Source organism: Hypanus sabinus, chromosome 1 (genome assembly GCF_030144855.1).
Source record: "Hypanus sabinus isolate sHypSab1 chromosome 1, sHypSab1.hap1, whole genome shotgun sequence".
Taxonomy (NCBI): Eukaryota; Metazoa; Chordata; class Chondrichthyes; order Myliobatiformes; family Dasyatidae; genus Hypanus; species Hypanus sabinus.
Window position 1 is genome coordinate 5,398,373 of NC_082706.1, and position 72,089 is coordinate 5,470,461.

General features: G+C 47.1%; 1 protein-coding gene across 1 annotated transcript; it reads left to right on the forward strand.

The window, feature by feature from the left end:
- Positions 1-23,954: 23,954 nt before the first annotated feature.
- On the forward strand, positions 23,955-57,513 carry LOC132383401 (phytanoyl-CoA hydroxylase-interacting protein-like). The gene is made up of 4 exons (XM_059954724.1): positions 23,955-24,119; positions 39,147-39,321; positions 55,143-55,260; positions 56,976-57,513. The coding sequence occupies exons 1-4, from the start codon at positions 23,955-23,957 to the stop codon at positions 57,511-57,513; spliced, it is 996 nt and encodes a 331-aa protein (XP_059810707.1).
- The last annotated feature ends 14,576 nt before the right edge of the window (positions 57,514-72,089 follow it).

Genomic DNA, 72,089 nt, shown 5'->3' on the forward strand with positions numbered 1-72,089 from the left:
AGAAGCTGCTGCACTGGTTGACTCTGTTAAGAAGGAATACGGTGCATTGGCCTTCATCAACTGTGGGATTGAGTTTAAGAGCCAAGAAGTAATGTTGCAGCTATATAGGATGCTGTTCAGACCCCACTGTGCTCAATTCTGGACACCTCACTACAGTAAGAACGTGGAAACTATAGAAAGGGTGCAGAGGAGATCTGCAAGGGTGTTACCTGGATTGGGGAGCATACCTTATGAGAATAGGTTCAGAGAACTTGGCCTTTTCTCCTCGGAATGATGGAGGATGAGAGGTGACCTGATAGAGGTGTATAAGATGATGAGAGGCATTGATCATGTGGATAGTCAGAGGCTTTTTTCCAGGGCTGAAATGGCTAACATGAGAGGGCACAGTTTAAGGTGCTTGGAAGTAGGTGCAGAGATGTCAGGGGTAAGTATTTTTACACAGAGAGTGGTGAGTGCATGGAGTGGGCTGCCGGTAATGAAGGTGGAGGCAGATACAATAGGGTCTTTTAAGAGACTCCTGGGTAGGTACAAGGAGCTTAGAAAAATAGAGGGCTATGGGTAACCCTAGGTAATTTCTAAAGTAAGTACGTGTTCAGCACAGCATTGTGGGCCGAAGGGCCTGTATTGTGCTGTAGGTTTTCTATGTTACTATGCTTCTATGTTGCCGAGACGTGAGAATCTGTTTTATAGGGAAAGGGAAAGGTTGAATAGGTTAGGAGGTTGAATATTATATTCAACATAATATTATATTCAACATAATATAATTCAACATTATATTCAACATAATAGGTTGAATATTACTCCCAGGAGTGTAGGAGAATGAGGGGAGATTTGATGGAGGTATACCAAATTATGAGGGTTTAGATACGAGTAAATGCAAGCAGGCTTCTTCAACTGAGGCTGGGTGAGACTAGAAATAGAGGTCAAAGGTTAAGGGTGAAAGATAAAATATTAATGGGGATCCTGAGAAGGAACTTCTGGTGAGAGCGTGGAACAAGCAGCCGGTGGATTCCGGCTTGATTGCAAAATTTCAGAGAAGTACGTGGTTGGGAGGGGTATTGAGGGCAATGGTCTGGGTGTGGATCAATAAATAATTGATGGGCCGATGGGCTATTTCTGTGCATTTGTGCTGTATGACTCTATAACACAGAACAACTGTTTCGGAGTGGAGTCTCTGTTTGCCTTGTTTCTTCAGCAATTTAATCTGGTTAATTCCTTCACCGGCTGGGGTAATTTAACCTAAAAACCACTGAGACCAGCCCTAAAATGGCACCTACCTGTTTGTGGCTCGGATGAATTGTCCTTTTATAAGAGGTTGCTGCAGTGAGTCAGTGTGTGGGCTGGAACTGAGGAGTTACTCACCGTGAGAGTAAATGTATTTAGAGAATGATTGACAACACTGTATGGATTCCTGTTTAGGAAAGAGAAGCTTTAAATAAAGCTTCAACACAAGAGGTTCTGCAAATGTTTGAGACCCTGAGCAACACCCACAAAATGCTGGAGGAACTCGGGCAACATCTATGGAGGGGAATAAACAGTGGACGTTTCAGGCTGAGACCCTTCATCAGGACTGAAAATGAAGGGATCATAAGCCAGAATAAGAAGGTGTGGGAGGGGAGGAGCACAAGTTGACACCCAGGTGGCGGTGTGGAGGGGGAAGCTGGGAGGTGACAAGAGGAGGAGGTAAAGGGCTGAAAAAGTAAGGACAGTGGACCATGGGAGGAAAGGAAGGAAGAGGGGATCTAGAGGGAGGGACAGGCAGATGAAGAGAAGTGAAGAGATGAATCAAAATGGGGAATGCAAAAAAGAGAGAAGAAGGAGGAGGAAGAAATTACTGGAAGTTAGAAAAATTGATGTTTATACCATTGGCCTTACACCCGGGTGATGAGGTCCTTAAAGCACAACCTTTTTAAAATGTCCTTATGGCAAATGGGGTTGTGCTCGTGATGGAAATGGCTGTGTCTACAACCCTTTGCAGCCCCTAGTGATCCTGTGCATTGGTGCTTCCTACCATACAATCATGTAACAAGTCAGAATGCTCTCTACCGTACATCTCTAAAATGAGATTTTTTATCTCATTCCATCTGTATCTATCAAATAATTCTTCACTCTCATGCATAGTCTTGGAACCTGTTTTGTAGAATCACTAATAAAGTATAAAAGGCCACTTGGCCCTTGACATATATTATCCATTCGAAACACTGTTCTTGTTCCCTTACTCTTGCTTTCCAGCCAGACATTTCCCCGATGACAATATGAAGGTCTCAGCCCAAAGCATTGACTGTTGACTGTTTATTCCTCTCCTTACATGCTGCTTGATCTGCAGAGTTCTTCCAGCATTTTGTATGTGTTACTACAGGATGTATGGAGCTCCCAAACACATAACAGGGACAATCTGGACATATGTTGCTGACTTTAAGAAGCCCTGGACTTTGAATCTTGCTGTAAACTTCACTCTTGGGTTGTTTTGGCCAACCTAAACTTACCCTAATCTAAAGCAGCAAGCAAGGACCTTTCCAGAGAGGGTGATGGAGGCAAAGAGATGCCTTGATGGCAGATACTAAGTACATCACTCATTCAACCAAAGCCTGAGATTTCTACAGATTCCACAGCAGCAAATTTCTACTGATGTACAGTACCATGGAGAGCACCCTAACTTGTGTTAGCCTGCCCACCTTCAAAAGGTGATACCTCAAAAAGGCAGCATAATAAATGCTCAATAAATGTCACATTTGGTAACTTTCACTGAATAACCGAGACTCTCAGTAGCTCAGTGGCAAGTAATGTCACTCATTGTAAATATCATCTTCATCATCATCATCATTATGTGCCTTGTCATATGATGTGAGTTATCACGGTCTTCCATCTGTTGACCATGATTGTGCTTGTCAAATTTTGGGTTTGCCATTGCCTTCTTCTGGACAGTGTTTACAAGATGGGAGACCCCAGCCATTATCGATACTCTTCAGAGATTGTCTGGGGTCAGTGGTCATACAACCAGGACTTGTGATGTGCACCATCTGCTCATATGACCATCCACCACCTGCTCCGGTGGCTTCAGGTGACCCTGATCAAGGGGGGTGTGGTGGGGGGGGGGTTGGCTAAGCAGGCCAGTAGGGGGTAGAGACAAATCTCCATCCCCCCACCCTGTAAATGTCACTCTCAGAAAATGTGCTCTCTAACATCAAAAATGCTGGAAGAACTCCATGGGTTGAGCAGCATCTGTGGAAAGAAAGGAATTGTTGAAGATTCTAGCCAAAACTCTGATGCAGAGTGGTGACCTGAAACATTGACAATTCTGACTGCTCCCCCACAGATGCTGCTCAGCCCGCTGAGTTTCTCCAGCAGATTGTTTGTTACTTAGTAAATGGCACTCTCAGCAAAGAGTATGGAGGAACTGTTGCCTTCATGTGTCTGTGATAACAAACCTGGTTCTGAGACTGGGATGTATCACTCCCCACATGAGAGCTTTGGGTCTAGGGTGGATGGAAGACTCTTCGAGGCCGCTCACTTCAAACCAATCGGGGCCTATGTTAAACTGTAAGTTCTTTATACAGCAGACAGCTAAGAGTTGTTGTAACTCTTCTGGAAGAGACTCAACAAATTGGCAGGTTCGCCTGTCCCTTAACGCAATGGGGAATCTCTTATGTACAATCAAATTCTAGTTGTGAGCCAATTATAGAATCTCAAAAGATAAACACTTCCTTTTTTTACACAATGATTAGCTTTTGCCCAAGGCTCATCCTCTTGTCCCTGAGTGCTGTTGAAGCTTCGACTGAAAGAGGTTGCTTTGCCAACAATTGGCTTTGAGTCTTGGCCCCAAGTCAAAGGCACAACTTAACACATTTCCTCCCATCTGTGAATGCTAACGATATCCCTTGGAAAACCTCACTTTCTCAAGAAGTGAATTCAGAATTTAGCACCAGCAAAGAGCCCAGGTTGTTGAACAAGACAATGGGGACCAATATTAACAAATCTGCCCCTCGGCAACAACCTTAGTGACTGAATAACCCTGGCACTGTATAATTTAGCTTCATTGACCAAGCTGTATTTTACTTCAGAAAAACTATTTTTAATGATATTTTCAGTTGGATTTCTTAGCTTTTTGACTACCAGGAAGCTGTCACACATGGTCTGTAGCACCATCTTAACCGGAAGTCATGGGCCTTCCATTGTTTGGACGATGTAAGCACCGGCCCAGGTAGACAGAAAAGACAAGGAGTCGTTCGGGGCGAGAACTGATTTCTCTCATTTTCTGCGATGGTCATCTCCATAGCGCTGAGGCTATGAAGACTGCCCATGACTGCTCTGTCTGTAAGGAGTTTGTAAACTCTCCCCGTGACCAGACAGTCTGTAAGGAGTTTGTAAACTCTCCCCGTGACCAGACAGTCTGTAAGGAGTTTGTAAACTCTCCCCGTGACCAGACAAGTCTGTAAGGAGTTTGTAAACTCTCCCCGTGACCAGACAAGTCTGTAAGGAGTTTGTAAACTCTCCCCATGACCAGACAGTCTGTAAGGAGTTTGTAAACTCTCCCCATGACCAGACAAGTCTGTAAGGAGTTTGTAAACTCTCCCTGTGACCAGTCAGTCTGTAAGGAGTTTGTAAACTCTCCCCGTGACCAGACAGTCTGTAAGGAGTTTGTAAACTCTCCCCGTGACCAGATAGTCTGTAAGGAGTTTGTAAACTCTCCCCGTGACCAGACAGTCTGTAAGGAGTTTGTAAACTCTCCCCGTGACCAGACAGTCTGTAAGGAGTTTGTAAACTCTCCCCGTGACCAGACAAGTCTGTAAGGAGTTTGTAAACTCTCCCCATGACTGCTCTGTCTAAGGAGTTTGTACATTCTTCCCATGACTGCATGGGTTTTGTCGGGGTGCTCTGGTTTCCTCCTACACTCTGAAGGTTTGATTGGTCACATGGGTGTAACTGGGTGGTGTGGGTCACTGGGACAGAGGGGCCTGTAACTGTCACTAGGGAAAAAATGATTGATTAAGGAAGCTGTAATGATGGAGACATCCAGGGATGACTCACCCATTCCTTTAAAGAATCACTGTCTCAGGTTGGGAATATACTTAAGATGGGAATTGAATATTTTTTGTTTTATTTATTTAAGAGATACAACATGGTAACAGCCTCTCTGGCCCAATGAGCCTGTTCCGACCAATTAACCTATTATCCTGCATATTTTTGGAAAGTGGGAGGAAACCCACATGGTCACATATTCCTTAAGACTGCAGCAGAATTAAACTTGGATCACTGGTTAATGTTAACCACTCTGCTATCGTGCCACCCAGTAAGTCCTGAGCTCTTATTGGGAACTTCTTGGGAACTAGACCAGTCGTCTTAACATTGTGGAAGGGAATATAGGAGAATATAGGAAGCGAAAAAAACCCAGAAGTAATACTGAATAGTTAAATAAGTCTGAAAGATGAATATCTTGCTAAACCTATAAGGCTTACCATGTTTTTTGAGAATGTTATAGAGAGATGGGTGGTAGCGTGCAGATACATCTCTAACAAAGGAGATGTAAGGTGCTCCTTCCCTCCGCTAGCCTGCAGGTCACCCCTGGGCAAGGTGTAGCACCTGATTAGCCCCCGATCAGTGTCACATGAAGCCACGGGAGCAGGTGGTGGATGGTCATATGAGCAGTTGGTGCAGATCACAAGTCCTGGTTATGTGACCACTGACACCAGGCAGACAATCTCTGAAGAGTATTATAATGGCTGGGGTCACCCGTCTTCTGAAGACACTGCCCAGAAAAAGGCAATGGCAAACCACTTCTGTGGAAAAATTTGCCAAGAACAGTCATGGTGAATGATGATGATTGTCCACGTCATATGACATGGCACGTAACGGATGAAAAAAAAAATAGAGAGAATTGATTCATCTTATACAGAAATAGGCCTTCAGCCTACGATATCCATGTGGTACAGAAACAGGCTTTCGGCCTACTACATCCATGCTCACCATCATGTAACCATCTATTCTCATTTACCAGCACTTGCTCCATAGCTTATTATTCTGTGATGAATCAATTGTTTACAGATGATTAACTATTTTGAGAGTGTGTGCCTCCACCACTCACTCAGGCAATGAGTTTCTGATTGTAACCATTCTCTGTGGGAGAAAAATCTCTGTCAGCTCCCCATTAAACCGCTTACTCCCCACTTGAAGATATGCTCAGTAGCTGCTCCATTATTGCAAATATATAATTACCCAGTCATGTAGCAGCAATTCAATGCATAAAAGCACGCAGACATGGTCAAGAGGTTCAGTTGTTGTTCAGACCAAACATCAGATTGGGGAAGAAATGGGATCTAAGTGAGTTTGACCGTGGAATGATTGTTGGTGCCAGACAGGGTGGTTTGAGTATCTCAAACTGCTGACCTTCTTGGAGTTTCATGCACAACAGACCATAGAGTTTACAGAGAATGGTGCAAGAAATAAAAAAAAACATTAAAACAAAAAAACTAAAAAGCAAAACAAAGTCCATTGAATGGCTTGTTAATAACGAGAGAGGTGAGGGGAGAATGGCCAGACTGGTTCAAGCTGACAGGAAGGTGAGAGTAACTCAAATAACCACACGTTACAACAGTGGTGTGCAGAAAAGCATCTTTGAATGCACAACACATCAAACCTTAAAATGGATGAGCTACAGCAGCAGAAGATGATGAACATACACTCAGGGGCCACTTTATTACTACAGGAGGTGCCTAATAAAGTGGCTGCTGAGTGTACATCTTTTATTCTTAAACATCTCTGCCATGGGGAAAGATTTCTTGCTATCTGCTCTCTCAACTCTATCTAGAGAAGAGATGGAATATACCCATTTTCTCAGTACGGCATTAACAAAGTTCCTCATAATCGATCAATGAATGAGATCACGGAGGTCTTTGATTGTGGTTGCTTTCTGTTCAGACAGCAAACAGTGGGGAGGGAAGTGTGGTTACCCACCATGGGAGGAGATGGGTAGATAAAAACTTGGACAAGGTGAGGGGTGATTCAATTGAGGTCTTTAAAATTATGAAAAGTTTTTATCGAGAAAATATGTTCCTTGTGGAGAAGAACATTAGCAGAAGCCATCAAGGTAAACAGATACAATAGCCTTGATTAATAATTCAGAAGAAATATCTTATGAAAATTACGTTCAATATTATTGATATACATATAACATTTAACAATCACAGCACGGAAACAGGCCATCTTGGCCCTCCTAGTCCGTGCCGAACCCTTAATCTCACCTAGTCCCACCTACCCGCACTCAGCCCATAACCCTCCACTCCTTTCCTGTCCATATACCTATCCAATTTTACCTTAAATGACACAACTGAACTGGCCTCTACTACTTCTACAGGAAGCTCATTCCACACAGCTAACACTCTTTGAGTAAAGAAATACCCCCTCGTGTTTCCCTTAAACTTCTGCCCCCTAACTCTCAAATCATGTCCTCTAGTTTGAATCTCCCCTACTCTCAATGGAAACAGCCTGTTCACGTCAACTCTATCTATCCCTCTCAAAATTTTAAATACCTCAATCAAATCCCCCCTCAACCTTCTACGCTCCAATGAATAGAGACCTAACTTGTTCAACCTTTCTCTGTAACTTAATTGCTGAAACCCAGGTAACATCCTAGTAAATCGTCTCTGCACTCTCTCTAATTTATTGATATCTTTCCTATAATTCGGTGACCAGAACTGCAAACAATATTCCAAATTTGGCCTTACCAATGCATTGTACAACTTTAGCATTACATCCCAACTTCTGTACTCAATGCTTTGATTTATAAAGGCCAGCGTTCCAAAAGCCCTCTTCACCACCCTATCTACATGAGACTCCACTTTCAGGGAACTATGCACAGTTATTTCTAGATCTCTCTGTTCCTCTGCATTCCTCAATGCCCTACCATTTACTCTGTATGTTCTATTTGGATTATTCCTGCCAAAATGTAGAACCTCACACTTCTCAGCATTAAACTCCATCTGCCATACAATGCAATATAAAAAATACAATGAAAAAAAATTAAATTAAATAAGTAGTGCAAAATGAGAGCAAAAATCCTGAGGTAAAATCACAGGCTGGTCCATGAACCATTCACAAACTTGATGGTAGAAGGGAAGAAGATGTTTCTAAAACATCAAGCGTGGGTCTTCAGGCTCCTGTATCCCCTCCCTGATGGTAATGATCAGGCGGGGGCAGGTACCGAGTGGTTTTCATTATGAACCATGATGTATGATGCGGGCAATCATGGTCTTCCATCTAAGAAGTTCTAATAAGCTATACAAAACTTTTGCCTGTCCATCCCTCGATGTAACTCATCAATGTCATATGCTGTTGATCGCAACTTTTCCTTCCATCAATTTTTCCCATGACTGCAAGATTTTTGAGCTCCTCTTCCAGCAGCACACATTCCAGAAATTCCAGCTGTTAGTTCCTGATTGATGATACCAGCTCTCTTCTTATTCCGGCTTTTCACAACACTCCTCATTTGTTACTCTGTCCTTTCACGATATTTTCACCATTCTTCTCAAAAAACACATTTCTGCAGCTCCGAGTCTTCCCTCATTTTGCTTTGATATTGTCCAACATTCATTTCCATATCTTAGTATGGAATAAACGTGGCACTACAGCACTCTGAGTTTCGTACCTGTAGAAATTGTGTTATTCTTTAGTATCTTGTTCAAGCATTCAAACATGCATTTAGCAATCCCAATCGTCCTTCTAAATTCAACATCAGCTGTATCAGATGTTAACGTGTGCTGTAAGTAATTGGACTTCCAGGTTTGTTCAATTGTTTCGTTGCCCACTTTCAGTTTGCTTTTCTGTATTTCTTTCTCCTTTGTGACAACCATATCTTCAGACTTCTTGCAGTTGTGGTCTCTTTGCACTTTCTTCGAAGACTTTATCTAGTATTTCTTGGAACTTCTCTTTAGAAGTAGCTATTGGCGCTGTGTTGTCCGTGTGTCGTGGGTTGTTCAAAATGTAACAGGGATAGTTTTGCTGATTGTGTTTTGTTGCTCGTTGTGTTCTGTGTCCTTCTGCTGAGCATTGTGGACATGTTATGTTGGCGCCAGAATGTGCGGCAACACTTGCGGGCTGTCCCCAGCACATTGCTAGGTTGTGATGGTTGTTAATGCAAAGGACACATTTCTCTCTGTGTTCCAATGATGAATGTGAGGGGTTCCCTGTTTCAATATACTTATTTACTGCCCGTTAAGCTGCTGCTGTTCAGACGTAACGTCATTGGGGGAAATGTACATAATTCACAACCGCTGACATTGAGTTGGGGTTTCACTTTAAGAGGTTGATCTGTCATGATGATGCTGTTACATAAGATTTTTAGCACACTTTTGTGTTTAGGTTTTGGAATTCAATAAAACGTGTTACAAGTTTCACGGAACATTATACGCCTCATTTTGTTTTATTTGTGCAAACCTACGTTGGTGACCCCGATGCTCTAGGATGATTACAGAGTTTTTGAACATGTCAGCCAACACAGTCGCTTTGAAACTGCCAGAGTTTTGGGAGCAAAATGCCGTCGCTTGGTTTGTACAAACTGAGACCTAGTTTGCTCTGCAAGAAGGCTCCACTGACGGCACCTAACTTCACTATGTGGAGGTGTCGCTCAGCAGTTCCACAGCGGTGAGAGTGGTGAGTCTGCTTGAAAACACGATAAATATCGATCTCTGGAAACACACCTGTTACAGACTTCTGGATTATCCAAGTCAGAGTGCACCAAACACTTGCTGTCCTTACCCAGTCTCGGTGATGCTAGGCCATCAGAGCTAATGGGCCACATGCAGTCCATCCTGAGAAATCACCATCCGTGTTTTATTTTTAAAGAACTTTTCATGCAGCAAATGCCTGATTAAGTTCACATAGCCCTCGCTAATGCACCTGTGGAGGACTACAGGGACAATGGCTGATAGTCTACACTCAGCTAGGCACCAGTGCAGCGTTCCTCCTCCTTTCTCTACTTGATAAGCCCATTTAGCAAGGCCCCCAGCAGAAGGAAGCCCGTGGATGTGAAACAGACAATGCTGGGCTTCTGTTTTTGCCCTGCTCGCCTTGGTATGGATGTTAGGAAGTGCCAAGCTTATCAGGGCATCAGAAGTCTGTTTCAATGGTTCAGTTTAATCTCAGAGAATGTGTACGGTTTACAACCTGAAATTCCTACTCTTCACACACATCCACGAAACAGAAAAAAGCCTAAAGAGTTAATGACAGAAATGGCAGAGCCCCAGAGACACCTTCTCCCACCACAAACAGCAGGAGAAACATCAACCCTCCCCCACTTGCTCCAGTGAAAGCAATGTCTCCTCCCACAGAGCCCTCCATCAACAGCAGCTACCGTCCATAACCCAAACACCTTGCTCTCTCAGACTGACTCTCTCTCACTAGCGAGGGAGTGAGGGGTCGCTCCTGCAACAAACGAGATCAGGTCTCTAGTTCAGTTGCTAAGATTGAGCTGGTCAGTTCAAGACCCTGATGGTTGAAGGAAAGCACCTGTTCCCGAACCTGACAGTGTGGGATGTCAGGCTGCCAGCGAGAAGAGGGTATGACCCTGCCGGCGGTGGGGGGGAATCCTTGAAGACTGTAGGCGTGGCTTTCTCAAGGCAGCAGCTCCTGTAGGGGCTGTCTGTGGCAGGGAGGGCAGTGCCCATGATGGACTGGGCAGTGTCAACCGCTCTTTGCAACCTCTTGCATTTCTATATGTTGCAACTGCCCCACCAAACTGTGACGTAATGAGTCAGGATACTTTTCCAGAGTCACGACTGTTTAGCGTCATTTCCAGTACACAAGTGTAAGGCAGAACAAACTAATTGTTGCTCCAGATCCAATGCAGACCAAAAACAAACACAATAAGCAGAAAAATGCAGTAAATATAAAAACATAAGATTATTTCATATATGCTGTCTGTAGACTGGTTGTATGTCCATAAACTGACTCTAAGCACAGGAGTGTCTGGACAGAAGGTGACTCTGACAAGGAAGTGATAAAGTAGTGTTGGTTGGGGTGTGGGTGGGGGTGGTTAGTGGGGGCAGGTGTTGATCGGCCTTATAGCTTGGTGAATCCGTGGAATTTGGTGTCACAGGCGGCTGTGGAGGCCAGGGTATTGGGTATATTTGAGCAGAGGTTGATAGATTTTTGATTGGTCAGGGCATGAAGGGATTTGGGGAGAAGGCAGGAGACTGGGGCTGAGAGAGAAACTGGATCGGTCATGATGAAATAGCAGAGCAGACTCGATGGGCCAAATGGCCTAATTCTGTTTCTATAGCTTATGGTCTTATGATCTTCTAATCATGTAAATGTTCCTGTAAGTGCTGTGGGACTATTAGCACTTTATAAATGCAAGATATTACATCTATTATTGTTAGGTTAAGTATTCACTTAAAATGGCAACTTGTTCCGTGTTATTGCATCGGTGATCATGCAACTGACTTGACACCTTTTGATCTCCAGAGGTTTCATTTATTTTTAATATTCTCTGTTTAATTGTATCAAATGTACTGGATGGAAATAGCACCTGACATTATCCCCTCTAATGCAATGCCAGCAAGTTACAGACCCAGTGTTTTTAATATCGAACACACACCAAATGCTGCAGGAACTCAGCAGGTCAGGCAGCAACTATGGAGAGGAATAGGCGGTCAACGTTTCGGGCTGAGACATTTCTTTAGGGTGAGAAAGGAAGGGGGCAGAAGCCAGAATAAGACAGATAAGGTGGGAAGTGGGGTGGTACAAGTAGTTACGTGGAGAAGGCTGGAGAACAGTGTTGAGAGGGAAAATAAATTAGCCATGATGGAATGCAGAGAAGACTGAATGGTCTAATTCTGCTCCTATACCTTAGGGTCTTATGATGCAGAACAAAGGGAATATCTACGAAAGGACAAGCAAATGGTTTTACGGCAGTAACCAGCACATTAATCTATTAGATCTGTGCAACAAGAATTTCAGGTTGTATATTGTATAATCCTCTGATATTAAGTTGAACTATTGAACTATTGTTGTTAATTGTAGGACTTTGAGATCTGATAAGGAAGCTGGCCTTTTGATATTGACTCGATTCCATGGAATGTTGGGATACTTTAAAGTAGCTAAGAGCAAAATACTTTGCAAATTGTTTGATACTCTCCATGAATTATCAAGAACCACTTCACTCAGCCATGATTAAATGGCGGAGCCTACACGATATGCACCAAATGGCCTAATTCTTATGAAAAGAGCTTCTTTTTCTATCTTCCCTATCCATCCCTTCTCATAATTTTATACACCTCTATCCCCAGAGAAAACAAACCCGGCCTCTCCTGTCATTCCTTTCTAACCACATTTCCAGTCTTCCTGTAGCCACTGCATCTGTCAACTTGCTGCTCCACGGCCGAAGCATAGAAGATAGAATATTACAGCTCAGCCCAGGTTCTTTGACCTGTGACATTGTGCTGACCATTTAACCTGCTCTATCGTCAATCTCACCCTTCCATCCATTTGTCCATCTTTCAAAGTTCAAAGTTCTAAGTAAGTTTTATTATCAAAGTACATTTATGTCACCATATACAACCCTGAGATTCATTTCCTCACCAGAATACTCAATAAATCTATAGAATAGTAACTATAACATTATCAATGAAAGACCACACCAACTTGGGACTTCAACCAGAGTGCAGAAGATAACAAACCGTGTAAATACAAAATTAGAAATAAATAAATAAACACATAAATAGATAGATAGATAAATAAGCAATAAATATCGTGAACATGAGATGAAGAGTCCATCAAAGTGGGTCCACCGGTTGTGTGAACATTTCAATTCTGGAACATGTACCTATCTAAGATATCCCTAGTGTATCTGCCTCTACCACCATCCCTGCCTGGCAGGGTGTTCCATGCACCCACCACTCCTTGTGCAAAAAACCTCCGACACCTTATAATTATGCCTCCTCATATTAGGCATTCTGTCCTGGAAAAACTCTCTGGCTGTCCACTCGGTCTATGTCTCCTATCATCTTGTACACCTTTATCAAGTGACCTCTCATCCTCCTTCACTCCAAAGTGAAAAGCCCTAGCTTGCTCAACTTACTTTCATAAGACATTCTCTCTAATCCAGGCAGCATCCTGATAAATCTCCTCTACACCCTCTCTAAAGGTTCCACATCCTTCCTATAATGAGATGACCAGAACTGAGCACAATATTCCAAACGTGTTCTAGCCAGAGTTTAATAGAGCTGCAATAATACCTTGCAACTCTTGAACTCCAATCCCCGGCTAATGAAGGAGAACATGCCATACGCTTTCTTAACCACCCTATTAACTTGCATGGCAACTTTGGGAGATCTATGCATGTGAGCTCAAAGATCTCTCCATTCTTCCACACCGCCAAGAAGCCTATCATTACTTCTGTACTCTGCCTTCAAATTTCACCTTTCAAAATGAATCACTTCTCATTTCTCTGGGTTGAACTCCACCTGCCACTTCACAGCCCAGCTCTGCATCCTGTTGATCGCCCATTGTAACTACAACAATGTTCTACACTTTCCACAACTTCACTAGCCTTGATGTCCTTTGCAAACTTACTAACCTACTCTTCCACCTTCTCATCCAATTCACTTGCAAATATCAATGGGAATTAGCTTTTGTGAAAGTAAGGTCCTACAAAAACCTCTGCCCACAATTGGCCATTAGTGCCAAAAGCAGCCACAGAGGCCAACCATGACCCTGGGGTTTCTGAGAATTCATTCTCTCAGAGAGGATGGTGGAGAGTTGGGACTCAGGTGATTTAAGGCTACAGTTAAATCCACAACAGTGAAATTCCAGGATGCTGGAAATGCTGGAGGAACTCAGTAGGTCAGGTAGCATCTATGGAAATGAATAAACAGTTGACGTTTCAGGCCAAGGCCCTTCTTCAAGACAAGGAAGGAAGGGGGAAGATGACAGAATAAGAAGGTCGGGGCAGGGGAAGGAGGACTAGCTGGAAGGTGATAGGTGAAGACAGGCTGGTAGGAAAAGTAAAGGGCTGGAGAATCTACATTCTGCATTCAATGTACAACATACAGTCTGCATTGGTGAAACCCGTCATAAACTGGGGAGCCGCTTCATCAAGTACCTCCGCTCTATCTGTCCGAAGTGGAACATTCCGGTGGACAAGCATTTCAATTCTGATTCCCATTCCCATTCCATATGTCAGCGCAGGACCTCCTCGTGTGCCGCGATGAGGCCACCCTCAGGGTGGAGGAGCAACACCTTGTATTCTGCCTGGGTACCCTCCAACCTATGGCATGAATATCGATTTCTCCTTCTGGTAAAAAAACATCCCTCTCACTCCCCTCTTCCTCTATTCCCCACTCTGGCCCCTTACCAGTTCTGCTCACCTCCCTATCACCTCACTTTGGGTCTCCTCCTTTTTTCCTTTCTCCTATGGTCCACTCTCCTCTCCTACCCGATTCCTTCCTCTCCAGCCTTTTACCCTTCCTACCATCTGGCTTCACCTATCACCTTCCAGCGATCCTCCCTCCACCCCCGCCCCAACTTCTTATTCTGATGCATTGGGAGGGTGTGACAGTGAAAGGGCACTAAGTATTTCAGCTGTCATCCCCGAGCACCGCACAGCTTACAAAGAGGATCAATCCACTGCAGTACTCGTCCAGGTTACCACAGGAAACGTACACTGTACTACAACCAGAATCCAAATCAGGCTTCAATATCACCGGCATATGTCATGACATTTGCGGATTTGTAGTACATTGTAATGCATCCCGCCTGTTCTCCCTGTGACTGTGGGTTTCCTCCAGGTGCTCTGGTTTCCTCCCACAGTCCTAACACTTAGAGGTTGGTAGGTTAACTGATCATCGGAAATTGTCCTATGATTAGTCTAGGATTGAATAGGGGATTGCTGGGCGGTGCTCGCAAAGGGCCAGTAGACACTATTCCCTATTCCGTGCTATATCGCAATAAAGAATAAACCTGTACATTACAGTAAGAATATATGTGTGTGTGTGCGTGCATGTGGTATGTGTGTGTGCATGTGTGCATGTGGTATGTGTGTGTGTGTGCATGTGGTATGTGTGTGTATATATATAATTAAATAAGTAGTGCAGAATAAACTAGTGAGGTGCTGTTCATGGGTTCAATGTCCATTCAAAACTCAAATGGCGGAGGGAAGGAATCTTCTCCTGAATTGCTGAATGTGTGTCTTCAGGTTTCTGTAGCAGTGCGAAGAGGGCATGTCCTGGGTGATGGGGGTGCTTAATGATGGATGTCGTCTGAGGCATCGCTCTTTCAAGCTGTCCAGGATGCTGTGGAAGCTCGTGCTCATGATGGAGCTGGCTGAGTTTACAATGCTTTGCAGATTTTTCTGATCCTGTGCATTGACACCCCCATATCAGACAGCGATGTAGCCAGCTAGAATCCTCTCCATGGTAATCTGTAGAAATTTGTTGCATTGTAGATGCCCCTTGAATATAAATACATTATTACCATAACATGTCTTTTACTTCATTATTTTATAAACAGAAGGGAAAATCAGAGGTGAAACATGACCGTTTTACCAATTTGCCAACTCACAGGAACTACAATTTATGCATCACAGTGTCCAATTATATTTTAACCTCCACAAGCATCTCTGCTCCCTTTAATAGGAAGAGGCCAAGCCAATCCGTACATTTCTCTCTGCACTCCTCAATCCTATCTGACCACTTAGCCCATGTCTACCTTCTCAAAGTGCACCTCAGTTCCAACTACCACCCCAAGCCCATGAAACCACCACCCTTCCATATTGGACTAAACCATAGGGAAAAGTTGAGTAAGTCAGGGCTTTATTTCTTGGAGCATAATAGAACGAGGGAAGATTTAAAAGAGGTATACAAAATTATGAAGGATAAAGATAGAGTTGAATAGTAGGGAGGAGATACATCTCCACCAAAAGAGGTGTAGGGCACTCCTTCCCTCCACTAGCCTGCAGGTCACCCTTAGGCAAGGTGTAGCACCTGCTTAGCCCCCGATCAGGGTCGTGTGAAGCCATGGGAGCAGGTGGTGGATGGTCGTATGAGCAGTTGGTGCAGATCACAAGTCCTGGTTATGTGACCACTGACACCAGGCAGACAATCTCTGAAGAGTATTGATAATGGCTGGGGTCACCCGACTTGTAAAGACACTGCCCAGAAGAAGGCACTGGAAAACTGCTTTCTTTAGACAAATTTGCCAACAACAATCATGGTCGTGGTCATACGACATGGCGCATGATGATGATGTTGATAGACAAGGTAAGTTCAAGCAGCCTTTTTCCACTGAGGTTAGGTGAGACCAGATCTTCCTGTACCTTACGAAATGGTCACTGAGTGTATGTTCATGGTCTCCTGCTGCTGAGGCCCATCCACTTCAAAGTTCAACGTTTTGTGCACTCAGAGATGCTCTTCTGCGCACCACTGTTGTAACGTGTGGCTATTTGAATTCCCGTCAACTTCCTGTCAGCTTGAACCAGTCTGGCCATTCTCCACTGATCTCTCTCATTAACAAGGTGTTTCACCCTCAGGTCTGCTGCTCACTGATATTTTTTTCCTTTTTATACCATTCTCTATAAACTCTAGAGACTGTTGTGTGTGAAAATCCCAAGAGATGGGAAGCTTCTAAGATATTGGAACCACCCCATCTGACACCAACAATCATTCCTTGGCCAAAGTCACTTAGAACATATTTCTTCCCCATCCTGATGCTTGGGCCTGAACAACAGCTGAACCTCTTGACCATGTCTGCATGCTTTTATTCATTGAGTTGCTGCCACATGATTGGCTGATTAGATATCTGCATTAACGACAGGTGTACCTAATAAAGTGGACACTGAATGCAGATGAAGGGCGAAAGGTGCAATATTTAAGGGGAGCATGAGGGGATCTTCTCTCAGAGTGCTATGAGAGTGTGGAATGAGCTGAAAGCTGATGTAGTGGATGCAGGTTTGATTTCAATGCTCAGGGGTACATGGATGGGAGGATGTGAAGGGCAGTGGTCCGGGTGCAGGTTAATGTGACTAGCCAGGATTTTAGTTTGGCATGGACAAGATGGGCTGAAAGGCCTGTTTCAGTGCTGTAGTGCTCTATGACTCTATTCCTCTCCTAAGCACTTGAGTCCAGTAATACCTCTCCTTCTGTCCTCAATCCTGTCTCTTTGTCATTGACTGCTGACCCCAGGCACTATGCCTGTCTCATTGGCCTTCTCCAGTAACTATCCCACTATTATATTCCTCCATTAGTACAAGGTCCCGACCTTCTTTCCTGCTGCTCCTTGTGCTCACTGATATTTGAGTCGGCATCCACACTGAACAGGTTGAAGAGGTCAAAGACGCAAGAGATTCTGCAGATGCTGGAAATCTAGAGCAACACACACAAAATGCTGGAGGAACTCAGCAGGTCAGGCAGCATCTACGGAGAGGAATGAACAGTCGACATTTCAGGCTGAGACCCTTCCTCAGAACTGGAAAGAAAGGGGGAAGATGCCAGAATAAAAAAGGGGGAAGGAGGATAGCTAGATGGTGACAGGTGAAGCCAGGTGGGTGGGAGAGGTAGAGGGCTGGAGAGGAAGGAATCTGATAGGAGAGGAGAGTGGACCATGGGAGAAAGAGAAGCAGCAGGGTTTCCTCCAACATTCCAAAGATGTACCACTAGGGTTGGTGAGATGTGGGCAGGCTATGTTGGTACCAGAGGCATAGCAACACTTGCAGGCTGCCCCCAGCACATCACGAAAACGATGGTACCAAAAATCCATTTCACTGCATGTTTCTGTTTTGATTTACCTGTGACAAATAAATCTCATCTTCTTCTTTCCTTTGAGAACTCAGCAGGTCAGGCAGGGGAATAAACAGTTGACAGTTCAGGCCAAGACCATTCATCACTACTGAAAAGGAAGGGGACAGAAGCTAGAAATGGCTCCCTTCCTTTCTGGTCTTGATGAACCTGTCCCTCAGATCCTGTTCATTTTCTCTTACCTTAAACCGGGATTTTCCTCACCTATCAGGCGCCATCTTGTAATCCCACCCCTCCCCCCACTTCTTATTATGGCTTCTACCCCATTCCTTCCCAATCTCAGCCTAAAGCATCAGCAGTTTATTCCTCTCCATAGATGCTGATTGACCTGCTGAGTTCCTTCAGATTTCCAATCGGCCTATCACCTCCCTATGATGCCCCATAAACCTCCTTCCATGGTCCACTCCCCTCTACAGTAGGATTCCTTCTTCTCCAGCCCTTTACCTCTTCCACCTATCACTTCCCAGCTTCTTACTCCATCCTCCCTGCCCTGCCCACCCAGCTTCCCCCTCACCTGGTCTCACCAATCACCTGCCAGCTTGTATTCCTTCCCCCTCTCCCCACCTTCTTCTTCTGGATTCTGCTCCCTTCGTTTCCAGTCCTGATGAAGGGTCTCAGCCCAAAACATCGGCTGTTTCCTCCCCTCCATTGATGCTGCCCGTCCTGCTGATTTCCTCCAGCATTTTGTGTGTGTTGCTGAAGAGATCGGTGTAGCTCACATTGGCTTCACTCTTTACCCTCCTTCATCTCCGGACATGGGCATAATGGGAAAACTATTAAAGCAATTAGTTTTCCATATTGGATTTGCTAAGATGGCAACAGCTCTCTTGAAATAAACTCCCAAACCATGACATCTCCAAATATCCAGATTCACAAATCAGAAATTTCATAGCCATCAGAAAATCGGCTGCACGTGACACAGTGATTCATCCAGAGCTCTATTGCCCTCACTTCCAAACTCTGTGGAGTTTGCATGATCCCTCTGTGACTTCCTGGGTGCCCCTCACCTCCAAACTCTGTGGAGTTTGCACGATCCCTCTGTGACTTCCTGGGTGCCTCTCACCTCCAAACTCTGTGGAGTTTGCATGATCCCTCTGTGACTTCCTGGGTGCCCCTGTTTGGTGGTTATCAGTCTAAGTCTCGGTATGTATGTTTTTTGTAAAACTCTATTGCATTTATTTTTTTCCTGTAAATGTTTCCCTGGGTAGTATGGTAGTTGCCCATCATGTCCCACGATGACAGGAAACCTGTGTGAGAGAGTTTCTAAAGTGGATATGGTAGCATATACATACAATGATAATAAATTCACTCTTAACTTTGCGTTGACCTATGGACTTCGAACGTAAGGGTTGGTAGGTTTATTAAGCCCATTAAGTTTACTTTGATTTATTTCCCATATACTGCACTGCCCAATTACACCCACGTTAATGTCACCAATTAACCCGAATAAACTCTTCTTGGGCTTCCAGCTGGGTACAGGTATCGATTATAACCGATGTTTCGATGACAGAGCTGATGGATATGAGAGGGGTAGAGGGAGGGAGGGGACTAAGTGAGGGGGTGGGTGGACTCATTGGTGTCAAGGGCTGGTATTAATAGAGCTTCTTCAAGCAATAAGAAATCAGAGTCTAAAACAGTGAGTTGTTGGTCTCCCACTCTCTTTGTTGCAGAAGTGACGTCTCTCTCCCTCGCTGGTGAGATACTGAAGTGCTGGGTTATGGACTATAGTTTTGTTGGACTCTATATCAGGGTCTTTTGCATTTGTGCGATGGGAGGGATAAGGGAGAGTTTTGGGGCTTCGATGTTTCTATCATTCATTCTATGGGGTTTCTTGTTTTGTGAATGTCTGTGGAGAGTACGAATTTCAGGTTGTATACTGAAATTCTCTGATATTAAATGAACCTTAAATCTTAAAAATCAAAACTTAGACTAAAGAGGCTAGAAATCTGAAATAAAACTGTAAATGATGGAAGCACTCAACAGGTAAGGCAGCATCCACGGAGAGAGAGAATCATAATTTCAGGTTCAAACCAGTTCTGCATCCTCATAATTCACAGACTATATCTTCACAGGGCAATTCGGGAGAGAGGGAACAACCCAAATGTACGATGATGGATGGGTAAGGAGATAAAAATTTCTAGCAAGAAAGCAAGTCAACAGTGTGATCCGTAGTATTAGGGAAGTGAACTTGGAGCATAAAGTCGGTAAATTAAATCCTATCGAAGCCTGAAGGTTGATTTGAAGTCTGGAAGTTGAGGACTGATGGCTGAAGATTTGGGACTGCGAGTCCACCGGGGATGTCATAGGCCAGATATCTGCAAGTCCAGGAGCCCAGTGGAGACTGGAGGCCTGGAGGCGTCGGAACCTGGGGCTGGAGGAGTGTGAGAGTGTGTGTCCGGGTGTGTGCGTGATGAAAGGGGTTTGTTTAGTTGTTGTTCTACTGAATATTGTGGGCATGCTTTGTTGGCACCAGAAAGTGGGGCAGCACTTGCCCACTGCCCCCAGCACATCCTTAGGTTGTCTTGGTTGTTAACACAAATAACACATTTCACTGTGTGCTGATGTACGTGTGATAAATAAATGAATCTGATCTTAAAAGATGGAACACGAGGAACATGAGGCATCTTAAAGGGGTTTGCCATACAACGTGGAAAAGAAATAACGAGCGAGGGTTCAAACACTGAGCGGCTGAACCTGTGTGAGATATTTCTTTATAATCAGCATTCTTCTGTTGAGAGATTTAACATCGCCATGGCAACAAGAGATGAAGTATTTCAGTTTCCGAACATTTGTTTTAATGATTGAATCCTGCATACATTCAGATTAAGATCATTGAGAGGGTCACAAATGACAAGAGACGCACAGATCCTCTTTCCCACCCCCACCACCTCCCCTTACCTTCTTGTCCACTGAGCCACTCTTGCCACACTACCTCCCATTATCTCCCTTCAGTCCACTCACTCCTGGAGTTGCTCTACACCCTTGAGTCCACCTATTCCCTCCCTTAGTCCACCCTCTGGAGCCAACAATCTCACCCTTGTCCCTCACTCATTCCCAGCCCTCCACTATCCACCCACCATCTCTCACCCTACCACCCAATACCTTAACGGCTCTCACACACCTCTGCTCAAGTTCCCCCCAGTGGGATAGAAGCTGCCTTTGAGGCCATTCCACCTCTGCCTCTGAAGCCTCACCAGCCTTGGGTACAGATTGCTGAGAGCTACAACCCCCTAGGTGTAAGTATTACCACTGCTGATTGTCCTGGCCCAACCACGTGGACACCATGCCTAAGAAAGCTCAGTCTCATTTCTACTTCCTCAGAAGGCTCAGGAATTTGGTCTGTCGCCCACTTCCAGCGCCAACGTTGCATGTCCACAACTCACTACCTACCCCTAACCCGTGCGTCTTTGGAACGTGGGAGGAACCACCAGCTGGTCATGGGGAGGACGTACAAACTCCTAACAGTCGCGGCAGGAGTTGAACACGGGTGTCTGGTACTGTAATAGCATTACGTTACCATGCCACCTCAAACACATGCCGTCCCCACTGCCTTCTTTTAATAATCTGATTTCCTAATTAATAAGCTCTCTCCATCAGCCACCCTGATTCTTTACTTTATTATCTTGATTAATAATTCCACATTACTGGCACATAATTGCAACTTCATGTGAAAACAGTAATTGTAAATAGCTGATTCATTATGCATTCCTCCACTGTGTGCAACCTCACTTAATGGACATGTTCCAAAAAGTTACAAGCCACCCTGATGGTTTCCGTTTGGAAGATTAACTCTTGTCCTTGAACCCAACATTAGTAATTATACTGTCCAGAGGCTTTGGTATCAGTGCACCACGCCACGTCATTAATTAAGCTCCCTCGGTGATTACATTACGTTAAAATAATTGGCCAATACCATTGGGTCAGCCTGAGTTCAAATATACCACGATCAATATTTTTAAAATGGAATCGTACTTCTGTACTTCCTAATTAAAGGCCAATAGCTCACAATAATATCACAGAAGGAAATTGACGGGATTAGATTATCGTGCCATGTGTCAGTTCAGATCTTAAGTACCCCGATTAAGGCTAAACCTACAACCAGGGTCATACAAATGTCATATTCAGGAGGTGATAACTCAGGATGTATCTCTGAAGGGTGGCAGCCCACAACTGGCTGACTTCATGGCTACAAATTCTCCTTAACTCTTCACGATCTCCCTGCTCTATCTTTCCCCTTCAAATCTCCATTTCTGCAAAACGTGCACTCAGTGTTCACTTAATTAGATACCTCCTGTTCCCAATAAAGTGAGCACTGAGTGTCAGGTCTCCTGCTGCTGGGGCCCATCCACTTCAAGGTTCGACGTGTTGTGCGTTCAGAGATGCTCTTCTGCACACCACTACTGTAATGTGTGGTGATTTGAGTTACTGTCACCTTCCTGTCAGCTTGAACCAGTCTGGCTGTTCTCCTCTGACCTCTCTCATTAACAAGGTGATTTCATCCACAGAATTCCTTCCTCACTGGATTTTTTTTTGATTTTTTTGCACCATTCCCTGTAAACTCTAGAGACTGTTGTGTGTGAAAATCCCAGGAGATCAGCGGTTTCTGAGATACTCAAACCACCCTGTCTGGCACCAACAATCATTCCACAGCCAAAGGGATTTAGATTATGTTTATTTATTTATTTAGAGATACAGCATAGAACAGGCCCTTCCAGCCCTTTGAGACATGTCACCGAGCAACCAACCAATTTAACCCTAACCTAATCACAATTTGTAATGACCAATTAATCTACTAACTTGTACGTATTTGGACTGTGGAGCAAAACATCAGAAACCAGAGGAAACCAATGCACATATGGAAAGGAAAGTACAAACTTGCTTACAGAGGATTTGAGCTCTGAACTCCAACACGCCAAGTGTCGCGCTAACCACTACACTACTGTGGCACCCCATTTCGTCCCCATTCTGTTTGGACTGAACAACAACTGAACCTCTTGACCATGTCTGTGTGCTTTTATGCATTGAGCTGCTGCAATATGATTAGTGATAGCCATAGAAAACTGCAGCACAGAAAACAGGCCCTTCAGCCCATCTAATCCATGCCAAACCGTTAATCTGCCTACTCCCACTATCTTGAACGCTTGAACCATACCCATCCATCCATTTACCTGACCAAATTTCTCTTAAATGTTGAAATCAACCCCACATCCACCACTTGCACTGCCAGTGTGTTCCACACTTCCACCACCCTCTGAGTGAAGAAGTCCCTCCTCACGTTCTCCTGAAACACTACACCAAATGATTGGCAAGTTAGATATTTGCATTAATGCATGCATTACGTCATGTGCGATTTGGATTAGGTGCACAGGTGTACCCAATAAAGTGGCCACTGGGTGTAGAACGGTACAGCACAGGAACAGGCCCTCCTGCCCAAAAAGCCTGTGCTGAATTGAACTGAATCTCTTCTGCCTGCACGTGGTCCACATCCCTCCATTCCCTTCCAGTGGCTGATGAGCAGGGTGCTGAGGAGCCGCCGCAGATCCCTGGCTCTCCATTGCCAGGTGGCCCTGGAAGCTCCAGGCTTCCTCCGGTGCTGGCCAACTACTCCGATGGCAGGCTGGCTCAGCTTCCAAAGGTCTACAGGTGAAAGGTATTTAAAGATTTGCTTTAATTACCACATGTCCATTGAAGCATACATTCAGTGAAATGTGTTGTTTGTGTCAAGGATTGTGCTGGGGGGCACCTCTGGCGCCAGCGTAGCATGCCCACAACTTACTAAGCTTAACCTGTTCCTTTTTTTGGGATGTGGGAGGAAACCGGAGCCCCTGGAGGAAACCCACGTGGTCACGGGGAGAACGTACGAGGTCGTTACAGGCAGCAGAGGGAATTGAACCCCAGCTGGTGATCGTTGGTTCTGTAAAGCGGTTGTTCTAACTACTCTGCCACCCTGCTTCCTTTGACCATGAAGCCCAACTTCTCATGTTGACACAACACCATGGAATGGTGATCAAGAACTTGTTTGCCGCACAGCGTGAATTCTTGAGAATCATTTCACTTTGCACATCTCCCTAAACAGAGTGAAGGGGTTTGGGAGCCACTTAGCAATAGTACTGAGTATTGTGACTGACATTTTCTCCGCTCTCCGCCAGCAGCACAGAGAGAAAACGTAACATGGAGCTCCTGTCCACTCCCCGCAACATCAAGATCACCAACATCACTTGCGATTCCTTCAAGATCTGCTGGGAGACTGATGTGAAGGACAGGGAGCGCATCACACATTACTTTGTGGACCTCAACAAGAAGGAAAACAAAGACTCCAACAAGTTCAAACACCGGGTAAGGTTACTGGTTGGAATCCTGCTCCCTTGAAGAACATGGGCTAATTGCTATGAAACACAACCCAGAACTTTCACAGTCCCCCTTACAGATATACACCTCTAAATCTTTATTTATTAACTATAAGTGCATTAAAATCTATTTTCTGTCATTAATCTTAATTCATTAATGGTCCCCATTATTAATTATATTATTCATTTTTGTTTAATTTACTGAGATACAGCATGGAATAGGCCCTCCCGGTCCTTCGAGACACACTGCCCAGCAACGTCCAATTTAACTCTAGCTTAATCACAGGACAATTTACAATGACCAATTAACCTATCAACTGGAATGTCTTTTTAACCAGAGCACCCAGAGGAAACCCCTGAGGTCGTGGGGAGAAGTTACAAACTCCTTGCAGATAGTGGCAGGAGTTAAACCAGGGTCACTGGTACTGTAAAGCAGTTGTGTTAACTACGACCCTACCATAGCACCCCAATTACTGAAACACATGTCATCATCTTTATTTATTAATTAAACTACACCCAGTGTACACCTTCATAAAGTTATGAAGATCTACACTCACTGAGTTTGTGGTCTTCTGCTGTTGTAGCCCATCCACTTCAAGGTTCAATGTGTTTTGTGTTCAGAGATGCTCTTCTACACACCCCTGTTGTAATATGGTTATTTGTGTTACCGTCATCTTCCTGTCAGTTTGAACCATTCTCCTCTGACCTCTCCCATTAACCTCTCTCAGAACAGCTGCTCACTGGATTTTTTTTTTGTTTTTTCCATAATTCTCTGTAAAATCTAGACACTGTTATGCATGAAAATTCCAGGAGATCAGTTTCTGAAATACTCAAACCACCCCATCTGGCACCAACCATCATCCCATGGTCAAAGTTAGGGTTAGATCACATTTCTTCCCCATTACGATGTTTGATCTGAACAATAACTGAACCTTTTAACCATGTACTGAATTGCTGCCACATGATAGGCTGATTAGATATTTGCATTAAAGAATAGGTACACAGGTGTACCTAATAGAATGGCTACTGAGTGTACCTTGAGTTGATAATCTTTATTAATTCATTCTTATTGATCATGGACCATATTACTGGCCACCTGCAGCATCCAGGACATCTTCAAGGAGTGATATTTCAAAAGGTAGCATCTATCATTTAGGATCCCCATCACCCAGGACATGCCCTCTTCTCATTGCTACCATCAGGAAGGAGGTACAGAAGCCTGAAGGCATACACTCACTGATTTAGGAAAAGTTTATTCCCCTCTGCCATCAGTTTTCTGAATAGACATTGAATCCATGAACACTACCTCAATACTTTTGCACTACTTATGTAACTATTAAATCAATAAATAAATAAATAATATATATATATACTTACAGTAATTCACAGTTTTTCTTATGTATTGGACTGTACTGCTGCCACAAATTGACAAATTTCACCACATATGCCAGTGATATTAAACCTGATTCTGATTCTGATTAATGTATTTTTATTAATTAATGGTCATAATTACTGATATATACACTTTATCTTCATTAATAGTCCCCATTATTAGTATATGCTCTTTAATTTTTGTTTATTAAACTAATGAAATTAAGATCAATTTGAACTCACCTCCAATTCTGTGGATTATTACTGCCATACCCAATCTCTATACTATTGTAGCACAGAAGAGACATATAATTATTTTTAATTTATTAATTGAGATACAGTGCAGTATAGGTCCTTCTGGCCCTTCAAACCATGCTGTCCAGCAATCACTCAGTTTAAACCAGGCCTAATCATGGGACAATTTACAATCACCAATTACAATAACCTACCAACTGGTACGTCTTTGGACTGCAGGAGGAAACTCACGCGGTCATGGGGAGAACGTACAAACTCCTTACAGACAGTGGCGGGAATTGAACCCGGGTTGCTGATACTGTAAAAGCGTTATGCTACCACTATGCTACCATGCCACCCCAAATATTTAGAGATGTAACACATTAAGGTATTTTAATCATAATAAAGTATTTCTGTAGATCAAAGTTCAAAGTAAATTTATTATCAAAGTACTAATATGTCACCATAAACAACTCTGAGATATATTTTCTTGTGGGCATATGCAACAAATCTATAGAGTAATGACTATAACAGGATCAATGAAAGATCAACCAGAGTGCAGAAGGCAACAAACTGTGCAAATGCAAATATAGATAAATACCATTAAGTAACAAGAACATGAGATAATGAGATAAAGAGTCCTTAAAGTGAGATCATTGGTTATGGGAACATTTCAATGATGGGGCATGTAAAGCTGAATGTAATTACCATCTTTTGTTCAAGAGCCTGATGGTTGAGGGGTAGTAACTGTTCTTGAACCTGGTGGTGTGAATCCTGAGGCTGCTGTACCTTCTACCTGATGGCAGCTGTGAGGAGAGAGCACGGTCTGGGTGGTGGGGATCTGGGATGATGGATGTTGCTTTCTTTCATCAGCATTCATGTAGATGTGCTCAGTGGTTGGGAGGGCTTCGCTCATGATGAACTGGGCTGAACCCACTACTTTTTGTAGGATTTTCTGTTCAAAGGCATTGGTGTTTCTGTACAAGGCTGTGATACGGCCAGTCAATGTACTCCCCACTACACATCTAAAGGAGTTATGATCTTTAAGATATTAAGTTACAATCTTTTACGATTAGTTTCATCTTTTCAAAATCTTTATATTTATTTATTTCGAAATAATATTTATTTCGAGATCCAGCATGGTACAGACCCTTCTGGCCCAATTACTTGCATGTGACCAATTAACCTGCTAGCCTATAAGTCTTCAGAATGTGGGCAGAAACCAGAGCACCCAGAGGAAAGCCACATGTTCATGGGTAGAACGTACAGACTCCTTACAGACAGCGTGGGAATTGAGCTGATTTCATTACTGTGCCACTTTCAAGCACACGTCACCCCCACCATCTTCCTTTCAGAATCGGATTTCCTAATGAATAGCTCTTTCCGGATTGCTGGTGCTGTAATGATGTATTTAAAATTTTGAGATTGGTAGATAGAGTTGACGTGAACAGGCTATTTCCATTGAGAGTAGGGGAGATTCAAACTAGAGGACATGATTTGAGAGTTAGGGGGCAGAAGTTTAAGGGAAACACGAGGGGGTATTTCTTTACTCAGAGAGTGATAGCTGTGTGGAATGAGCTTCCTGTAGAAGTAGTAGAGGCCAGTTCAGTTGTGTCATTTAAGGTAAAATTGGATAGGTATATGGACAGAAAAGGAGTGGAGGGTTATGGGCTGAGTGCGGGTAGGTGGGACTAGGTGAGATTAAGGGTTCGGCATGGACTAGGAGGGCCAAGATGGCCTGTTTCTGTGCTGTGATTGTTATATGGTTATATGGTTAAGCTAAATGCTACACTACCCCGTTGTACTCCACACTTTGTTCGTTATGCACTGTGTTGTATGACGTGGGCAATCTCAGTCTTTCCATGACCATGATTGTTCCTGACAAATTTTTCTACAGAAGGGCATTGCTGTAATCTGGGCAGTGTCTTTACAAGACGGGTGACCCCAGCCATTATCAATACTCTTCAGAGATTGTCTGCCTGGTGTCAGTGGTCACATAACCAGGACTTGTGATCTGCACCGGCTGCTCGTACAACCATCCACCACCTGCTCCCATGGCTTCACATGACCCTGATCGGGGGCTAAGCAGGTGCTACACCTTGCCCGAGGGTGACCTGCAGGCTAGCGGAGGGAAGGAGCACCTTACACCTCCTTTGGTAGAGACGTATCTCCAACCTACCACATTTACAATGTTTAAAAGATGCTTGAACAAACAAGTACATGGATAGGAACGATTTAAAAGGAAATGGGCTGTAGGCAGATAAATGGAATTAGCTTGAAAAGGATAAGCTAAGCCAAGGTCCTATATCTGAGCTATATAATGCCAGGATTCTATAACAGTCTTAATCAGACTTTCTTCTCCTTAGAATCAGATCAGAATCACAATACTATAAGATATAGGAGCAGAATTAGGCCATTTGGCCCATCGAGTCTGCTCCACCATTTCATCATGGCTTATCCATTTTCCTCTCAGCTCCAATCTCCTGCCTTCTCTCCCTTCATGCCCTGACCAGTCAATAACCCATCAGCCTCTGCCTTAAATGTACCCAATGACTTGTCCTCTACAGCCATCTGTGGCAATGATTTCCACAGATTCACCACCCTGTGGTTAAAGAAATTCCTCCTCATCTCCATTCTAAAAGGACATTCCTCTTTTCTGAGGCTGTGTCCTCTGCTCCTAGACTCTCCCACCATAGGAAACATGACGTGCATTGCGCCAGCAGTACAGTGCAATACATAAAATATACTATAAATTGCTAAAAGAAATAAATGTTCTGAAAAAAGGAAGAAAATAGAGAGGTTGGTGTTCAGGTTCTCTTCAGAAATCTGACGGCCGAGGGGAAGAAACTCTTCCTAAAATATTCAGTTCCATCCTCCCTGGCTGTAGTAATGAGGAGAAGGTGTGAGTGAGTTGGGGCTGGGGACCCTCATAATGGACGCTGCCTTTCTGAGGCATTACGCAGCCTGTTGTTCTGATATCCCTTCTGATCTGGACCGGCACGTGTCACTCCCGTGGTTACTAGAGTGGAAAGCACAGATTAGAGACCATCATAACCGACGCTATACAAGGTCACCAAAGGATACATCCTGGGGCAGATGATGTTACCCATTTGAACTGTCCCTTGGAACTGTACTTGGCCTGGTTTGTTATTCATACGGGGGCAACTCAGAGTTACTATCGGCTATTTCTGGTGGATACACCAAGAAGAGAGCAAACACCAAATGACAGGTGATTTTTAAATGTTCTAACACAAATTGTATTATCATCGCGAAGATAACGCTGCCAATGACAGAAATCGCATAGTCACAGAAAATGCTCTCAGCAGGTCAGGCAGTATCTGTGAGGAGGGAAAGGAGTTCGTCCAACTGAAACAATATCTTCGTCAGAGAGAGAGAGAGAGCCGGCAGGCTGAGACAGGGAGTGTCTGGGGGGAGTCAGTGTCAGAGAGAGGGGCAGTGAGGCAGAGGGTGACAGAGAGCGAGAAGGAGTGAGACAGACAGTGACAGAGAGGGGAGTAAGGCTGAGAGAGAGGGAATGAATTAGAGTGCATCAGAGAGAGGGGGGAGCAAAGCTGAGAGTGGCAGAGAGAGGGGAGAGTGAGACAGAGAGTGAGAGAGAGGGGGAGTGAGAGAGAGTGACAGAGGGGGGATTAAGGCAGAGGGTGACAGAGAGAGGGAGTGAATTAGAGTGCGTCAGAGAGAGAGAGGGGAGCAAAGCTGAGAGTGACAGAGAGAGATCAAGGCAGAGAGTGTCAGGGGGGAGCAAAGCAAAATGTACTAGAGAGAGAAGCAGGTCAGCAATAGAAAGAGAGATGGCAGAGTGAGAGAGAGAGTGAAAGAGATAGAGAGTGAGAGAGAGAGTGAAAGAGATAGAGAGTGAGAGAGAGAATCTAGGTGCACAGCGGGAGAGTCAGATTAACAGATGCAGGTTTAGAAATGTTAAGGCAGGGGAAAATAACAGGTTTGCTTTTGAGATGACACCTTCTCGTTGATTGTCACAAGAAGTCTTAGAAATCTTTCATAGTAAAGATGCTAATGGAAACGTCCACCAATTTGCGCAGAAGTGCCATCGTGTGTGTGAGAGAGAATAAGGCAGAGAGGTGGCACTAGACAGTGCCGCTCAGTCGGGCTGTCTAACGAACCTTATTAGCGAGGAATCAGCTCGGTGACTGCGGCATTCGGACCCGCTGGAGGAGCCTGTACTCTCTCCGGATGCCCGCTCACCGTGTTCTCCCCGCCGAGGGTGTGGGTTCGCGCTCGGCCCGGCTGCGTTTCCTCCGCATCACTGCCAGCACCAAGGCTGGGCAATGCGGGAGGGCTGGCCAGTTATAGAAGCTGCAGATGGACGGAGAGCTACCAGCGGGGAGAGGAGCTGGCTGGCACAGTGGCACAGGTGCAGAGCTGTGTGTGTGCGTGTGTGTGTAGGTGTGTACGCGCGTGTGCATGAGAGCGTGTATGTACGTGTGCGTTCAGTATGTGTGTGTATAAGTGTGAGTGTGATCAGCTCTAACAGACCATCTGGCCGGCAGAGAAGGAAGGACCCGGGACTGCCCTACAGCACTAAACCCCAGCAAGGGCACGGAACTCGGGTGCAGGTTTGGGTCTTGGTTTTGACCCAGACAACTGATTGCATCCCCCTCCCCCCCATCATCCCCTGTTACGGAGTGTGGGCAACAAATCATTCAATCAACTCATTGGGACAATGCACCTTAATTATGTAATGCTTTCCTGTCTAATAAATTGCGCTGACATCTCCCACTTTACATCTAACACCATCACGCCGCGGACTGACAAGATATTCATTTGTTGTCTAATGGTGCGATTCATGTGGGATTTTTTTAAAAAAAATCTCCGTGCAGATGATGAACTGCAACGTGTAACTGCCCCCGGTAACCATTACCTGCCGCTCTACAGTCTCAACAACATCCAGGGCCCGAGTCGTTCACTTTGCTAGCGGTAAATATCTGGGAATACAGATACAAGATTCCCTAAAAGTGGCGTCACAGGTAGATAGAGTCTTAAAGAGAGCTTTTGGTACATTGGCCTTTATAAGTCAAAGTATTGAGTATAAGAGTTGGAATGTTATGGTGAGGTTGTATAAGACATTGGTGAGGCTGAATTTGGAGTATTGTGTGCAGTTTTGGTCACTGAATTACAGGAAGGATATTAATAAGGTTGAAAGAGTGCAGAGAAGGTTTACAAGGATGTTACCGGGACTTGAGAAACTGAGTTACAGAGAAAGATTGAATAGGTTAGGACTTTATTCCCTGAGTGTAGGAGAATGAGGGGAGATTTGATAGAGGTATATAAAATTATGATAGGTATAGGGGAGAAAAAAACCAGAGGTCATGGGTTAAGGGTGAAGGGGGAAAAGTTTAAAGGGAACATTAGGGGGGGGGGCTTCTTCACACAGAGAGTGGTGGGAGTGTGGAATGAGCTGCCAGATGAAGTGGTGAATGTGGGCTCACTTTTAACATTTAAGGTAAATTTGGACAGGTACATGGATGAGAGGTGTATGGAGGGATATGGTCCAGGTGCAGGTCAGTGGGACTAGGCAGAAAAATGGTTCGGCAGCCAAGAAGTGCCAAAAGGCCTGTTTCTGTGCTGTAATGTTCTGTGGTTCTATGGCAGCAGAGTGGCTAGTGGAACGCTTCAGAGCGCCCGCGATTCGGGGCTCAGCTCCCACTGCTGTACATTCTCACCATGACGGAGTGGGTTTTTCACAAGTGCTCCTGTTTCCTCCCACACACGGCTCAGGGATCGGGTCGGTAAGTTGTGGGCATGCTACTTTGGCACTGGAAGCATGGCGACACTTGTGGGCTGCCCCCGCACATCCTCGGCCAGCACTGGTCATCAAACTAACAACGCATTTCACCGTATGTTTTGATGTACATGTGACAAGTAAAGCTAATCTCTCTCTCTCTTTAATCTCTCTCCACTCTCTGTGTATAAAAGCTCCCCCTCAGAAACCTCAAGTGCAGGGGTTCCCAACCTGGGAACCCCTGCTTGATGGTATTGGTCCATGGCATAAATAAAATCTGCTCTAAAATCATCCCCCTTACACTAAGCCCATGTTTTCTGACATTCTCTTCTTCTGATGTGGGGAAAAGGTTTCCCAATCTATGCTCTCATAGTTTTATACACAGTATCGGAGTCATGTCCCCCTCTTAACCTTCTCTAGATAAGAACTAGTTTAGTCAGCTTCCATCATGGACACTAACCTCTGAGGCATCCAGGATATCTTCAAGGAACAATGCTTTAAAAAGGCGGTGTCCATCACTAAGGATCCCCATCACTCAGGACCTGTCCTTTTCTCATTGCTACCATCAGGGAGGAGGTACAGGTGCCTCAAGACACACACTCAATGATTCAGGAACAGCTTCTTACCTCTGCCAACAGATTTCTGAATGGACATTGACCCTCATGAACACTATTTCACTTTTTAAAATTTCTGTTTTTGCACTAGTAATCAATTTAACTATTTAATATATGCATATTTACTGTAATTTACAGTTTTTTCCAAGGAGAAAAGACCGAGTTCACTCAACCTATTCTCATAAGGCCTGCTCCCCAATCCAGTCAACATCCTTGGAAATCTCCTCTGCACCCTTTCTATAGTTTCCACGTCCTTCCTGTAGTGAAATGATCAGAATTGAGCACAGTACTCCAAGTGGGGTCTGACAAGGGTCCTATATAGCTGTAACATTAACTCTCGGCTCTTAAACTCGATCCCATGATTGATGAAGGCCAATGCACCGTATGCCTTCTTAACCACACAGTCAACTTGTGTAGCAGCTTTGAGTGTCCTACAACTTGGACCCCCAAGTTCCCTCTGATCCTCCACACTGCCAAGAGTCTTACCATTAATACTATATTCTGCCATCATATTTGACCTACCAAAATGAATCACCTCACACTTGTCTGGGTTTACTCCATCTGCCACTTCTCAGCCCTGTTTTGCATCCTATCAATGTCCTATTTTAACCCCTGATGGCCCTCCATATTATCCACAACACCTCCAACCTTTGTGGCATCAGCAAATTTACTAACCCATCCCTCCACTTCCTTATCCAGGTCATTTACAAAAATCACAAAGAGTAGGGGTCCCAGAACAGATCCCTGAGGCACCCCACTGGTCACTGGCCTCCATGGAAAATATGACCCGTCTACAACCACTCTTTGCCTTCTGTGGGCAAGCCAATTCTGGATCCACAAAGCAATGTCCCCTCGGATCCCATGCCACTTTACTTTCTCAATAAGTCTTGCATGGGGTACTTTATCAAATGCCTTGCTAAAATCCATATACACTACATCTACAGCTCTACCTTCATCGATGTGCTTAGTCACATCCTCGAAAAATTCTATCAGGCTCGTAAGGCACGACCTGTCTTTGACAAAGTCATGCTGACTATTCCTAATCATATTATGCTTCTTCAAATGTTCATAAATCCTGCCTCTCAGGATCTGTTCCATCAACTTACCAACCACTGAAGTAAGATTCACTGGCCTACAATTTCCTGGGATATCTCTATACCCTTCCTTGAATAAGAAACACATCCCCAACCCTCCAATCCTCCGGGGTCTCTCCCATCCTCATTGATGATGCAAAGATCATTGCCAGAGGCTCAGCAATCTCCTCCCTTGCCTCCCACAGTAGCGTGGGGTACATCCTCTCTGGTCCTGGTGACTTATCCAACTTGATGCTTTCAAAAAGCTCCAGCACATCCTCTTTCTTAATATCTACATTCTCAAGCTTTTCAGTCTGCTGCAAGTCATCCCTACAATCACCAAAGTCCTTTCCCATAGTGAAGACTGAAGCAAAGTATTCATTAAGTACATCTGCTATTTCCTTCGGTTCCATTGTCACACTTGATTGGTCCTATTCTCTCATGTCCTATCCTCTTGCTCTTCACATGCTTGTAGAAAGCCTTGGGGTTTTCCTTAATCCTGTCCACCAAGGCCTTCTCATGGCCCCTTCTGGCTCTCCTAATTTCATTCTTAAGCTCCTTTCTGCTAGCCTTATAATCTTCTAGAGCTCTGTCATTACCTAGTTTTTTGAACCTTTCATAAGCTCTTCTTTTCTTCTTGACTAGATTTACAATGGATCTTGCACCTTTCCATCCTTTCCATGTCTCATTGGAACGTACCTATTCAGAACCCCATGCAAATACCCACTGAACATTTGCCACATTTCTTTGGTTCATTTCCCTGAGAACATCTATTTCCAATTTATGCTTCCAAGTTCCTACCTGATAGCCTCATAGTTCCCCTTACTCCAATTAAATGTTTCCCAAACTTGTCCATTCCTATCCCTCTCCAATGCTGTGGTAAGGGAGATAGAATTGTGATCACTTTCTCCAAAATGCTCTCCCACTGAGAGACCTGACACCTGAGCAGGTTCATTTCCCAACAACCTTGAATCTTTAATCACTCTTTCCAAGAGGATCCCTAACTAGGAGATTGTTAATTTTACCTAAGCAACACACACAAAGTGCTGGAGGAACTCAGCAAGTCAGGCAGCGTCTATAGAGGGGAATAAACAGTCGATATTTCGGGCCGAGACCCTTCAGCTGGAATCTCTCATTAATGAGGCATTTTAGGCCCACATAACAGCCAATCACTGGATCTTGTTTTGTTTCTCGTACCACTCCCTCTAACTCTCGAGACTATTGTGCATGAACCACATGGGATGAGATGGTGGGCAGGCACAGTAGCGTAGTGGTTAGCACAACACTTTCCAGTACAGGCAACCCAGGTTCAATTCCCACCACTGCCTGTAAGGAGCCTGTGCGTTCTCCCTGTGGTCACCATGGATTTCCACCAGGTGCTCCAGTTTCCTCCTACATTCCAAAGACCTACCATTTGATATTATAAATCGTCTCGTGATTAGGCCCAGATTAGCCTCAAAGGGCTGGAAGTGCCTATTCCGCACTGTATGTCAATAAATAAATAAATACATAAAATCCCAGGAATCAGCTGGTCACCCCATCTGGCATCAATAATCATTCCACAGTCAAAATCACTTCTCTCCTCCATTCTGATTTGGTTTGAATGCCTGAACTTTTTGACCATGTTTGCCTACCTTTATGCATGGAGTTGCTGCCACGATTGCCCGATTAGATATTTGCATTAACGAGCAGGTGTGCAGGTGTTACTTACGAAGAGGCTATCGAGTGTTACAGACTCCTGATGAAGGGTCTCGGCCGAAATATGTTGACCGTTTACTCCCCTCCATAGATGCTGCCGAGTTCCTCCGGCATTTTGTGTGTGTTGCTCTGGGTTTCCAGCATCTGGAACGTATTTTACCTGTGTCATTGTACAAGACCAGATCTCAGGTGGTCCTGTGCACTGAGACACATTTCAATCCTGACTCACTGATTCTTCAAACATTTGAAAGGTCAGTATTCACAGAATCCACATAACGAGGTATTAAAGGATACGAGGGTGCTTGCATTTGTGAACTGCTAAATTTTTTTCCCTCTTGGCTTAACCCGTATTCAAATTAAATAGTAAATTGTACTATGAGCAGGTGTTGCCTTGGAAACTGCATCTGAATTTGTGGCAGAATTTCGCTTCAGTTTTTATCACAAGTGAAAGGTACCAGGAGATCGGGTACTCCACTGTCCATCACTGCCGAAGACACCCTCTGCTTCCAGAGCTCAGGAGGGACTGGGTCTTAACACCAGCAAAGAGTGACCGAAAGGCAGAGGACACAAAAGGACAAAAGAGACTCACAGAGATAGCTAGTCAGAGATGTAAGTTGGGGAGAGAGAAGAGACAAACAGAGAGATGGAGAGAGTGAAAGAGAGACGGGATACAAAAAGAGGGAGGGAGAAAGAGAGATTAAGAGCAAGAGTGAGTGAGGGTGAGAGAGGGGGGTGAGGAAGGAAGAGAAAGAGAGAGAAAGAAAGAGATAGAGTGTGAGGGGAAGAAAGAAAGAGAAACAGAGAAAGAGACACACAGAGAGAGTGAGGGAGAGGGAACAGAGAAACAGAGAGTGAGGAGGAGAGGGGGAGAAGGGGAGGGAGAAAAGAACATGCCCACAACTTACTAACCCTCACAACACGCTGGAGGAACTCAGCAGGTCAGGCAGCATCCGTGGAAACGAGCAGTCAATGTTTCGGGCCGAGACCCTTCGTCAGGACTGAAGAGGGAGAGGGGCAGGGGCCCTATAAAGAAGGTGGGGGGAGGGTGGGAAGGAGAAGGCTGGTAGGTGCCAGGTGAAAAACCAGTAAGGGGAAAGATCAAGGGGTGGGGGAGGGGAAGCAGGGAGGGGATAGGCAGGAGAGGTGGAGAAGGAATGTAAGGGGAAAGCACTATGGGTAGTAGAAGAAGGTGGAACCATGAGGGAGGTGATAGGCAGTTGAAGGAGGAGGCAGAGTGATACTGGGATGGGCGAAGGGAGTGGTAGGGAATTACTGGAGGATGGAGAATTCAATGTTCATGCCAAGGGGCTGGAGACTACCCAGACAGGGAATGTGAAGCAGAGTTGAAGTGGGAGGCAACCGGGAGATCCTGTCTGTTGTGGCGGACAGAGTGAAGGTGCTCGACGAAGTGGTCCCCCAAACTGCGTTGGGTCTCGCCGATGTAGAGGAGGCCGCACCGGGAGCACCGGATGCAATAGATGACCCCAACAGACTCACAAGTGAAGTGTTGCCTCACCTGGGAGGACTGTTTGGGGCCCTGAATGGTGGTAAGAGAGGAGGTGTAGGGACAGGTGTAGCACTTACGCTTGCAGGGATAAGTGCCAGGTGGGAGATCCATGGAGAGGGATGTGTGGACCAGGGAGTCGCAGAGGGAACAATCCCTGCGGAAAGCAGAGAGGAGTAGAGAGGGAAAGGTGTGCTTAGTGGTGGGATCCTGTTGAAGATAGCAGAAGTTGCAGAGGATAATGTGCTGGATCTGGAGGCTGGTGGGGTGGTAGGTGAGGACAAGGGGAACACGGTCCTTGTTGTGGTGACCGGAGGATGGGGTGAGGGCCGAAGTGCAGGAAATGGAGGAGATGCGGGTAAGGGCATCATTGATGATGGCAGGAGGGAAACCATGATCCTTAAAGAAAGAGAACATTTGAGATGTCCTGGAACAGAAAGCCTCATCCTGGGAGCAGATGTGGCAGAGACGGAGGAACTGGGAATAGGGAATAGCATTTTTGCATTTGGCAGGGTGGGAAGAGGTATAATCGAGTAGTTATGAGAGTCAGTGCGTTTATAGAAGATGTCAGTGGACAGTCTGTCTCCAGAGATGGAGACTGAGAGATCAAGAAAGGGGAGAGAAGTGTCCCAGATGGACCAAGTGAATTTGAGGGTTGAGCGAAAGTTAGAGACAAAGTGGATAAAATTGATGAGCTCAGCATGGGTGCAGGAAGCAGCACCAATGTAGTCGTCAATGTGTCGAAGGAAGAGTTGGGGAGTGGTTCCAGTATAGATTTGGAGCATAGACTGTTCCACATAACCCATGAAGAGGCAGGCATAGCTAGGGCCCATGTGAGTGCCCATAGCTACACCCTTGGTCTGAAGAAAGTGGGATGAGCCAAAAGAGAAGTTATTAAGTGTGAGTACCAGTTCCGCCAACCTGAGGAGTGTGGTGGTGTTGGAGAACTGGTGAGGTCTATTGTCCAGAAAGTAGCAGAGGGCTTTGAGGCCTTCTTGATGGGGAATTGAAGTGCATAATGATTGGACATCCATTGTGAAAATGAAGTGGTCGGGACCGGGGAACTAGAAGTTATTGAAGAGATTGGAGGGCATGGGATGTATCCCGGATGTAGGTGGGGAGGGACTGAACTATGGGTGACAAAATGGAGTCCCGGTAGGCAGATACAAGTTCAGTGGGTCAGGAGCAGGCCGAAACTATAGGCCTACCAGGACAGTCAGGCTTATGGATCTTGGGGAGGAGGTAAAACCGAGCAGTGCGGGGTGTGGGAATTATGAGTTTTTTTTGGCTGAGGATGGAAGGTCTCCGGAGTTGATAAGGGCAGTGATGGTACAGGAGACAATGGTTTGATGTTTTTTGGTTGGGTCCTGTTCCAGGGGTAAGTATGAGGAGGTGTCAGAGAGCTGCTGTTTGGCCTCAGTGAGGTAGAGGTCCGTCTGCCAGACCACTACAGCACCACCTTTGTCTGCCGGTTTGATGGTGAGGTCATGATTAGTGTGGAGAGAGTGGAGGGCAGTGCGTTCAGAGGTTGGAACAGGAGAGAGGAGTGGTGAAGTTGAGACGGTCGATGTCTTGGTGACAGTTGGAGATGAAAAGATCAAGTGCAGGTAGAAGGCCCGGAGGTGGGGTGTCCAGGAGGAAGAGGAGTGTTGAAGACGGGAGAAGGGTCATCAATGGGTTAGGGTTACTAACCCTAACTTGTGTGTGGGAGGAAACCAGAGCACCCGCGGGAAACCCCTACGGCCTTAGGGAGAACATACAAACTACTCACAGTGGTGGGAATTGAACCCCAATTGCTGATTGTCAGCACTGTAATAATTATGCAAACCACTCGGCTACCTTTAGTAGGTCTGCAGATGATACAAGGATTGGCGGCGTTGTAGATGGTGTAGAAGATTGCCAAAGGATACAGCAGGGCATAGATTAGTTGCACATATGGATGGAGAAATAGCAGATGGAGTTTAATCTGGCTAAATATGGCCCAATGTGAGGAGTCACACTTTGAGATATCACATGTGAAGGAGCAGTACACTGTTAATGGCAAAGCCCTTAAACTTGGGATCCAAGTCCAAAGCGCCCTGACTTACTTTCAAGGGTTCTACAACTCATGTTCTCAGTTTTGTTTTGTATTTGCACAATATTCCTTCTTTTGCACATTTTAGCTGCTTGTCAGAATTTGTTTATTTTTGTTAAATTCTGCTGTACTTTATTTTCCTGTAAATGCCTGCAAGAAATTTATGGTGACATTTCCAGACTTTGATAAAACTGTACTTTGAGGTTTGAAATTTGAAGTATTGTCCTGGGGTGTCTGTTTGAAGGCTAAGCCCTCTTGGCACAAGATGCCTGATCTCCAGATGGGTCCCAAGTTGTGTGTGTACAACTGAGAGATAGTCTCCAACCCTCCACAGTTCTGCTCCTTAAATTCATCAAGGCTTTGAAAACTCTGCCAGAACGATGATTTAATATATATCAACACACACAAAATGCTGGAGGAACTCAGCAGGTCAGGCTGCATGTATGGAAAGGAATAAACAGTCAATGTTTCACGTCAAGACCCTTCATCCTTTCCAAAGGTGAACTGCCGAGTTATTCCAGCATTTTGTGTGTGTTGCCTTGGATTTCCAGCAATTCAGATTTTCTCGTGTTTGTGACTTAATACATGTGTTTGGTCAAAGGGTAGTCAGCCCTGCCCCAGTCCCACACACCCACCTGTAACGACCCAAGGTCACGTAATCTCACCCTGATGCTCTTGACCCTACAGGACGTTCCCACGAAGCTGGTGGCGAAGGCTGTGGCACTGCCGATGACAGTGAGGGGCCACTGGTTCCTGAGCCCCCGCACAGAGTACAGCGTTGCCGTCCAGGTTGCCATCAAGCAGAGTGACGGGGAGTATCTGGTGTCTGACTGGAGTGAGGTGGTGGAATTCTGCACAGGAGGTGAGTGGGGTGGGTCAGGGTATATCAAACACCCAATGCAATTGGGTTTAAATCCCAAAATCCCAGATACAGCCAATGACAATTGATCAATCAGATTGCAGTTATGTAAACAAACTGATCTTCATTATATCTGGTGACGTTATCTCATGGTTCTTAGTCTTCAACCATGACACTTCCTAGTTAGGTTCAATGATAGTTACTGACTATAGCAGTGGTGACTCCTGGCCTGATCCTTGCTACAGTACTGACAGTTCACTAGCTCCTAGTTATTGATCTAGATTAATATGACTGAGGGCAGGAGGCAGGGTGGAGAGACGTCTCTACCAAAGGAGGTGTAAGGCACTCCTTCCCTCTGCTAGCCTGCAGGTCACTCTTGGGCAAGGTGTAGCATCTGCTTGGACACCCCCACCCCTGAATCAAGACCATGATCGCCCACATCATTCAACACGGCACATAATGAATGAATGAAAATACTAGGGGGGCATAATATTGGAGGAAAGTGCAGGGTGATGTCAGAGGTAGTTTACTTACACAGAAGTTGGTGGGTGCATGGAGTCTCCTGTCAGGATGGTGGTAGAGGTAGATGCATCATGGACATTGTAAGGGTTAACATTTGACAGCTCTGGGCCTGTACTTGATGGAGTTTGGAAGAATGAGGGAGGATATCATTGCACCCTATCAAATATTGAAAGATCTAAATAATGTAGATGTTGAGAGAATCCAGGAATCTAGGACCACAGGACACAACCTCAGAATTGAGGGATGTCCATTTAGAACAGAAGTGAACAAAATTTTCTTTTGCCAGAGGGAGGTGAATCTGTGGAATTCATTGCTACAGGTGGCTGTGGAGGCCGAGTCACTGGATATATTTAAGCCAGAAGTTGACAGGTTCTTGATTAGTCAGGGTGTCAAAGGTTATGGGGAGAAAATGGGAGAATGGGGTTGAGAGGGATAATAAATCAGCCATGATGGAATGGTTGAGCGGACTCAACGGGCTAAATAGCCTAATTCTGCTCCTATGTTGTATAGTCTTATGGACATTTTAGATAGGCACACGGATGATAGAAGAATGGAGCGCTATGTGGGAAGGAAGGCTTAGGTTGACCATAGAGTAGATTAAAAAGTCAGCACAACATTGTGGGCTGAAGGGCCAGTACTGTGCTGTAATCTTCTACAAGTTTTGAGTTATAACCTTGAACTATCTGCATACTTGCTAAATTTTGCAGTTTCTGCACCTACATGCCAGAAAACTGGAGGGCTATGTGGGAGGGAAGGGTTAGATTGATCTTGGCATAGGTTAAAAGGTCAGCACAACATCGTGGGCTGAAGGGCCTGCACTATGCTCTTCTGTCCTATGCTCTATATTCTTTCACTAGATTGCAGATAGATATTTGGATATCGAGGTCTGAAGGGATCTAGGTTAGTGCAGGTAAGTGGCCTTCAGGCCAATAGTGATCCCAGTGATCCCGAGTGGCCTGTATGCCCCTGTTGCTTGTGTCCCTATGACTTTAGAACATCATTGCTGGCTAACCAGGTTTCAGTTACACCCAGTGACAGGACCTGACCAGAGCGATGTTACCTCAGTGACCATAACTGATAAAGTCTGAGATACCCTCCGTGACAGTAACCAACCAGATCCTTTATTATTAGAACCTACGACATTAGTTTATGAAAAATGACTATATTTTAGTAACTGTCATTGATGCAAACAACACATTTCACTCTGTGCTTTGATATACGTACATGGGACAAATAAAGATAATCGAAGCCTGAAGCCACACTCTCAACAATTTAGGATCTTCTCCTGTGCCAGCAGATTTCTGAGTGGACATCGAACTTATGAACACTGACTTACTATTTTTTCCACTCTTTTTGCTCTACTTATTTAATTTATTTTTTATATAGACTTCTTGTAATATATTGTTAATATATATTGCAATTACTACTGCCACAGAACAACAAATTTCATGACATATGCCTGTTGAGACTGTGATCAAAGTCACTGGAGAGACACTGAAGCTGGTGGATATACAAGACTTTATAAGACCATAAAATATAGCAGCAGAATTAGGCCATTTGGCCCATTAATTCTGCTCTGCCATTTCATTGTGGCTGATCCAATTTTCCTCTCAGTCCCAATCTCCTGCCTTCTCCCTGTATCCAGTCTTGCCCTGACCAATAAAGAACCTTATTCAGCAAAAACAAGCAGCGATCATTCTGGAGACACCTTTGAAAACAGAGGCCCTCTGACCCAACATGACATCACATTTTTAAATGTTAAAGAACAAAGGTAACAGCAGGACGATGTCTATAATTACAATGCATTCATAATGCTTTCTTTGAGTTGCACCTATTTTCAAACATCTAGATCCTCACACCAACACACCCAAAGTAAGTGTTAACCACCTCTGCCTCTGAGCTGCATTCGTGCATATGCAGACATCTCAGGTCAGTGGGGTGTTTCCTGGTTTGCAATCGACCCTGCAATCCCAGTCTGCAGCTCCAGGGAGACCACTGTTTTGAGCTGCATTTCAAATTCAGTATACAATCCACATTCAGATCTGAAGACTGGCGGCTGTTGAAATTATTGTTTGCTATATTGCATAAATCCAGAATGCACCCCAACAATGTCAGTGATTGTAAACCTGATATTGATTCTGATTTAAATCTTTACCTTTGATTTTTGTTGCAAACAGTGGCAGTAGCTGACTGTACCCTAATGAGACAATTCCTGATGACCCTAGTTACGCTGAGGTTAACTCAGTCTTAGTAGAGACTACTGATATTCAAAAAGACTCTGGAATCTGCAGATATTAAAACCTAGCATCTGTGACAGCATTTGTCAGTTCTATTTTCTCACCTTTAATTTCCTGAGTACTGCCACTAAACTGCATTGTTGATATAAGACCCCAGAAAGAGTATTTTAAAATCATTATAATCACTATTAGTGACTTTTGGAGCATAAATTCAGATACACACACACACACACACACACACACACACACACACACACACACACACACACACACACACACACACACACACACACACACACACACACACACACACACACACACACACACACACACACACACACACACACACACACTATACATGCACCCACATATGTTAAAGAGGGTGCAGAGGAGATTCACCAGGATGCTGCCTGGATTAGAGAGGGTGCAGAGGAGATTTACCAGGATGCTGCCTGGATTAGAGAGGGTGCAGAGGAGATTCACCAGGATGCTGCCTGGATTAGAGAGGGTGCAGAGGAGATTGACCAGGACGCTGCCTGGATTAGAGAGGGTGCAGAGGAGATTTACCAGGATGCTGCCTGGATTAGAGAGGGTGCAGAGGGGATTTACCAGGATGCTGCCTGGATTAGAGAGGGTGCAGAGGAGATTCACCAGGATGCTGCCTGGATTAGAGAGGGTGCACAGGAGATTGACCAGGACGCTGCCTGGATTAGAGAGGGTGCAGAGGAGGTTCACCAGGATGCTGCCTGGATTAGAGAGGGTGCAGAGGAGATTGACCAGGACGCTGCCTGGATTAGAGAGGGTGCAGAGGAGATTTACCAGGATGCTGCCTGGATTAGAGAGGGTGCAGAGGGGATTTACCAGGATGTTGCCTGGATTAGAGAGGGTGCAGAGGGGATTTACCAGGATGCTGCCTGGATTAGAGAGGGTGCAGAGGAGATTCACCAGGATGCTGCCTGGATTAGAGAGGGTGCACAGGAGATTGACCAGGACGCTGCCTGGATTAGAGAGGGTGCAGAGGAGATTCACCAGGATGCTGCCTGGATTAGAGAGGGTGCAGAGGAGATTTACCAGGATGCTGCCTGGATTAGAGAGGGTGCAGAGGAGATTCACCAGGATGCTGCCTGGATTAGAGAGGGCGCACAGGAGACTGACCAGGACGCTGCCTGGATTAGAGAGGGTGCAGAGGAGATTCACCAGGATGCTGCCTGGATTAGAGAGGGTGCAGAGGAGATTTACCAGGATGCTGCCTGGATTAGAGAGGGTGCAGAGGAGATTCACCAGGATGTTGCCTGGATTAGAGAGGGTGCAGAGGAGATTGACCAGGATGCTGCCTGGATTAGAGAGGGTGCAGAGGAGATTCACCAGGACGCTGCCTTGATTAGAGAGGGTGCAGAGGAGATTTACCAGGATGCTGCCTGGATTAGAGGGGGTGCAGAGGAGATTCACCAGGATGCTGCCTGGATTAGAGAGGGTGCAGAGGAGATTTACCAGGATGCTGCCTGGATTAGAGGGGGTGCAGAGGAGATTCACCAGGATGCTGCCTGGATTAGAGAAGGTGCAGAGGAGATTTACCAGGATGCTGCCTGGATTAGAGAGGGTACAGAGGAGATTCACCAGGATGCTACCTGGATTAGAGAGGGTGCAGAGGAGATTTACCAGGATGCTGCCTGGATTAGAGAGGGTGCAGAGGGGATTTACCAGGATGTTGCCTGGATTAGAGAGGGTGCAGAGGGGATTTACCAGGATGCTGCCTGGATTAGAGAGGGTGCAGAGGAGATTCACCAGGATGCTGCCTGGATTAGAGATGGTGCACAGGAGATTGACCAGGACGCTGCCTGGATTAGAGAGGGTGTAGAGGAGATTCACCAGGATGCTGCCTGGATTAGAGAGGGTGCAGAGGAGATTTACCAGGATGCTGACTGGATTAGAGACGGTGCAGAGGAGATTCACCAGGATGTTGCCTGGATTAGAGAGGGTGCAGAGGAGATTGACCAGGATGCTGCCTGGATTAGAGAGGGTGCAGAGGAGATTCACCAGGATGCTGCCTGGATTAGAGGGGGTGCAGAGGAGATTCACCAGGATGCTGCCTGGATTAGAGAGGGTGCAGAGGAGATTCACCAGGATGCTGCCTGGATTAGAGAGGGTGCAGAGGAGATTTACCAGGATGCTGCCTGGATTAGAGAGGGTGCAGAGGAGATTCACCAGGATGCTGCCTGGATTAGAGAGGGTGCAGAGGAGATTGACCAGGACGCTGCCTGGATTAGAGAGGGTGCAGAGGAGATTCACCAGGATGCTGCCTGGATTAGAGAGGGTGCAGAGGAGATTTACCAGGATGCTGCCTGGATTAGAGAGGGTGCAGAGGGGATTTACCAGGATGTTGCCTGGATTAGAGAGGGTGCAAAGGGGATTTACCAGGATGCTGCCTGGATTAGAGAGGGTGCAGAGGAGATTCACCAGGATGCTGCCTGGATTAGAGAGGGCGCACAGGAGATTGACCAGGACGCTGCCTGGATTAGAGAGGGTGCAGAGGAGATTCACCAGGATGCTGCCTGGATTAGAGAGGGTGCAGAGGAGATTGACCAGGATGCTGCCTGGATTAGAGAGGGTGCAGAGGAGATTTACCAGGATGCTGCCTGGATTAGAGGGGGTGCAGAGGAGATTCACCAGGATGCTGCCTGGATTAGAGAGGGTGCAGAGGAGATTTACCAGGATGCTGCCTGGATTAGAGAGGGTGCAGAGGAGATTCACCAGGATGCTGCCTGGATTAGAGAGGGTGCAGAGGAGATTGACCAGGACGCTGCCTGGATTAGAGAGGGTGCAGAGGAGATTTACCAGGATGCTGCCTGGATTAGAGAGGGTGCAGAGGGGATTTACCAGGATGCTGCCTGGATTAGAGAGGGTGCAGAGGAGATTCACCAGGATGCTGCCTGGATTAGAGAGGGTGCACAGGAGATTGACCAGGACGCTGCCTGGATTAGAGAGGGTGCAGAGGAGGTTCACCAGGATGCTGCCTGGATTAGAGAGGGTGCAGAGGAGATTGACCAGGACGCTGCCTGGATTAGAGAGGGTGCAGAGGAGATTTACCAGGATGCTGCCTGGATTAGAGAGGGTGCAGAGGGGATTTACCAGGATGTTGCCTGGATTAGAGAGGGTGCAGAGGGGATTTACCAGGATGCTGCCTGGATTAGAGAGGGTGCAGAGGAGATTCACCAGGATGCTGCCTGGATTAGAGAGGGTGCACAGGAGATTGACCAGGACGCTGCCTGGATTAGAGAGGGTGCAGAGGAGATTCACCAGGATGCTTCCTGGATTAGAGAGGGTGCAGAGGAGATTTACCAGGATGCTGCCTGGATTAGAGAGGGTGCAGAGGAGATTCACCAGGATGCTGCCTGGATTAGAGAGGGTGCAGAGGAGATTCACCAGGATGCTGCCTGGATTAGAGAGGGTGCAGAGGAGATTTACCAGGATGCTGCCTGGATTAGAGAGGGTGCAGAGGAGATTCACCAGGATGTTGCCTGGATTAGAGAGGGTGCAGAGGAGATTGACCAGGATGCTGCCTGGATTAGAGAGGGTGCAGAGGAGATTCACCAGGATGCTGCCTTGATTAGAGAGGGTGCAGAGGAGATTTACCAGGATGCTGCCTGGATTAGAGGGGGTGCAGAGGAGATTCACCAGGATGCTGCCTGGATTAGAGAGGGTGCAGAGGAGATTTACCAGGATGCTGCCTGGATTAGAGGGGGTGCAGAGGAGATTCATCAGGATGCTGCCTGGATTAGAGAAGGTGCAGAGGAGATTTACCAGGATGCTGCCTGGATTAGAGAGGGTACAGAGGAGATTCACCAGGATGCTACCTGGATTAGAGAGGGTGCAGAGGAGATTTACCAGGATGCTGCCTGGATTAGAGAGGGTGCAGAGGGGATTTACCAGGATGTTGCCTGGATTAGAGAGGGTGCAGAGGGGATTTACCAGGATGCTGCCTGGATTAGAGAGGGTGCAGAGGAGATTCACCAGGATGCTGCCTGGATTAGAGATGGTGCACAGGAGATTGACCAGGACGCTGCCTGGATTAGAGAGGGTGTAGAGGAGATTCACCAGGATGCTGCCTGGATTAGAGAGGGTGCAGAGGAGATTTACCAGGATGCTGCCTGGATTAGAGAGGGTGCAGAGGAGATTCACCAGGATGTTGCCTGGATTAGAGAGGGTGCAGAGGAGATTGACCAGGATGCTGCCTGGATTAGAGAGGGTGCAGAGGAGATTTACCAGGATGCTGCCTGGATTAGAGGGGGTGCAGAGGAGATTCACCAGGATGCTGCCTGGATTAGAGAAGGTGCAGAGGAGATTGACCAGGATGCTGCCTGGATTAGAGAGGGTGCAGAGGAGATTCACCAGGATGCTGCCTGGATTAGAGAGGGTGCAGAGGAGATTTACCAGGATGCTGCCTGGATTAGAGAGGGTGCAGAGGAGCTTCACCAGGATGCTGCCTGGATTAGAGAGGGTGCAGAGGAGATTGACCAGGACGCTGCCTGGATTAGAGAGGGTGCAGAGGAGATTCACCAGGATGCTGCCTGGATTAGAGAGGGTGCAGAGGAGATTTACCAGGATGCTGCCTGGATTAGAGAGGGTGCAGAGGAGATTCACCAGGATGCTGCCTGGATTAGAGGGGGTGCAGAGGAGATTCACCAGGATGCTGCCTGGATTAGAGAGGGTGCAGAGGAGATTTACCAGGATGCTGCCTGGATTAGAGAGGGTGCAGAGGAGATTCACCAGGATGCTGCCTGGATTAGAGAGGGTGCAGAGGAGATTGACCAGGACGCTGCCTGGATTAGAGAGGGTGCAGAGGAGATTTACCAGGATGCTGCCTGGATTAGAGAGGGTGCAGAGGGGATTTACCAGGATGCTGCCTGGATTAGAGAGGGTGCAGAGGAGATTCACCAGGATGCTGCCTGGATTAGAGAGGGTGCACAGGAGATTGACCAGGACGCTGCCTGGATTAGAGAGGGTGCAGAGGAGATTCACCAGGATGCTGCCTGGATTAGAGAGGGTGCAGAGGAGATTGACCAGGACGCTGCCTGGATTAGAGAGGGTGCAGAGGAGATTTACCAGGATGCTGCCTGGATTAGAGAGGGTGCAGAGGGGATTTACCAGGATGTTGCCTGGATTAGAGAGGGTGCAGAGGGGATTTACCAGGATGCTGCCTGGATTAGAGAGGGTGCAGAGGAGATTCACCAGGATGCTGCCTGGATTAGAGAGGGTGCACAGGAGATTGACCAGGACGCTGCCTGGATTAGAGAGGGTGCAGAGGAGATTCACCAGGATGCTGCCTGGATTAGAGAGGGTGCAGAGGAGATTTACCAGGATGCTGCCTGGATTAGAGAGGGTGCAGAGGAGATTCACCAGGATGCTGCCTGGATTAGAGAGGGCGCACAGGAGATTGACCAGGACGCTGCCTGGATTAGAGAGGGTGCAGAGGAGATTCACCAGGATGCTGCCTGGATTAGAGAGGGTGCAGAGGAGATTTACCAGGATGCTGCCTGGATTAGAGAGGGTGCAGAGGAGATTCACCAGGATGTTGCCTGGATTAGAGAGGGTGCAGAGGAGATTGACCAGGATGCTGCCTGGATTAGAGAGGGTGCAGAGGAGATTCACCAGGATGCTGCCTTGATTAGAGAGGGTGCAGAGGAGATTTACCAGGATGCTGCCTGGATTAGAGGGGGTGCAGAGGAGATTCACCAGGATGCTGCCTGGATTAGAGAGGGTGCAGAGGAGATTTACCAGGATGCTGCCTGGATTAGAGGGGGTGCAGAGGAGATTCACCAGGATGCTGCCTGGATTAGAGAAGGTGCAGAGGAGATTTACCAGGATGCTGCCTGGATTAGAGAGGGTACAGAGGAGATTCACCAGGATGCTACCTGGATTAGAGAGGGTGCAGAGGAGATTTACCAGGATGCTGCCTGGATTAGAGAGGGTGCAGAGGGGATTTACCAGGATGTTGCCTGGATTAGAGAGGGTGCAGAGGGGATTTACCAGGATGCTGCCTGGATTAGAGAGGGTGCAGAGGAGATTCACCAGGATGCTGCCTGGATTAGAGAGGGTGCACAGGAGATTGACCAGGACGCTGCCTGGATTAGAGAGGGTGTAGAGGAGATTCACCAGGATGCTGCCTGGATTAGAGAGGGTGCAGAGGAGATTTACCAGGATGCTGCCTGGATTAGAGAGGGTGCAGAGGAGATTCACCAGGATGTTGCCTGGATTAGAGAGGGTGCAGAGGAGATTGACCAGGATGCTGCCTGGATTAGAGAGGGTGCAGAGGAGATTTACCAGGATGCTGCCTGGATTAGAGGGGGTGCAGAGGAGATTCACCAGGATGCTTCCTGGATTAGAGAGGGTGCAGAGGAGATTCACCAGGATGCTGCCTGGATTAGAGAAGGTGCAGAGGAGATTGACCAGGATGCTGCCTGGATTAGAGAGGGTGCAGAGGAGATTCACCAGGATGCTGCCTGGATTAGAGAGGGTGCAGAGGAGATTTACCAGGATGCTGCCTGGATTAGAGAGGGTGCAGAGGAGATTCACCAGGATGCTGCCTGGATTAGAGAGGGTGCAGAGGAGATTGACCAGGAAGCTGCCTGGATTAGAGAGGGTGCAGAGGAGATTCACCAGGATGCTGCCTGGATTAGAGAGGGTGCAGAGGAGATTTACCAGGATGCTGCCTGGATTAGAGAGGGTGCAGAGGAGATTCACCAGGATGCTGCCTGGATTAGAGAGGATGCAGAGGAGATTCACCAGGATGCTGCCTGGATTAGAGAGGGTGCAGAGGAGATTTACCAGGATGCTGCCTGGATTAGAGAGGGTGCAGAGGAGATTCACCAGGATGCGGCCTGGATTAGAGAGGGTGCAGAGGAGATTGACCAGGTCGCTGCCTGGATTAGAGAGGGTGCAGAGGAGATTTACCAGGATGCTGCCTGGATTAGAGAGGGTGCAGAGGGGATTTACCAGGATGCTGCCTGGATTAGAGAGGGTGCAGAGGAGATTCACCAGGATGCTGCCTGGATTAGAGAGGGTGCACAGGAGATTGACAAGGACGCTGCCTGGATTAGAGAGGGTGCAGAGGAGATTCACCAGGATGCTGCCTGGATTAGAGAGGGTGCAGAGGAGATTTACCAGGATGCTGCCTGGATTAGAGAGGGTGCAGAGGAGATTCACCAGGATGTTGCCTGGATTAGAGAGGGTGCAGAGGAGATTGACCAGGATGCTGCCTGGATTAGAGAGGGTGCAGAGGAGATTCACCAGGATGCTGCCTTGATTAGAGAGGGTGCACAGGAGATTGACCAGGACGCTGCCTGGATTAGAGAGGGTGCAGAGGAGATTCACCAGGATGCTGCCTGGATTAGAGAGGGTGCAGAGGAGATTTACCAGGATGCTGCCTGGATTAGAGAGGGTGCAGAGGAGATTCACCAGGATGTTGCCTGGATTAGAGAGGGTGCAGAGGAGATTGACCAGGATGCTGCCTGTATTAGAGAGGGTGCAGAGGAGATTCACCAGGATGCTACCTTGATTAGAGAGGGTGCAGAGGAGATTTACCAGGATGCTGCCTGGATTAGAGGGGGTGCAGAGGAGATTCACCAGGATGCTGCCTGGATTAGAGAGGGTGCAGAGGAGATTTACCAGGATGCTGCCTGGATTAGAGGGGGTGCAGAGGAGATTCACCAGGATGCTGCCTGGATTAGAGAGGGTGCAGAGGAGATTTACCAGGATGCTGCCTTGATTAGAGAGGGTGCAGAGGAGATTCACCAGGATGCTGCCTGGATTAGAGAGGGTGCAGAGGAGATTTACCAGGACGCTGCCTGGATTAGAGAGGGTGCAGAGGAGATTTACCAGGATGTTGCCTGGATTTGAGAGGGTGCAGAGGGGATTTACCAGGATGCTGCCTGGATTAGAGAGGGTGCAGAGGGGATTTACCAGGATGTTGCCTGGATTAGAGAGGGTGCAGAGGGGATTTACCAGGATGCTGCCTGGATTAGAGAGGGTGCAGAGGAGATTCACCAGGATGCTGCCTGGATTAGAGAGGGTGCACAGGAGATTGACCAGGACGCTGCCTGGATTAGAGAGGGTGTAGAGGAGATTCACCAGGATGCTGCCTGGATTAGAGAGGGTGCAGAGGAGATTTACCAGGATGCTGCCTGGATTAGAGAGGGTGCAGAGGAGATTCACCAGGATGTTGCCTGGATTAGAGAGGGTGCAGAGGAGATTGACCAGGATGCTGCCTGGATTAGAGAGGGTGCAGAGGAGATTTACCAGGATGCTGCCTGGATTAGAGGGGGTGCAGAGGAGATTCACCAGGATGCTGCCTGGATTAGAGAGGGTGCAGAGGAGATTTACCAGGATGCTGCCTGGATTAGAGAAGGTGCAGAGGAGATTGACCAGGATGCTGCCTGGATTAGAGAGGGTGCAGAGGAGATTCACCAGGATGCTGCCTGGATTAGAGAGTGTGCAGAGGAGATTTACCAGGATGCTGCCTGGATTAGAGAGGGTGCAGAGGAGATTCACCAGGATGCTGCCTGGATTAGAGAGGGTGCAGAGGAGATTGACCAGGACGCTGCCTGGATTAGAGAGGGTGCAGAGGAGATTCACCAGGATGCTGCCTGGATTAGAGAGGGTGCAGAGGAGATTTACCAGGATGCTGCCTGGATTAGAGAGGGTGCAGAGGAGATTCACCAGGATGCTGCCTGGATTAGAGAGGGTGCAGAGGAGATTCACCAGGATGCTGCCTGGATTAGAGAGGGTGCAGAGGAGATTTACCAGGATGCTGCCTGGATTAGAGAGGGTGCAGAGGAGATTCACCAGGATGCTGCCTGGATTAGAGACGGTGCAGAGGAGATTGACCAGGTCGCTGCCTGGATTAGAGAGGGTGCAGAGGAGATTTACCAGGATGCTGCCTGGATTAGAGAGGGTGCAGAGGGGATTTACCAGGATGCTGCCTGGATTAGAGAGGGTGCAGAGGAGATTGACCAGGATGCTGCCTGGATTAGAGAGGGTGCAGAGGAGATTGACCAGGACGCTGCCTGGATTAGAGAGGGTGCAGAGGAGATTCACCAGGATGCTGCCTGGATTAGAGAGGGTGCAGAGGAGATTTACCAGGATGCTGCCTGGATTAGAGAGGGTGCAGAGGAGATTCACCAGGATGTTGCCTGGATTAGAGAGGGTGCAGAGGAGATTGACCAGGATGCTGCCTGGATTAGAGAGGGTGCAGAGGAGATTCACCAGGATGCTGCCTTGATTAGAGAGGGTGCACAGGAGATTGACCAGGACGCTGCCTGGATTAGAGAGGGTGCAGAGGAGATTCACCAGGATGCTGCCTGGATTAGAGAGGGTGCAGAGGAGATTTACCAGGATGCTGCCTGGATTAGAGAGGGTGCAGAGGAGATTCACCAGGATGTTGCCTGGATTAGAGAGGGTGCAGAGGAGATTGACCAGGATGCTGCCTGTATTAGAGAGGGTGCAGAGGAGATTCACCAGGATGCTACCTTGATTAGAGAGGGTGCAGAGGAGATTTACCAGGATGCTGCCTGGATTAGAGGGGGTGCAGAGGAGATTCACCAGGATGCTGCCTGGATTAGAGAGGGTGCAGAGGAGATTTACCAGGATGCTGCCTGGATTAGAGGGGGTGCAGAGGAGATTCACCAGGATGCTGCCTGGATTAGAGAGGGTGCAGAGGAGATTTACCAGGATGCTGCCTGGATTAGAGAGGGTGCAGAGGAGATTCACCAGGATGCTGCCTGGATTAGAGAGGGTGCAGAGGAGATTTACCAGGACGCTGCCTGGATTAGAGAGGGTGCAGAGGAGATTTACAAGGATGTTGCCTGGATTAGAGAGGGTGCAGAGGGGATTTACCAGGATGCTGCCTGGATTAGAGAGGGTGCAGAGGAGATTCACCAGGATGCTGCCTGGATTAGAGAGGGTGCACAGGAGATTGACCAGGACGCTGCCTGGATTAGAGAGGGTGCAGAGGAGATTCACCAGGATGCTGCCTGGATTAGAGAGGGTGCAGAGGAGATTTACCAGGATGCTGCCTGGATTAGAGAGGGTGCAGAGGAGATTCACCAGGATGTTGCCTGGATTAGAGAGGGTGCAGAGGAGATTGACCAGGATGCTGCCTGGATTAGAGAGGGTGCAGAGGAGATTTACCAGGATGCTGCCTGGATTAGAGAGGGTGCAGAGGAGATTGACCAGGATGCTGCCTGGATTAGAGAGGGTGCAGAGGAGATTCACCAGGATGCTGGCTGGATTAGAGAGGGTGCAGAGGAGATTGACCAGGATGCTGCCTGGATTAGAGAGGGTGCAGAGGAGATTTACCAGGATGCTGCCTGGATTAGAGAGGGTGCAGAGGGGATTTACCAGGATGCTGCCTGGATTAGAGAGGGTGCAGAGGAGATTGACCAGGATGCTGCCTGGATTAGAGAGGGTGCAGAGGAGATTGACCAGGACGCTGCCTGGATTAGAGAGGGTGCAGAGGAGATTCACCAGGATGCTGCCTGGATTAGAGAGGGTGCAGAGGAGATTTACCAGGATGCTGCCTGGATTAGAGAGGGTGCAGAGGAGATTCACCAGGATGTTGCCTGGATTAGAGAGGGTGCAGAGGAGATTGACCAGGATGCTGCCTGGATTAGAGAGGGTGCAGAGGAGATTCACCAGGATGCTGCCTTGATTAGAGAGGGTGCACAGGAGATTGACCAGGACGCTGCCTGGATTAGAGAGGGTGCAGAGGAGATTCACCAGGATGCTGCCTGGATTAGAGAGGGTGCAGAGGAGATTTACCAGGATGCTGCCTGGATTAGAGAGGGTGCAGAGGAGATTCACCAGGATGTTGCCTGGATTAGAGAGGGTGCAGAGGAGATTGACCAGGATGCTGCCTGTATTAGAGAGGGTGCAGAGGAGATTCACCAGGATGCTACCTTGATTAGAGAGGGTGCAGAGGAGATTTACCAGGATGCTGCCTGGATTAGAGGGGGTGCAGAGGAGATTCACCAGGATGCTGCCTGGATTAGAGAGGGTGCAGAGGAGATTTACCAGGATGCTGCCTGGATTAGAGGGGGTGCAGAGGAGATTCACCAGGATGCTGCCTGGATTAGAGAGGGTGCAGAGGAGATTTACCAGGATGCTGCCTGGATTAGAGAGGGTGCAGAGGAGATTCACCAGGATGCTGCCTGGATTAGAGAGGGTGCAGAGGAGATTTACCAGGACGCTGCCTGGATTAGAGAGGGTGCAGAGGAGATTTACAAGGATGTTGCCTGGATTAGAGAGGGTGCAGAGGGGATTTACCAGGATGCTGCCTGGATTAGAGAGGGTGCAGAGGAGATTCACCAGGATGCTGCCTGGATTAGAGAGGGTGCACAGGAGATTGACCAGGACGCTGCCTGGATTAGAGAGGGTGCAGAGGAGATTCACCAGGATGCTGCCTGGATTAGAGAGGGTGCAGAGGAGATTTACCAGGATGCTGCCTGGATTAGAGAGGGTGCAGAGGAGATTCACCAGGATGTTGCCTGGATTAGAGAGGGTGCAGAGGAGATTGACCAGGATGCTGCCTGGATTAGAGAGGGTGCAGAGGAGATTTACCAGGATGCTGCCTGGATTAGAGGGGGTGCAGAGGAGATTCACCAGGATGCTGCCTGGATTTGAGAAGGTGCAGAGGAGATTGACCAGGATGCTGCCTGGATTAGAGAGGGTGCAGAGGAGATTCACCAGGATGCTGGCTGGATTAGAGAGGGTGCAGAGGAGATTGACCAGGATGCTGCCTGGATTAGAGAGGGTGCAGAGGAGATTTACCAGGATGCTGCCTGGATTAGAGAGGGTGCAGAGGAGATTTACCAGGATGCTGGCTGGATTAGAGAGGGTGCGGAGGAGATTTACCAGGATGCTGCCTGGATTAGAGAGGGTACAGAGGAGATTGACCAGGATGCTGCCTGGATTAGAGAGGGTGCAGAGGACATTGACCAGGATGCTGCCTGGATTAGAGAGGGTGCAGAGGAGATTTACCAGGATGCTGCCTGGATTAGAGAGGGTGCAGAGGAGATTGACCAGGATGTTGCCTGGATTAGAGAGGGTGCAGAGGAGATTGACCAGGATGCTGCCTGGATTAGAGAGGGTGCAGAGGAGAGTGACCAGGATGTTGCCTGGATTAGAGAGGGTGCAGAGGAGATTGACCAGGATGCTGCCTGGATTAGAGAGGGTGCAGAGGAGATTCACCAGGATGCTGCCTGGATTAGAGAGGGTGCAGAGGAGATTTACCAGGATGCTGCCTGGATTAGAGGGGGTGCAGAGGAGATTCACCAGGATGCTGCCTGGATTAGAGAGGGTGCAGAGGAGATTCACCAGGATGTTGCCTGGATTAGAGAAGGTGCAGAGGAGATTGACCAGGATGCTGCCTGGATTAGAGAGCATGTCTTATGAGGAAAGGTTGAGTGACAAAAGGCTTTTCTCTTTGGAGAGGAGGATGAGATGTACGAGATGAAAAGAGGGATAGATAGAGTGGACAGCCAGAGACTTGTTCCCAGGGTGGAAATGACTAAATGATGGGGGGGGGGTGAATAATTTTAAGGTGATTGGAGGAAGATAAAAGAGGGATGTTGGAATAGTTTTTTTATACGGAGCAGTGGGTATGTGGAACACGCTGCCAGGGTGGTGGTACAGACAAATATATTAGTGATAGTTAAGGGAATTTTAGATAGAGGGCTATGTGGGAGGGAAGAGGTAGATGGATCTTGAAATAGGTTAAAAGTTCAGCATAACATCATGGGCTGAAGGGCCTGTACTGTTCGATGCTCTCTCCTCTGGGGTACTCCCAGTGAGTACACTTGTGCGAACATTCAGCATCCCAGGAGCTCCTGAGAAAATCCCTCATCCCCAACATCATGACTTGAACAGAAGTGTCAGCCTCATGCAAAGGGTGAGTCCAGGTCTAACCAGCTCTGTAACACTAAGGTAACTGACAGGGACGGAGATTAATGCTGAGATAGGAGAAGAGGGTAGAATGGAACATACGTAACTCTCTGCATGTGTCCCATCCAGATTACTCCACTGCCCACTTGAAGCAGCTACTGGAGAAGGCGGAGGTAATCGCAGGGCGCATGCTGAGGTTCTCTGTCTTCTACCGGAACCATCACGAGGAATACTTCGATTACATAAGGTATTATATTTACTACCCACTCAAGTGCAAACCTCACATCTCTGATTTGTGTCCCATTCCCGTCCGTCCTTCAGCTCTTTGCTGCTGGTCGCCCTAGCTCCAGAATGGACCAACAATGTCCAGCCCTGAGCTGCTGCCTATATGAACCGCATCGTATCCACACTGCAGCATCCTGTTCAGAAAGGGAGCAGCACCTGATATTCCATCTAGGTGGCCTCCAACACGATGCCATGAACATTGATTTCTCTAACTTCCGGTACTTTCTCTCCACTCCCCTTTCTCTCTCCATTACTCATTCCGGCTCTCCTCTCACCACTTCTCTCCTCCCCTTGGTGCCCCCCCTTCCTTTTACCCCCAAGGTCCAATCACCTCCCCTATCAGTTTCCTCCTACTTCACCTCCCAGCTTATTTCTTCATTCCCCACCACCCCCCTCACCTGGTCTTGCCTATCACCCGCCCACTTGTAATCCTTCCCCTGCACCCACTTTATAATCCTGGCTTCTACCCGTTCATCCCCAGTCCTGATGAAGGGTCTCAGTCCGAAATGTCGACTGTTTGTTCTCCTCCATAGGTGCTGCCTAACCTGCTGAGTTCCTCCAGCATTTTATGGGTGCTCCACAAGATGTCCAGCATCTGCACAATGTCATGTCTCAGTTTTCCCTGGGAAAAAGACAGTGGCTTCAGCCTATTTATGCCCCTCATAATTTTATACACCTCCATAAGGTCACCCCTCAGTTACCCTCTCTCAGGGGAATAAAGTCCTAGCCTGCCCTCCCTCTCCCTATGACTCAGTCCCTCAGGTCTGGCATTGTTCTCAACTCTGCATTCTTTAAAGATTAATAACATCTTCTGTCTTGTAGATTAACCGAAAATCTACATAATACTCTAAAGTTTTCATGTCTGTGGGTGAGACAGATGGGACAGAGTGGAGAGAATTTTATACTCAACCCTTGCTGAACCTGGCATGGCAGCACTGGAAGGGATAATGTGGAAGAAGGTTTATACCCAACCTATTCTCATCTTTTCCATGGTGTTTTTGATGGGATGCAGAAAATCCATAAATAACCCATATTGAACCCTGGGGGAGAGGGTGCAGTGATATGGAGGTATCGGGCTTTCTGTGTGACAACACTGAAACCTTCCAGATGGGTTGCATAGGGTCAGGAATGAGGGTGGGGGGTGGGGGTTATAACTAACCCATACTGAACCCTTCCGGATGGGTCATAGGGTCGGGAATGAGGGTGGGGGGTGGGGTTATAACTAACCCATACTGAACCCTTCCGGATGGGTCATAGGGTCAGGAATGAGGGTGAGGGGTGGGGGTATATCTAACCCATACTGAACCCTTCCAGATGCGGTGAATAGGGTCGGGAAGGAGGGTGGGGGGTGGGGGTATATCTAACCCCTACTGGACCCTTCCAGATGCGGTGAATAGGGTCGGGAATGAGGGTGGGGAGTGGGGGTATATCTAACCCCTACTGGACCCTTCCAGATGCGGTGAATAGGGTCGGGAAGGAGGGTGGGGAGTGGGGGTATATCTAACCCCTATTGGACCCTTCCAGGGGAGTTCTGATATGACTGTATGGTGATGTGACTGGCCGATATTGAACAATCCCAGAAGGGGTGTTTGGTGGTTGGGGGTGGGGGTGTGGGGAGAGAGCACACGGTAGCTCGGGGTCTGTTGTCGACTCACCCTGAGCCGTTGCCTGTTGCAGGACGCACCACGGCGGTCTGATGCAGCCCTACCTGAAAGACAGCAGCGGCAGCCACGGCTCGCCGGTCAACGGCACGCTGAACGGCATCTTCTTCAGCTGCAACACTGAGTTCAACACGGGGGAGCCGCCGATGGACTCCCCCTACGGCCGCCTGCGCTTCCAGCTGGACGCCGAGCACCTCTTCAACCCCAACACCAACCTGTATTTCGCCGACTTCTACTGCATGTACACCGCCTACCACTACGTCGTCCTGGTGCTGGCCCCCAAGGGCTCCGCCGGGGACCTCTTCTGCCGAGAGAGGCTGCCGCTGCTGGACAGCGCCCACAACCGCTTCCTGACCTGTGCCGAGGGGCCAGACGGCCAGCTGGTCTACCACCACGCTCAGGACCTCATCTTGGAACTGATCTACACCCAGCCGGTGAACCTGGCCCAGGGCGCCCTTGGCGAGATCGGGGGCCACCAGCTCATGAGCCTCTCCACCGCCGACGCCAAGAAGGACCCAAGCTGCAAGACCTGCAACATCAGTGTGGGGCGTTAGGAGGGAGGTCGGGCAGGTGGAGGTGAGGTTGGGAGGGGGTAGCGAGGGGTGGGGTAGGGTCTGGATACGGGGGGGTGGGTTGGAACTGGGGCAAAGCCAATGTTCAGATACACTGTGAGCACACAGCCTTCAAGACACCGTAGGGATTGGGCAAAGAGGTTTGGCCGGTGACGTTGAACCAGATGTGGAAACAACGGGTGGACAATTACGCAAAGCGCCAACAGTAATGGAGGAGCTGAAGGAGTTTCTGTCTACAAGAGGTGCTAACATGACACAATCAATGGACCTGGACGCACTGTGATCCGGGATCTGACTCCGCTCTACATATCTCCGACCGTCCTTAAAATAATTGTCCGAGCAAGGTGATTCCCACACGGAGGAAGCTCGTTCGGCCCCCAGCTGCTGAATGGTTGTCTCTCTTTACTTCAATGTACCCTTCCTCCCTGCTCTTTACGTCATGGCAAACCCCAGCGGAAAAACTCTCAGTTGCGGATACATCCAACCTTATGAGCAGAAAAGAAATTCCAGCAAAAAAATCTTTATCTATCCCATTTCCCACACTTTCCCAACGGAAGCACAATATATCTGACTGTTTCTTAAATCAATTGCTATCCGCCACTCTGCAAATCGACAGCAGACTGACCAGAGCCAGAGGTCTGCGGGACCTGGATGGGTGGGTGAGTTTTATTGGCCCCTGTTTGCAGAAAATCAGTCTTACCTGCTCCACCCCTCTAATATTCTGTGACCACCACAAATGACAGCAGTCTGGTAGGAACCAACAGTCTGTGGGACCAGGACTGGCTGGTGACTTTCTTAGCCGCCAATTGGGAAAATTCAGTTTTACCTGGACTGCTCCACCTTTCCAATACTCTGTGATTGGGCCTCAATAAGGGCAAACAGCACAACTGGTTTGACCAGAATTAACACAGCACCAGGAATGTGAGGCCCTTTAAAAAGTTCTTCCTTGTCTATCCATCTTGCTGTTGAATGAGGTCCAGCCTGGACAATGCCTGACACCAGCAGGTACTGATGAAGAATCCGTGTGACTTCCATCCACCCTCCTGCAGAGCAGGGGTCCGAGGATCCCTGGCTTAATGATAAGGCTCCGTGGCGTGAAAAAGGGTTGGGAGCCCCAGCCCTAGAGACTGCTAATCTTGACCAGGTGCATTCTCCACCAATCTTCCACCCCTCCCCTTAGCCAAGGAGCTCTTTCATTCCCCCCCCCCCATGTTTGACGCCCAATGTGAACACCACTTCAAACAATTTGTGGAAATCATCATGATTGTGAACTAAGTTGATGTAGGATTCCTGGAAAATCAGGAAAATTGGCAATTGGGTTCTCTTCTCAGCTGTGTTCAGATGCCATTAAGCTGGAAAGAGTGCATATGAGATTTATGGGGATATTGCCGGGATTCGAAGGAATAAGTTATGGAGAGAGATTAAGCAGCTTGGGACTTTTTCATTGGAGCCCAGGAGGATGGGGAGTGATCTAACAGAGGAGTACAATTAGGAGCGTAGAAAGGGGGAGTGCACCCTATCTGGTTCCCAGGGTTGGGGAGCCAAGAACCAAAGGGCACAGGTGTAAGGTGAGAGGGGAGGGTTTAATAGGAACATGAGGGGCAGCTTTCTTCAGCTAGAGAGTGCTTAGTATGTAGAAAGACCTCCCAGAGGAAGTGGTTGAGGCAGGTACATTGAAAAGACACTTGGACAGGTACATAGGAAGCAAAGGTCTAGTGAGATACGAGCCAAACACAGGTAGCTTAGACTGGAATCTAGTTTAATATGATTGGGAATCACGTTTCCATGTTGTGTGACTCTAGTCGATAATAGTGAGGTCACTTGAGTATGGTGTTCTCCTGAGGGGTTGTCTATTGGTGGGTCCTCAGGTGCCTGTAGAGGCCGAGCCATTCCACATATTCTGGTAGTGTGGGGAAAAGTAAGTGGTGACTGTGGTCAGCGGGTGGGTCTATTGGTTCTTCTGCCTCTCCTCTCACAGCTGCCTGGAAAAATGATGCTGTAGGAGTACGCTGTGCCCATAAGCCAGAGGTCGATGGGTCGAAACCATCCTCTGTGGGTAACAGCAATTTTCCACAAGTGTATGACTCCATTAACACTCCGACATGAGGAGTCTCCACATTCCTTGCAATGGTCACGCTTACACACTATGAGTGAATGTATATGTACATATTCACACGATGTTCCCGTGAGGCCCCACATTCCTTGCGATGTTCAAGTTACTCACTGACGGAGCTCTCGCAGGACCTTGCTCTCAGCGGCCTGGGGCCGGAGTGCACAGTTACCCATCACAGAGGACGTAGTGTGAGCCCATCCATTTCCACACTCCCGGTCAGTGCATGCATGAGTACGTGCAGCCAGGCGTGAACTGGATAGGAATTGAATTGTGAATTAGTCATCTTCATTCATAATAATTGGAAGTAGGAAGTGGAGGGAAAACACACACAGTGGCCACTTTATTAGGTATCTCCTGTTTCCTGTGCTCACACTCAGACATTGCCACCCTGTGTCAGGATTCTCAGCTATAATGATGGCTGCAGTTCAGAGGAAGCTCACCCCCAGCTATGTAATTCTAAGTGCTATTCTTTCTACCCCTCCCTCCCTCATTTCATGGCTGAAGTCACTTAGATCACATTTCTTCCCCATTCTGATGTTTGGCTTGAATAACAACTGAACCTCTTGACCACGTCTGCATGTTTTTATGGATTGAGTTGCTGCCACATGATTGGCTGATTAGATATTTTCATTAACGTAAGAACATCAGAAATAGGAGCAGGAGTCGGCCATCTGGCCCATCGAGCCTGCTCTGCCATTCAATAAGATCATGGCCGATCTGACCGTGGACTCATCTCCACCGACTTTCCTTTCCCCCATACCCTTAAACCCCGTATTATGCAAAAATCTATGAATGAGCAAGCATACAGTTGTACCTAACAAAGTGACCACTGAGTGTAAAACTCCTCTCTTGAATATATTCAATTATGGAGCCTCCTCGCCTTTCTTGGGCAGTGAATTCGAATGATTCACTATCCCCTGGTGAAACTAGTTCTTTACATTTTATTCCAAAATGGTCTGGCTCTTGCCCTGAAACTGTGACACTTGGCTGCAAGTGCTTCAGCAAGGGAAAGATCTAGATGAAGATTCAAATTAACTCATGAATCACACACACATGGAAGCATACAGCGAAATGTATCATTTGTGTTAACAGCCTGAACAATCTAAGGACTCGTTAGGTTGCCACAGTCCAGTGCCAACACAGCATGCCCACAACGATCAACAGAACAACACAAGTCTCCAAACAACAGGAAAACAAGGCCGTTCCTCCCCACTTACCTCACCTATTTAAAGCCCCACCTAATGCACATTAATCTACAAGAACTGTGCGCATCTCAAAGGGACACTTCTGTACTCTGTGGAACAAAGTGCAGTCCACCTAATCTGTCTTCAATGACAAACTGCCATCCCAGAGACAAATTGACCTACTCTCTCCTTAACTAGGGAAACCATCTCTTAAACAGTTGTGTTTATTTATTAGAGATACAGTGCAGAACAGGCTATTCTGGCCCAATGAGTCACGGGGAGAACATACAAACCCCTTACAGACAGCAGCAGGAATCGAACTCTGAATTCCAGAACACCCTGAGCTGTAATAACATAGTTCTAACCACTTATCTGCCGTACAGTTGTCCAGATGACATCTCAGCACAGTGCTCGATAATTGGAGGGGTAATCACTACCCCAATCCTTTTACAAGAGGGACTAACATACAAGTTTGCTGTGCATGATAATCTTCAGTGTTCTGTGCACAGAACTCTCAAGTTCACCTTTCATTCTCTCACTATTTACAGCCTGTCCATATTTCACGAGCAAGTTGATGACTTTCCAGTCATATTCTCTCCATCATGTGTTGGCCGTTCACTTACTGTTTCTCTGTCTCCTGAGGCTTCTCCTTACACCACACACACTACTGCCCAGCTTTGTGTAATCGGCAGACTTGGATATATTATTCTTGCCTTGGGTGGTGGGGTGGAGATCTCTCTCCAAAGGAGGTGTAAGGTGCTCCTTCCCTCCACTGGCCTGCAGGTCACCCTTGGGCAAGGTGTAGCACCTGCTTAGCTATCAGGGTTAGGTGAATCCATGGGGAGCAGGTGGTGGATGGTCGTATGAGCAGCTGGTGCAAATCACATCCACTATGGGACCACTGATCTCTGAAGAGTATTGATAACGGCTGGGATCACCTGTCTTGTAAAGACACTGCCCAGAAGAAGACAATGGCAAACCACTCCTGTAGAAAAGTTTGCCTAGGACAACCTTAGTCATGGAAAGATCATAATCGGTCCATGTCATACAACATGACACATAATGATGATATCATATGACACGGTGCAAACCGAACGAACAATACTTGGCTCTTTTATCCAAACCACAGATATAGAGTATGAACAGCTATCTCCAGCGCCCATTCCTACAGCAATCCTCTGAACATAGCACCCAAATAAAATGCCTCATTTATTCCTGAGTCATAGAGCACTACAGCACAGTGCAGGCATTCAGCCTATCTAGTCCATGCCAAACTATTACTCTACCTAGTCCAAAGAATTTGCACCTGGACCATAGCGCTCCACACCCCTCCCACCCATGTACCTAGACAAACTTCTCCTAAATGTTGCAACTAAACCTGCGTCCACCACTACTGCTGTCAGCTCATTCCACTCTCAAACCACCCTCTGAGGGTTGTAAAATAGTCTATATTATCCAGCACCTCATCAAGGACCATCATAGTTTGACTAATCCTCTTCTGTAGATCAATAGAATATGGAAACAGGTCATTCAGCCCCACTCATCCAAGATGCCCTCCTAAACCAGTTCCATTTGCCCATGTTCGACCCATGTCACTTTAAACCAGGGGATCCCAACCTTTCTTATGCCATGGATCTCTACCATTTACCATGAACACCAGGTTAGGAACCCTTTCCTATCTACTTGATTATCCAAATGCTCATTTATCAAATGCTCATCCCTATCAACTTTCTCCAGTAGCTTCTCTGCAACCGACACGGGACTCACTGGCCTATAGTTACCAGAGCTTTCCCAGTTCCCTCCATAAGTAGTAGGAATACTTAGCCTCTCACCAGTCCTCTGGACCTCGTCTGTACCCAGAGAGGACACAAAGATACTGGTCAAGGCCCCAGCAGTCTTGTCTCTTGCCTCCTTCAATAACCTGGGGTAAATCCCATCAGGACCTGGGGACTTATCCACCTTAACACTCATTATGAGGCCCAACACTTCCTCCTCCTTGACCTCTAAACGTCCTAACGTATTTATACACAAAGCACTGATCTGCTTGCCCTCCGTGTCATTTTCCTTGGTAAATACTGAAGCAAAGTACTCATTTAATACTCACATTCTCCCCATCCAAGCAAATAATGCCCCCTTTATCCATGAGTGGTCCTACCCTCTCCCTTGTTATCCTCTTGACCTTGAACCTGTCTCAACAAACCTTTTCTAGCAGCTCGGATCATGTACCCACCATGGTTGTCCTCAAATTGCTTTTCAGTTTTGTCCCACTCATCTTCAACCTATGCTTTTGTTCCCCTTTCCTTGGAAAAAAAAGGCTAGTGTGCATTCACCCTATCTAACCCCCTCATGATCTTATATGCCTCCATAAGGTCACCTTTCAGTCTTCTTCTGACCAACTTCTCAGGTCCTTGAGCCCTGGCAACGTTCTCACGAATCCTCTTTCCATCTTCATGACATTGCTCCTATAATGGGATGACTATAGGAGTACATGATATTCTGAACGTGGCCTCACCAGTGTCTTGTACAGGTGCAGCATAATGTCTCAACTCCTCAAGTGAGCATTTTGACAGCATGTTACAAACCTCCTTCACCACCCTGTCTGTCTGAGACACCATCATTTCCACCTACAGGTCGCTCCATCTCTTTCTTCATGTGTACAGACGTTGCTTTCATCTGTTATTTCTCCTCCTTCCCCTTCTCTCGTTTCCCATTCCCCACTCTTGCTGCTCTCTCTCCCCACCTGCCTCTGGTATCTCTCTTTCTTCCCTTTCTCCCATGGTCCACACTCCTCTCCTATCAGAGTCCTTCTTCTTCAGCACTTTACCTTTTCCACCTATCATCTTCCAGCTTCTTACTTCAGCTCCCCGCCCTCCACCCACCAGGCTTCACCTATCACCATATTGCTTGAACTCTTTCCCCTCACTACTCCTTTTTATTCCGGCTTCTTCCCCTTTCCTTTCCAATCCTGAAGAAGGGTCTAGACCTGAAATGACAGCTGTTTATTCCCCTCCATAGATACTGCCTGACCTGCTGAGTTCCTCCAGCATTTTGTGTATTTTACTCTGGATTTCCAGCATCTGCAGAATCCTTTGTGTTTACGTGTGTACAGACGTTGCTCCCGTCAGTTATCACCTCCTCGCAATCCCTGTCCCTCTCTCAGTGCAGAATAACCCAAAATACCGACTGTCCATTTCCCTCTGCAGATGCTGTCTGACCTGCTGAGTCCCTCCAGCGTACTGTTTGTTGCTCCCTCTCTTACTCCGCTGGTTTCAAGAGACTATCTGTGATTTTTATCCTCGCTTTAGGGGTTTTCTTACTCAGATTGTCCATCCACAGCAGCTGAATGTTTCAATTCTTCTGGTTTCTCTTTGCTAAATTCAAGTGTCGACACTTTTCCAAGTCTGCCCTCACTCCTCAGAGGTGAAGGGGTGTTGTGTCTGAATTGTGAAGGGTTCAGTGTGGATTACTTCCAAGTTAGAGTTCCGCAACATTTCCAGCACCTGTAGAATCTCTCGTGTTTACCACCAGAGGTTGCTGACGGATCTGGGTCCTATCAGTGGCCGGAACTCAAGCACAAGTGTCAAACATCAGTGAACAGATTTTTACCTGTGAATCCCTCACACTAAAACCTTAACGTAGCCGCTGTATTCTGGCTCTGAGTGTCTGGGACGTTCACGATGTGCGACGGCAAATGATGGGGTGGGGGGTGTGAGGTGGCTCTTTTAGCGCCAATGTCGCTGTGCCATGTTGAGGCAGACAGCTGTCACAAATTTGCAAAATGTTTCGCTTTACGCGCTCAGTCTAATACTGCAGACTCAGCATTTCTGCCCATGCATGAAAAAAAGATATTCAAAGCCGTGTTCGGGTGAATTTGTCTGCAGTTGCAATCGGTGTCCGTGTTTCTCTGCGAGCTAATGTTACAGAGTGGAGCAATGCTTTTGCTGCACGTATGAGAAAACAATAAAACGCTTCAGCAATAGCTTGCCGTCTGTGAGTTTGGTCAGATTATTCACTGGGTCCTTGTGTGACTTGCCCAGGAACTCTGGAGAAACTTCCCCACCACTGTTGTCCTCAGAGAAAGAGAAAGAGAGACTCTATAACAAAAGGAGGGAGCTGAGGAGTGTGAAAGTGAAACCAGAGGAAATGAGAGAGAGAGAGAGAGAGAGAGAGAGACTGGCAGAGCGGAGGGACAACGATGGCCAGAAAGGCAGATTTGGAGAAGGGGAGATTGAGAGATTGGCCTAGAGAGGGGAGAGTGGTGATGGAGAGAGTGTGGAATGAGGTGCCAGCGCAAGTGGTGCATGAAAGCTCAATTTCAACGTTTAAGAGAAGTTTGGATAGGTACAGGGATGGTAGGGATACGGAGGCCTGTGGTCCCAGTGCAGGTCATTGGGTGTAGGCAGTTTCAATAGTTGGGCATAGACTAGATGGACCAAAGGACCTGTACTTTTCTATGACTCTATAGCAGAATTTTTCTTAGTCAACAGCCAGCAATGATTGCTGGAGAGAGGTGATGGAATAACAGAAGGGGAGAATGATGGCGGGAGAGAGAAATTGGACAAGGAGAGAGTACTGCATCAAATGGCAGAGAAAGAGAGTCTAGAGCAGACGTTCCTAATCTTTTTAATGCCATGAAGCCCTACTATTAATTGAGGGGACCTGGGGACCCCATGGCCCCACTTGTTGGGGTGTCTAATGATTGCTCAAACTTCAGCTGAACTTAATCCTAACCAAACAGCTCAGTTTCCAACTCTCCAAAGAGAATGTTTCTCTGACACACCTCAGTAACTTTCCACCAGGCTGCTCAAATCCAAAAGTCTTCCCAGTTTGTGTAGGTCCACAGCTTCTGATTCTGTTGGTAGTTAATAATTCAGAAAGCACAATTTTAAACCCCCAAGGGCAGATTTAAATTCCTTTCTTTATGGTTTAAATGCAGGGAACAGGCACAAGGTTCTTCACTATTTGCAAGGAAATACAATCCGTTCAGTGGGAGTTTAATCCACTCAAATACTGACAGTTCCTGCTGGACCCCAGCTATTAGATTCTGTAAAAATCAGGATGTTTCAGGGGCTCCCAACCTGGGGTCCGCAGACCCCTCGCTTGAAGGTAAGGGTTCATGGCATAATGGCATAAAACAAGGTCGGGAACCCCTAGAAAACATGCACACACACAAACACACACAAGCATGCACACATAAACACATTCTCACACATACATCCACATATACACACATGCACACATACATTCTCAGACATATACAGACATGTGTACACACACACGATTAATTCTTGGTCATGTTAGCTGCACTAGAGGTTAAAAGAAAGATTAGCTTTATTTGTCACATGCACTGTACATTGAAACATCAAAACATACAGTGAAATGTGTCAATGACCAACACAGCACGTCCACAACTCACTAACCCCGTGCGTCTTTAGAATGTGGGAGGATACTGGAGGAATCCTCCATGTTCACAGGAAGAACGCACTGATTACAACAGTAGGAACTGATCCCTGATCACTGGCATTACGATAACTGTTATGCTATCCCAGGAGAGCCAGGGCTCTGAGAATATCCCACAGGATTCCATCAGTGCCCACTAACGGTGTGTAACACACATCAAACGCTTCAGGAACTCAGAAGGTCAGGCAGCATCTACAGAAGGATATAAGCACTCAACGTTTCAGACCGAGACCCCTCACTGGGACCCATGAAGATAAAGGGCCTTGGCCCAAGACGTCCGCTGATTCATTTCTGTAGATGTTGCCTGACCTGCTGTGTTCCCCCAGCATTTTGTGTTTGTTGCTCTGGATTTCCAGCATCTGCAGAATCTTTTGTGCCACTGAGAGTGAGAAGTGGTTTTGGACTAAAGGATCCAGACCGGTACAGACACCGTTCAGCAACGCCTGCTCCGATCATACGCAAGGCCTGTGTGTCACGGGCATTCTTCATTCAGAAAGGTGAGCACAAGGAAGCAGGCCTGCAGTTTGAACACGGCGCACTGTTACCACGGCAACAGCTGCGATGTTGCTCTGTGCTGAGATCCGGTGTGGCAGGTGAGTGGGACTATTGATCAGTGTCACAATTCCCAGTTAATAAATCCTGAGTCTAAGAGGCAGATGGTACTCTGCCATCAGGACGGACAACTTCAACAGGGCAATCAGAGAGGTTGCACAGAGTGGCGGACAGGGTGATGGAGGGAAGTTCAGCCCAAGGCCTACAACCCAACCACTCACGTCCACGCAGGAAGTTCCCCCTAATTCCAGTCCCTCACACTCCCTCCACATAAAGATGAAGGAAAAGCTTTGATGTGGATCAGAAGCCTCATCTGGCATTGAAAGCTGTGATCCCTGCACGAGGGCTGACCTCTTCCATGGTACGCCGTGTGGTGGATGGTGGTGTGCTGGCTAACCAGGTTTACCAGGACCCTGCCTAGATTAGAGAACATGTCGTATGTTCTCCTTGGAGAGAAGGAGGATGAGAGGTGACTTGATAGGGGTGTACAAGATGATAAGAGTCATAGATCCAGTGGACAGTCAGAGACTTTTTCCCAGGGCAGAAGGTCAATCTAATCCTTCCCTCCCAGAAACTCTCCATTTTTCTTTTGTTCATGTCCCCATCTAAAATTTTTGTCTCTAATACATCTGCCTCTACCACCATCCCTGGTAAGTACATACCACTCTCTGTGCAAAATAAAATCTACCTCTGACATCCCCCCTATACTTTCCTCCAATCACCTTAAAATTATGTGCTCTTGTTTTAGCCATTTCTGCCCTGCACTTGCTGTTCTCCCTATCTGTGCCTCTTATTGTCTTATACACTGCTGTGGCAGCCAAATCTAACCAAGCCAAGCTGCCGCTGCTGGAGACCTCCATAGATTTATTACACTTGCATGATGTGCCCTCAGCTCCACTGATGATTGTTCCAAAAGTTGATATGTATTTTACCCTTTATTAGCAATTAGCAAACATATAAACTGGAAGCAATGAAACTTAAGTGCACCCAAATGTAAGTTAAAAGTAATTGAGCGTGATTGCGCAGTCAGCAAAAGATAGGACAAGCGTCAGTTCCCATTCTGCACAGAACAAGGCAAGATTTCACTTCCTTTGCCTTTACCACACCCCACTCGTCTTATTAATTACCATAATAAACATAATAAATGCAAAACACAGATGTATGGCTCCTACAATTGCTATCAAGTCACCTCTTATCTTCTTCATTCTGAAGAGTGTAGTTCACTGGGCTGCTTCAAGATCGGCTTCTCTTGAGGAATTGGCGATGAGCAACCTGTTCTGCCCTAACTGCACCTGCCAATGAACAAAGACCTTCACGTCCAACAGCAATGGTTGGACCTTAGACGGTAAGGTCCATTGCAACACCCACAAAATGCTGGAGGAGCTCAGCAGAGCAGGCTGCACCCACGGAGGGGAATAAACAATCGATGATTACAGCAGAGACCCTTCATCAGGACCGGAAGGGAAGGGGGGGGGGAGAAGCCAGAGTAAGAAGGTGGTGGGGGGAAGGAGTACAAGCTGGCAGGTGACAGGTGAGACCAGGTGAGGGGGAAGCTGGGTGGGTGGGGAAGGAAGGATGAAGGAGCTGGGAGGGGATAAGTGGAAGAGGTAAAGGAGTGGATAAGAAGCAATCTAATCGAAGAGGACGGTGGACCGTGGGAGAAAGAGAAGGACGAGGGGCACAAGAGGGAGGTGAAGGGCAGATGAAGAGAAGGGGAGAGAGAGGGTAACCATAATATGGAATGGAAAATAAGAGGAGAGGAATTCCTGGAAGTTGGAGAAATCAATGTTCATGCCACCTGACTGGAGGCTTCCCAGACGGAATATGAGGTGTTGCTCCTCCAACCTGAATGTGGTCTTATCATGGCAGTAGAGGAGGCCATTCACCGACATGTCAGAATAGGAATGGAAAATCCAGGATTCCGTAAGACTGTAAGAAATAGGTGTAGAATTAGGCCTTTCAGCCCATCGAGTCTGCTCCATCATTCCATCATGGCTGATTTATTATCCCCCTCAACCCTATTCTGCTGCCTTCTCTCTGTAACCTTTGACCCACTTACTGATCAAGAACCTATTAACTCCCACTTTAAATATACGCAATGACTTGGCCTCCGCATGCACCTGTGGAAATGAATTCCACAGAATTACCCCCTCTACTGGCTAAAGGGATGACTTTGCATTATGATGCTTTGCCCTCTGGGCCTAGACTCCCCCAGCACCGGAAACATCCTCTCTATGTCCACTTTATCTGGGCCTTTCAATAAACAACAGGTTTCAATTAATTCCTCCCTCATTCTTCTAAACTCCAGCGAGTATTGGCCCAAAGTCACCAAACTCTCCTCATGTTAACCCCGTCATTACCAGGATCATTCCTGTAAACCTCCTCTGGACTGTCTTCAATTGGAAATTGAATTGAAAAGAGTGTCCCTCACTACACATCACTTTACATCACCTTCAACCATAATACTCCTACCATTAAAATACACACACATCAAACTATCTATTACATGGCTCCTGTCTGTTTTTATTGGTCCTGACATCTACCTTCCTTTCCATCCCTCAGATTTCTGACTTGGTGTTCTGGTTCCCATTCTCCTGCCAAACTAGTAGCACTAGTGAATTTCCCGCCAAGATATTGGTTCCCCTCCTGTTCACCTACAACCCGTCCCTCTTGTACAGGTCACCCCTGCCCCAGAAGAGGTTCCATTTGTCCAAGAATCTGAAACCCTGCCCCCTATTCCAGTTCCTCAGCCACTCATTCATCTGTAACATAGAAACATAGAAAACCGACAGCATAATACAAGCCCACAAAGTTATGCTGAACATGTCCCTACATTAGAAATTACTAGGCTTACCTATAGCCCTCTATTTTACTAAGCTCCATGTACCTACCTAAAAGCCTCTTAAAAGACCCTATCGTATCCGCCTCCACCACCGTTGCCGGCAGCCCATTCCACGCACTCACCACTCTCTGAGTAAAAACTTACCCCTGACATTTACTCTGTACCTACTCCCCAGCACTTTGAACCTGTGTCCTCTTGTGACAACCATTTCAGCCCTGGGAAAAAGCCTCTGACTATCCACACGATCAATGCCTCTCATCATCTTATACACCTCTATCAGGTCACCTCTCATCCTCCATCGCTCTAAGGAGAAAAGGCCGAGTTCACTCAACCTTTTCTCAGAAGGCATGCTCCCCAATCCAGGCAACATGCTTGTAAGTCTCCTCTGCACCCTTTCTAAGGCTTCCACATCCTTCCTATAGTGAAGTGAGCAGAACGGAGCACAGTACTCCAAGTGGGGTCTGACCAGGGTCCTATATAGCTGCAATATTACCTCTTGGCTCCTAAATTCAATTCCACAATTGATGAAGGCCAATACACCGTATGCCTTCTTAACCACAGAGTCAACCTGTGCAGCTGCTTTGAGTGTCTTATGGACTCGGACCTCAAGATCCCTCTGATCCTCCACACTGCCTTAACAATGTGTTAACATTAATACTATATTCTGCCATCATATTTGACCTACCAAAATGAACCACTTCACACTTATCTGGGTTGAACTCCATCTGCCACTTCTCGGGCCAGTTTTGCATCCTATCAATGTCCCGCTGTAACCTCTGACAGCCCTCCACACTATCCACAACACACCCAACATCAGCAAACTTACTAACCCATCATCCTATCTGTACTATCATCCTATTTCTGCTCTGACTAGTACGTGGCACTGGAAGTAATTTAGAGATCATTACCTTGGAGGTTGTTCCTAAACTCCCTATACTCACTGTGCAGGATCCCTTCCCCCTTTCTACCTATGTCATTGGTACAAATGTGCACCATGACCTCTGGCTGCTCACCCCTTCACCCGCTTGAGAATATTCTGTTGCAGCTCAGAGAGATCCTAGACCCTAGCACCTGGGAGAGAACACACCATCCTGGCACCTCTTTTGCCAACACTGTTCCCCTATTGAGCCTCCTATCACTATCGCTCTGCCCAACCTTCCTCTTCCCTGCTGGGCCTCAGAGCCACTGGCCTGACCGCTGCTGCCGTGCCTGACAGGTTATCACCCCTCCCCCCTGCAGTGTCCAAAGGGATATGAGGGGCGAGACCTCAGGGGGACCCTGCACTGACCACTGACTCCCCTCACTTCTTCTGGTGACCTACTATCTGAAGCCTGCACTCTGGGTGTGATCACCTCAGTAAAAATTTCATCTACGAGGCTTTCATCCTCCCAGAGGGTCCTGAGTACATCAACTCCAGCTCCAATCAGGAGCTAAAGCTGGGCATACTTCAGTACCCTGAAACCTCACATCTTACAGGAGGAGCAGTCTCCATCCTGCCCACACTGAATTTAGGACTAAGGATTTAAAGAAAGAAAAAGCTTACCTGTCCTTACATAGGGAAGAATAACTCACTCCTGATGAGACTTGCTGGTTTCAAATGACTCCCACCCTGCAACGATATCACTCTCCCACTTGCTACTTCACAGATGGCTTGATAGCGAAGATTTAGATGACTATTTTACAGTCACAATCATTGTCATTACGCACCGTGCTGTATGACGTGGGTGACCATGGTCTCATGGCCATGATTGTTCTTGGCAAATTTTTCTACAAAAGTGGTTTGCCATTGCCTTCTTCTGGGCAGTGTCTTTACGATAATCCAGCACCTGATCCCATGGCTTCATGTGACCCTGATCGGTGAGGGAGGGGGGGCAAACAAATGATGCACCTTGCCCAGGGGTGACCTGCAGGCTGGAGGGGGGTGGTCCTTTGGTAGAGATGTATCTCCACCCCACCACAAAGGCGGTAAAATAGGAAAACAGATAACAAATCCAGACTTTCATATGAAAACTCTGTCCTCAGACAAGGGATGTTCTCCACAGGGGAAATCAGAACCGCACCCTCCAAACCCTGCCCATTAAACATCCAGTACACCTCCAATGTAAAAACAGACAGTTGTTCGCCAAAATGCAAGATACCCCTCCCACCCTGGACATTCTCCCTTCTCCCCTCTCCCATCGGACAAAAGCTACAAGAGCCAGAAAGCATGCACCACCAGATCAAGTAACTACCACCTCACTGTTGAAAGATTATAGAACAGTCCTCTGGTATGATAAGATGGGCCCTTGGCCTCACAGTCTACCTCAATATGACCTTACACCTTATTGTCTGCCCATAATACACTTCCTTATAACCATGACACTTTATTCTGTTATTGATTTCCCTTGTACTACCTCAATGCACGGCT

What these genes read in the sequence shown, in the direction of transcription:
- LOC132383401 (XM_059954724.1), top strand. Translation starts at nt 23,955, where the DNA reads ATGGAGCTCCTGTCCACTCCCCGCAACATCAAGATCACCAACATCACT. An exon ending in GGTGGAATTCTGCACAGGAG is followed by an intron (nt 39,322 to 55,142) that starts GTGAGTGGGGTG and finishes TGTCCCATCCAG; the next exon opens with ATTACTCCACTGCCCACTTG. An exon ending in GAATACTTCGATTACATAAG is followed by an intron (nt 55,261 to 56,975) that starts GTATTATATTTA and finishes TGCCTGTTGCAG; the next exon opens with GACGCACCACGGCGGTCTGA.